Source organism: Pelodiscus sinensis, chromosome 2 (genome assembly GCF_052426305.1).
Source record: "Pelodiscus sinensis isolate ZL-2025 chromosome 2, ASM5242630v1, whole genome shotgun sequence".
NCBI lineage: Eukaryota > Metazoa > Chordata > Testudines > Trionychidae > Pelodiscus > Pelodiscus sinensis.
Window position 1 is genome coordinate 254,082,843 of NC_143053.1, and position 64,240 is coordinate 254,147,082.

Genomic DNA, 64,240 nt, shown 5'->3' on the forward strand with positions numbered 1-64,240 from the left:
TTCCCTCTCCCCTCTCCTACCCTCTCTCTTCCCCTCTCCTGCCTCCTTTCCCCAGTCTCACCAGAGTTTCATCCCCCCCTCCACCCAGTTTTATTAAATAAAGAGAGTTTGTGTTCATGAAAATACATGTATTTTATTTGACAACAGGAAAGGGAGTTAGGGAGGGGTAAGTGGAAGGACGTGAGGGAGGAATGAGGCACAAGCCCCCAGTGGGGCAGACCAGGGAGGCTCTTAGTGCTCCTCAGGGTGGAAGCTTTCCCACAGGGCCTCCTGGATATTGACAGCCCCCCCAATGGACCTCCTGGATGGCAGCCTGCAGAAAGTGCAGCCAGGCTCGCAGCAACGCATCCACGAGAAGCACCAGAGTGCCCAGGGGCAGCTCTGGCTCCATGTTGCAGAGCGCTGTGCTGTCCCGAATGAGGGCAACCAGAGCACGCAGAGACAAAATGCTTTGCTGTCCCTCATCGAGGTAGGCAAACGGGGAAGCCTGAGAACCAGCAGTCCAGGTGGGGGGAGTCCCTTTAATCACAGGCCTCAGAGAGCCTCAGGCAGCAGCCACACAAGGTAACTCCTGACCTGATGCCCTGCTGGACCTGGTTCTGGCCAGCCTTAAATGCGATTCAGTGTCCACTCAGTGTGGATGCGCTATTTTGAGATAGCAAAAAGCTATTTCGAAATGCATTTTGTGATTTGGCGCGTTATTTCGAAAGAAGCTATTTCGAAATAACGCTGTAGTGTAGATGTACCCTCAGTGAAAAACCACAGCCCTCACTGAAATAGTCATAGAAAACTGGGGCAGCCCAGGCCTAAAGTGATTTAGGAGTGTTCACACAAGAAGAGTGATTTAACTAATTTTACTTGGAGACAGGTTTTTCTTAACATGGTGCAATTTCTGCATAGTCTGGGCTTTAGATTTCAACTTACCACTGTTATTTTGGGCTCTAGATGGTGCCAGATCTAGAAGAGTCTCTTAGTCTAGATTTAACCTGGGTGCAGTTTAGAGGTGGCAGAGCTCTCCTGAGTTTCCCCTCATTGATGGTGGAAGCTGCCTACGGTCAGCTGATTTCGCCAAAGAGTTGTCATTTCAGGACAGAATCCTCGGAGAACTGCTCTTGAGACTTTGGTGCCATCAAAGCCAAAGGTTTCCCTGTAAGCTGAGCACTTGAGCAGCCACCCAGGAGAAATACAAATGCCACCCAGCTAATTAGCATGTGTTTCTACAGATGGTGCACATCTTCACATGCCTTGGTGCACATAACAAAATGTATTCTGCACACAAATGGAAAAAAAATTAGAGGGAACATTGTCCCAGACCCATTGTTCAGAAAGGGAGCAGCTGGATGGTTGTGTGTGAAAAACTGGGACTAGATGACCCACCCATGGTTACGTAGAATGTCTGAGGCTGTTCTTATGTTAATGATCTGAACTGAACAAGAGACAACAGAGATGCTACAAGATTTTGGAACTGCACCTTGAAGAGTGTCACTGAGCTTGTGATAACCAGTCTCAGGTATGACCCTACCTGTCTAGCTGCCTGACAATCCATTGTTTATTACAGACCAAGTACACCTGCCTCCCATTCTGCTCCTGTACCAAAGCTGATGGAAACGGCACATTGCCCTATGGGCAAACACTGACCTGACAGATGCTCAAGGAGCCTGTGAGCCAGGGACCTTGCTGTGTTTCCTCTGCCACTGGAGCTCTGGATCCATTTACCCCAGTGGGTTTAAGCCACACAAGCACCCACAACAGCATGGTGGGAAAGAGGGGATCACTGCTAGCACTCTCCCACTTCTTTGTTTCTATTGGCCGTTTTTGCCTCTTGGACTTGGAGAGCAGCACAACCCATCATCATGCTTGCACTGGGAGTGGTCTGCATGGCCACTCGACACACACCATATTCCATGCCACGCTGACTCCTGCCTGCACAGCCGAAGGGGGCTGACAGATTGGAGTATGGCCCATAGAATGCGCCTTCCCTGCTGCCTCCACCCACTACTTTGACTGTCTTTTTTTTTTCCAGGCGCTGTCTTCTGTGGCTGTTAAACCACCGCCTTTTAGAGCTGGTTTTGTAAGCCACCCGCCTGTACTGCGCAGCCGGTGTAGCATTGCTTTTGAAGGCCAGAGCTGCTACTACTCAAAGCCAGGTGCCGCATCTGCCTGCTGCTGAATATCTGGATTTTTGGATTATTTTCCCCCGGTGCATTCATTTTCACTTTGCTAAGTTGTGTCTTATTTTTACCCAGCTCTTTAATCTGTCTAGATCCCTTTCTTTTCCTGGTCTCTCTCTCTTGATTGGTATCACCACTGTTTTATTAATGTGTTATTATGATCCCAAGCCGTTAGGTGAAGTGAATCATTGAAACAGGACCCAGCTGTGACGAAGTGGGGATTGTATTTACTCTGTTCACTGTTATGTTGCATGTGATTTCTACTGTCCTTAGCAACCCCGTGTGATAGGGATCGGAATTCCGGGTGTGACTCTCCGAGGGAGGATGTCCAAGCCAGCACATTCACAATGGCCCAGGCTCACTGGAGTGTGCCAGTGAGTCTTGCTGGATTGGGAGGTAGAGATGGGACAGGACCCTTGACTTTAAGAAGATGGATTGTCCTGATTGCTTCTGGTTACTGGGCTAACAAGTCTATGCTATGCTGTGTCCCTGTGAACTAATACACCTATTCGACCTGCTGACTGAGAGTCGCATCTGGCTGTGGATGGGGAGGAGGGAAGGGGAGGAGGTAGAGGGCCCAGTGACCCCCCCTCCACAATTTTTTGACACTAACTCAGTTCCAGAGAGCAGAACATAAGAACAGCAGCATTAGGTCAGACCAAAGGTTCAGCCAGCCCAGTCTCCTGTCTCCCGACAGTGGCCAATCCCAGGTGCCCCAGAAGGCATGAACAGTACAGGAAAACAGCAAGTGATCCTCCCCTATCTCCTATTCCCAGCGTCTAGCAAAAAAGGCTAGGGACACTATCCTTACCCATCCTGGCTAATAGCCATTGATGGACCTATGCTCCATGACTCTACCTCCCTCTTTTTTGAACCCCGTTAAAGTCCCGGTTTTCACAACCACCTCTAGCAAAGAGTTCCACAGCTTGACAGTAAGTTGTGTGAAGAAATACTACCTTTTGTTTGTTTTAAGCCTGCTACTTATTCATTCCATTTGGTGACCGCCAGTTCCTGTGTTAGGCAAAGGAGTAAATAATGACTAAAATGATCCTGAACTATACATGAGGGCTGTGTCTACACTGGCATGAGTTTCCAGAAATGCTTAAAACGGAATAGTTTTCCGTTATAAGTATTTCCGGAAAAAGAGCATCTACACTGGCAGGCTGCTTTTTCAGAAAAGCCCTTTTTCCGGAAAAGCGTCTTTGGCCAATGTAGACGCGCTTTTCCGGAAAAAAGCCCCGATCGTCATTTTCGCGATCAGGGCTTTTTTCCGGAAAAGACTACTGTGCTGTCTACACTGGCCCTTTTCCGGAACAGTTTTCCGGATAAATGACTTTTGCCCGAGCGGGAGCAGCATAGTTTTTCCAGAAAAGCAGCTGATTTCTTACAGTAGATCGTCAGTGCTTTTCCGGAAATTCAAGGGGCCAGTGTAGACAGCTCGCAGCTTATTCCGGAAAAGCGGCTGATTTTCCGGAATAAGTGGCCCAGTGTAGACACAGCCGGGGTGTCGTTTTTCACATTAGTGTCCCACATAGGGTTACAACAACACACCGGGCCAAAATCTAAACTGAAGTCTTCATTGAATTCAGTGGGTTTATACAGGTGGATAAGAAACTAACTCAAAACCCACTGAAGTCAATGGGAGTCTTTCCATTAACTTCTGTCGGCATCAGATGGGTCCCAACATCTGTGAGGAGAGGTGGTGTGTATGGTATAATGTGACTGCTGTGAAAAGTATTTAGCGTCTGCTGCTTGGGCAATGGTGGAATTTATTGAGATCATGTTGTGTCTGAGCCACAAGTGATTAAAGTAGCGATTGCTGTAACGCCGTCTCCTAACAGACTAACCCTCCAGAGACCCCAATCCTAGGTGAAGTGAATCCTTAGCATTTATGCCCCCCCGCCCCCGTCTTTGTAAGCCAGCCCCACCACACCTCTGTGGGGAGATGGACATGTGCTGGAATTCCCGTCGGCAGAGCTGTCCCTACGCAGTCCCATGAAACGGGTGCCCTTCTGCCCAACAGCAGCTCTGGACAAGGGGAATGATGATTTTTTAGAGATGTAAATGAATAATCTTCAGCAACACACAAATGAAATATTTGTAATGCAAATTTTAAACTAAGGTCCTGTGGACTAACAGTCAATTCAGAAACTGACACTCTAGACCTGGGGTTGGCAATGCCTGTTCAACGGCTTCATTACCACTTCAATGGCTCTGTCACAGGTTTGATGAGCTGTTAAAAATAGCTAGCAGGGTTTTTTCCCCCCCACATTTAAGTTAACCAGATTCTCTCCGGAGGAAGCAGAGCCACAGACCAGGGATAGGAAGAAGCAAATGGGTGGACACTAAGACCCAAATTTTCAGGTGCCCTATGCAGCTGTGTATTCTGCATATGGATAAAGACGGCTCTGGCCATGGAATAGGAAACTGAGCCCAAATGTGACTTGGATACATAGATTCTCAGGCCAGAAGGGATGGTTGTGATCTTCTCGTCTGAGCCCCTGTAGAATGCAGGCAAGACAACTTCCCCGGAATGATTCCTGTGCGAACTGGCGCAAATCCTGGAGCAAAACGCTCAATCCTGATTTTAAAGTTGCCAGTGATTGCCATTGCGCGGTGTGAGGCTGGGCACTGAGCCAGGATAAGACCTCAGGAACCTCCTGGCTCTTTCCCCGACACCAGGCTGGCTTCTAACACCAGCAGCAGCTTTGCAAAGCAGGAGTGGGGTTAACCGCCTGCAGAGGCGGAAAGAACGCACACGCTCTTTTATTAAGTGTCTCCGCAGCAATGCTCCCTCGGGCAATGTCTAAAATTAGCTCAGGTTGAACGTTCCAGCGGGTACAGCTGTGGGTTAAATTTAGCCTCTTCGTGGATGGATTATTTTTTCTCCGAGACAGTACAGCCCTGCGTTGTCATACTGAGCGTTGCCACTCCAGTCATTCGGTCTGACACCCTGGGCGGGATGGTCTCTGACTGCGCTTACCCAAATAGTCTGCACCCTGACTCATCCCTCCTGGTTCAGCACACAGCCACATGCTACATCTTCAGCCTCGAACAGGAGGACAGCTGATTGTTCTGAAAGAGCCGTGATTCTTCTGATGCCGTTGCTGTCCTGGATGGGTACATTTTGCATCTCTGAGGCTGTTGATTGTGCCAGGAAACATGTGCTAAGGGTGTCCAGAAGCAGACGGTATGCTCGAGTCAGGGCTGGCATCTGAGTGGGGTGAATGAGATTAAAAAAGGAGAGACTCCCCCAAAAGATAGGATCCCCCTACCTCCCTCATGACTTTGGGGCAGATCCTCACTTGCAGCAAATCAGTATGGCTCCTTGACTGTCTTACAAGACATCCTGATGCTATGGATGGCGGTCGCTCCAGTTTTATGACAGTGTAACGCCTTTGATTTCAGCAGCATTACGGCAGCATGGAACTGGAGCAACAGAGCGCGTGTGTCTGAGTCCGACCTATGTGTCACTCCACGGAGCCTGATTGTCCTCTGAGGCCAGCTGGTATCATTTGGGAGTCACTCCAGAAATAGTAGTGGAGTTACATCGTGTGTACAACAGGTGTGAGCAGAGAGTAAGGGCTTATGTGGCTGGTTCTCCTCTTCCATATGGTAATTTGACCCTGATGCATCAGTAGAGTTACACTTGTAGAAGTGAGATCAGAATCCAGTGTGTGTCCAACCATATCACCATATGCATGTATACAGGGAACTTCATAAAGTCCCGTATTTCAAAGCTCCTCCAGCAATATTAATGAATTCAGTTTGCGAATGAGAGGAATAGTCCATGGGGAATCTGAGCCGCCACAAGGTTAAGTGACTTGGCCAAGGGCACAGACGGGTCTAGAGTCTAGTCTCACTTATATAGATATGAATCAGAAGTGAGCCCATAGAAGTCATTACTTAGAAAAGTTAAAGCAAAATGCAGGACAATGTAGCACTTTAAAGACTAACAAGATGGTTTATTAGATGATGAGCTTTCGTGGGCCAGACCCACTTCCTCAGATCAAATAGTGGAAGAAAATAGTCACAACCATATATACCAAAGGATACAATTAAAAAAATGAACACATATGAAAAGGACAAATCACATTGCAGAACAGGAGGGGGATGCGGGGGGGGGAGGAGGGGAAGGAAGGAAGGTAAGTGTCTGTGAATTGACGATATTAGAGGTGGGGAGAGTGGGATGTTTGTGAGTTAATGGTATTAGAGGTGATAATTGGGAAAGCTATCTTGATAATGTGTAAGATAGTTCAAGTGTTTGTTCAATCCTCTTTGGAGAGTGTCGAATTTTAACATGAATGACAGTTCAGAGGATTCCCTTTCAAGTGCAGATGTAAAAGATCTTTGTAGCAGAATGCAGGTGGTTAAGTCATTGAGAGAGTGTCCTTTCTGGTTAAAATGGCAAGAAACTGTTTTCTCTTTGTGATCTTGTCTGATATCTGTTTTGTGGGCATTAATCCTGCATTTTGCTTCAGCTACCCCAGACTAACACAGCTACATTTCTATCATTAGAAAAGTTAGATATCTTCAAGTCACCCGGGCCTGATTAAATGCATCCTACAATACCTGACAAGCTGATTGAGGAGGTATCTGAGCAATTACCTATCATTTTTGAAAACTCATGGACGTTGGAAGAGATTCCAGAAGACTGGAAAAGGGCAAATATAGTGCCCATCTATAAAAAGGGAAATAAGGACAACTCAGGAAACTACACACCAGTCAGCTTAACGTCGGTGCCAGGAAATATAATGGAACAAATAATTAAGGACCCCCATCTGCAAACGTCTGGAAGATAAAAAGGTGCTAAGTAACAATCACCAGGGATTTGTCAAGAACAAATTGTGTCAAACCAACCTCATATCTGTTCGTGTAGCTGAAGTTTCATAGCCTGGATTGATGGGGTGGGGGGGACGTAGTGTAGACTAGGAATGTGAATGAATAGTCAAATAGTCGATTAATCAATAAGCCTAGGTTTATCAGTTAATCTAATTGACTACTCGCATTCCCCCTCCTCCCACTGCTACTGTATCAGAGGCAGAAAGGGGATGGGGGGGGGGGGGGGGCAGGCAGCAGGACCTGGTACTGGGAGGAGCTGGCTTAAAAGCTGGTTCCTCCAAGCACTGGCTCCGAGATGTTACCTCCCCACCCCTTGCACTGCAAACTCAGACTCTGTCCAGGCTCCCCGCGGACAGAAGCTGCAGCCGGCACAGTCTTCCCCGCCACCTCCCCCGCCCCCAGCAGCCTCTGTTTGCAGGGAGCTTGGACCCCCCCCTTCCCGCCTCCCCCAACAGACATGGGCTGCTGCCTCTGTGTCAGAGGCAGCAGCGCAGGGCAGCAGGGTGCTCCCTGGGAGTGGGGCTGGATTGCACTGGCTGCCAGCCCTGCCCCTGGGGACTATAAAATAGTTGACTAATGCCTAAGAATTCATGCATTTAATCAACTATTCTATTACCTGCTATCTAACATCCTAGTGTGGACTAGGCCTAAGTCTGTCATTGTAAAGCATTTTCTCCAGTCCTTGCTCAAATACTTTCGGGGCTTTAACATTTGTTTTTTAGTATAGATTTTATTTTGGCATCTGTTGTTATAAAGAGATTAGATTGAAACATATGCCTGCTCCCCAGAATGCATTAGTGAAGGGCGAGGCAATTTTCTGAGCCACACTATGAAGCTGTCGCTAGACAGCATAAGAAAGCAGTCACCACCCTGCTTGCTTCAAGGTATAAGACGACCCTCTCTTCTTGGGAAGAGGAAGGAATCCCTCCCATCTTATGGGAAGAACAATTAGCCCGGTGCATTATAGTACAGAGGAACTGCCTTCTTCTGAAACACGAGAGCTACGTCTACGCTGGCAGCTTCTTACGCAAGAACTGTTTTGCGGAAGAGTTCTTGCGCAAAACGTCTTCCACAAGAGCGCGTCCACACTGGCATGTGCTTTAGCACAAGAGATGTGCTTTTGTACAAGAGTGTCTATGGCAGTGTGGATGCTCTCTTGTGCAAGAAAGCTCTGATAGCCATTTTAGTCATAGGGGTTTCTTGCGCAAGAAGTTCATGTAGCCTGTCTACACTGCCCTGTTGCACAAGAGCTCTTGCGCAAGAAGACTTATTCCTTGTGGGGAGAGGAATAACTCTTCTGGAAGAAGTGCTGTTTTCCAACACTTGTAAATTGACTTGCACAAGAACACGCGTGCCGTGTAGACACCTGGCAAGCTTTTGCGCAAGAACAGCTGTTCTTGAGCAAGAAGCCACCAGTGTACATGTAGCCCAAGTGCTGTTCTTGCAGCAGGACCAAATGCTTTAACTCAGCTGGAAGTTGAGGACTTGAGATGCTGGGATCACGTACTGCCTGGCTCTACCATCACTTAGCTCTTCGCATATGAAAATCTCACTACGGTCTTATCGAAAATCTTTATTTAAACTAGGAGAGGTTTATTACAGGGGCTTTGTACATGGGGAAAATACAGGAGCGTGGCTGCAGATGACGCTGGAGAGCCTCGCTTGCAGGCGCCTGGGCCTTGACGGCCGGGAGGACACGATGCTGCCGCTGAGGATTCTGGGCCAAGCCTCCTCTCCTCTCTATGCTGCCTTTTCTTTGTCGCTTTTCTCCTCTTCTACCGCCAGGAGGCGCTCCCTCTCCTTGATGAGCTGCACCCCGCAATAGGTGATGAACCAGATGGACAAGGTGCTGAGTGGGAAACCTGCAAGCCGGAGGGACAGACGGTTTGACGTGGGCGTTAATGAAAAGGGTGAGGTGCTTCTCCAAATGCAACTCAGCATCCTTGCTTGGTAGGTCCTGAGACGGGATGAGCCTGTACACAGGGCCATCCTTCCACTTTAGGGGGCCCTATGCAAATGAGGCCTCCCTGCATGCCTTCTGCTGGGGCTCAGGCTTCCCTTCCTCTCCACCCCCTCTTTGCTGCTTGTGCTGGGGGCCTGGACCTTCCCCCCGCCTCCTCCACACGGCTTCTGCTGGAGGCCTGGGGCTCAGGACTGCCCTCCCTCCCTTTCTCCCTCCTCCCCTACGCAGCTTCTGTCGGGGCTTGGGGCTTCTCTCCCTCCTCTCTGCAGCTTCTGCTGGAGGCCTGGGATTTGGGGCTTCCTCGTCTCTGCCCCAAACCTGGCAGAAGAGAGCCCTCACTAGTATCTGACTGTTGGCTAAGAGGAGCACACGGGATAGGGAGCAGGAAGAAGGCAGCCTGTAATGCAGCTGCATAGGGCACCTGGAAAATTGGTGCCCCAAATTTTCAGGTGCTCTATTCAGCAGAGTATTTCACAGCTGCCTAGGGATGGTTCTGTCTGTACATGATCCACAGCCCACAGCGATCCATGGCAGTCTTTTCATCAACCTCCATGGGGTTTAGATCTGACCCTGTGAGCTCTCCCCTCCTCCACTGGGGTGCAGGGGTGGGCCCAGATCTGCCAACATAGTATGGTCTTCTATACATCGTGAGGCCCTCCTGGCTTTGAGTCACGTGGAAAGACATTCTCAGCTCCCCGAGCTCAGACAGATGCCTAAGGGTCACTTAGCCAGCCCCATGCCGTCCTTCTTCACCACCTGCCCCTCTATACGCTCTGAGCCTGCAATCCCCAAGGCCTGGCGTTAACCTGCCCCTGGAGATCCCACGCGCACCATCCACCTCTCTCTCCTAGATAACGGGGGAGTTCGTTCACACGCCCTCGTTTACAATACAAATAACCGACAGGAGAAGTAGCCTCCGGCACAGGGCTGTAATCAGGCCCGACGATGGGGGAGGGGAGACAAAGGGGATATTTGCTTTGGGGCCTGGCATTTTTAAAAGGCCCAGGACTGCCAGCCATTGCCTTACGCCTTTAGGGGCAGTGAGCCATCCAGGTGATACTGAGGGCTGGCAGCCCCAGTCCTGCCCCCTCCACTGAGGTCCCACCCCTTCCGGGAGCACAGAGATGGGGCCCCCTACATTGCCCAGTGATCCTATCAGCCCCCCTGGCTGTAATTCCATGGGGCGGGGCAGGGAGCCTGGCAGCATTATGGACGGTTTCCACAGCAGAGCTCCAGGCTTTGTGTGGGCTAAAACTGGTCCTCTCAATGAGTAACATGACCAGCAACCACAATGAGCTCAGCCATCAGGCACTTCTGACATGCTGAACCCTCCGGGTCACGTTACCCCCCTCCTGAGCCAGCCAGTCCCCTGTGTGTGCACCACTCAGTCAGCTACGCACAGCCCAGGCCGTTTGAACACACTCGGGAGGAACGCACAGCCGGGGGGCGCTCACTGGAGAACATCCAACAAAGAGGCCTGAGACACTATTAGAGATACAAGGCTGGCAAAGAGCGTATGGGTCTACCCATTTCAGCTCCAGACAGGAGTCGAGGCCGTAGGGGATGAAGGCGGCAGCGAGGAAATAAATCCCCATTGTTATTATGAGATAGGTTGCAATAGCACTGACCGATCTAAGCTGTGGTCAGCCCCCCGGGCTAGGTGCTGAACAAACGCGGCATGAAATGATGGTCTCTGCCCCCCAAGTAGCTTATAAGCTCACGACAAACTCTCTTCCCATTGGAAAGGGGTGCCAGGCTGGGGGGCTTTGGTTTGAGTTCGGTGTCGTGGCCCCTGTACACCAAGAAAAGGGCTTGTCCAGCCTGAGGGAACCAGAAGGAATTTACCTGTCAGGAGGAGTCTCTTGGTAACCAGCAGCATGAAGTCCAGACTGTTGAGAGCAAGGATGTTGTAGAGGACGATGGCCCAGAAGTTTGCAGCCCCGAAGATTCCTCTAATCCGCCGAGACATCGGCTCTGACATGTTGGCCTGCCCGGAGAAACAGTGGCGTGAGGGTTTGTGTTAGTTGTGCCCATCTCAGGGCACGTCTAGACTTGCTTTCACTTTTGAAAGATGATATGCAAATTCGACTCAAATTTGCATATGATGATATGCAAATTCGGTACCAATTTGCACATCTTCTTCCGATCGCATTTTCGTCTGGATGCAGTTTTTTCGGAAAAAAAAACCCTTTTTAGAAAAAACCGCGTAAACTTCCTTTTTTTAGGAAGAGCGGGTTTGTTTTTCTTTTCTTGTTATTTTTTTTAAAGGGGAGGTTGAAAAAAACGCTTCCAGACTATTTTTATTTTTGAACAATCCTCTTTCAAAAAAGCGATGGGAAGAAGATATGCAAAGCCACGCCGAATTTGCATATCCTCTTTCGAAAGTGATGACAAGTCTAGACGTGTCCTCAGGTTCCACATGCATGGTATTTGAGTGCCACGCGGTCTTTATCCTCAGAGTATCGCTGGGAGGGACAACTGTACTATTGCTCCCATTATACAGATGGGGAATGGAGGAATGGGGCCACTAAGGCCTGGCCCTTCCCTCTCCTCCCCCTCCCCCTCAGTTCAATGGACCAAGTCACTTGCCCGAGGTCATACAGGGAATCTGAAGGCAGATGTAGCAGGCTAACCCCTGGCCCATCCTTCATGTCTAGTCTAACTCCCCCTCCACCCCAGCCTATTCATTGTTTCCAGTTGGAACACAAGGTCCCCATTCTGCAAAATGCTGAGCCGTGGACTCTATGGGAGCTGGGGAGCTCAGCATCTTCCAGGAGGGATTCCCAGAGCTGGGCCTGCTGCCCACAAAGCTCTGCTCCGTGCGAAGTGCCCATAGCAGCATGAGGATCCCCCCAATGGAGCGGAGTGTGCAGCAATCAGGCTAAGGTGTGAGTGGGGCCAGCCTGAGGCCACCGCCTTCCGTCCCCCCACACAACTGCCAGCTTGCCCTGGCATCCGGGTCCCTGGATGGGGTGGTGCTCTCACAGACACCTCATCAAGCAAACCCTGCCCACGTCGTATCCCCCGCACACCCGCCCACGCCTGGATTATCCCCTGAGTCTTGTCATAGGTTCCTTTGTCTCGCAGGATGGAGACACTTAACTCCTCCGGACAGAGGGCTGATGGGAATGGAAGAACTGGGAGCTTTCTGTCAGCAGGCAGGCACATGGTGCAGGGTTGCTCCATACTAAAGCTGCTTCAAGAACATAAGAACGGCCATACCGGGTCAGACCAAAGGCCCATCCAGCCGAGTATCCTGTCTGCCGACAGCGGCCCATACCAAGTGCCCCAGAGGGAGTGAACCGAATAAGTAATGATCAAGCAGCTCTCCTGCCATCCATCTCCACCCTCTGACAAACAGGCTAGGGACACCATTCCTTACCCATGCTGGCTAAGAGCCATTAATGGACATAACCTCCATGAATTTATCTAGGTCTCTTTTAAACCCTGTTATAGTCCTACCCTTCACAACCTCCTCAGGCAAGGAGTTCCACAGTTTGACGATGCGCGGTGTGAAGAAGAACTTCCTTTTATTTGTTTTAAACCTGCTGCCCATTAATTTCATTTGGTGGCCCCTAATTCTTATATTATGGGAGCAAGTAAATAACTTTTCCTTATTCACTTTCTCCACCCCACTCATGATTTTATAGACCTCTATCATATCCCCTCTTAGTCTCCTCTTTTCCAAGCTGAAAAGTCCCTGTCTCTTTAATCTCTCCTCATATGGGTCCCATTCCAAACCCCTCATCATTTTAGTTGCCCTTCTCTGAACCTTTTCTAGTGCCAGTATATCTTTTTTGAGATGAAGAGACCACATCTGTACGCAGTATTCCAGATGAGGGCGTACCATGGATTTATATAAGGGCAATAAGATATTCTCTGTCTTATTCTCTATCCCTTTTTTTAATGATTCCTTTGCTCTGCGATATATTCGGTGGAGCAGCCCTTTTGCCACCATCTTTCCAGAGAGGAGGACTAGCCTGGGGCAGTTGCTAAATGGGGATGTTGCTACATGGGGCTGCCCTCCTGTTGTTGGAATCGTTCCCTGGGGCCATGGGCAGCCAGTTGTCGAATACTGCTGCGTTTTGGCTCTTTTAGCACACATGGATTCAAAAAATGGGGGAGCACAAAGGTGTGTGAAAAGTTCTCCTCTGATCCTGCACTGAGTCCCGCTCTGATAGACTTGGGAATGGCCCAAAGTTTGCACAGTTCAGAGGGCGAGGTGTTTGCCTCTCCTGTCCACCTTAGCAATAGCCCACAGTGTGGAGGCAGGCTTGCAAGCCAGCGAAAGCTCTCCTGCGTCATGACTGTTATTAGCATTAGCTAGAAGCTGTTAAGGTTTAAAAAAAACGTAAACCCCAGTGAAAGAGCAGAATGTGCTAGTTGCACCTAATCCTCAGTGGAGATGGGAAGTGGTTTTTATAGAAATCTTCAAAGAGAACTAGAAATCTCAGGATCCTTGGAGCTGAAAATTGTGGTGCTTTGGGCAATAAGATTTCTCTGGCTCGGTGTGTTATAAGCTGGTTAAAAGTTCAATTTGCAGAAGCAAGGGGATGGTTACAGCATCGCTGTCAGAGTCAGTGGTTTCAGTTTGGTGCAAAGAACAGAAATGTTTCCCTGCATGGTTCCTGGCTGCATCCTCCTACAGACCACTAGCTCCCAGACGTACATGGGATTCCGGTCTCTAGAACAGATCAAAAATGGCATTTCTGGCCTGTGGGAAGTTACAATCTTTCAATGTTTGTTTTCATCCCTAAGTGGGCTAAAAACTTGGTCTTTTTTTTCAGAATGAAAAAAAAAGTTCTGGAATAATTCCCTCTGGATACAGAGTAAGGCTACGTCTACACTGGCATGATTTTCCGAAAATGCTTTTAACAGAAAAGTTTTCCGTTAAAAGCATTTTCGGAAAAGCACGTCTAGATTGGCAGGATGCTTTTCCGCAAAAGTAATTTTTGCGGAAAAACGTCCGTGGCCAATCTAGATGCGCTTTTCCACAAAAAAGCCCCGATTGCCATTTTCGCGACGGGCTTTTTTGCGGAAAACAGTACTATGCTGTCTACACTGGCCCTTTTGCGCAAAAGTCTTTCGGAAAAAGACTTTTGCCCGAATGAGAGCAGCATAGTATTTCCGGAAAAGCACTGACAATCTTACATGAGTTTGTCAGTGCTTTTCCGGAAATTCAAGCGGCCAGTGTAGACAGCTGGCAAGTTTTTCCGGAAAAGCGGCTGATTTTCCGGAAAAACTTGCCAGTCTAGACACAGCCTAAATGTTTTGTTTCTGGTGGGCATCCGAGAAAATGCTCGGGCAGGAGCCACTTGAGCTAGGAATGAGCCCAGGGACACAGTAGAAAGTTTATATGTACAAGTCTCTGACTGCATCACCTAGAGTCCCTAGACTGATCCCACTGCTAGCTCCGCATGGGAATGATGAAGTCCAGACCACTGAGAGCCCTGGCCAGGGTGGTGACAATAACACAGTTTCTCTTCAGCATCTGAGGAAGCGAGCTTTAGCTCTCAAAAGCTTGTGCCCCAAAACCTTCATACATTCGTGAGTCTTTAAAGTGCCACCGGACTCCTTGTTGTTTTAACAATAACAGCAATACTTTCTGTTCCTGCTTTAACTGGCTTTAGTTCCACCCTGTTCGGGGGAAGACACTTATAAAGGGGGCAGCCCAGAAAAGGGGAGTAGAGAGATCTCCGAGCCAAAAGCCCAAACTCCCAGGACTACTGAGAGGTGCTTCACTAAAGAAGCAGGATGAGCTTTGGGTCAGACCAGACTCCTTTCAGTCCTGAAAGGGGAGAGATGGAACTAGCCCAGCTGGAGGTCTGGAGCTACAGGCTCAGACTCATAGATCAAGGTTCCGTCCCTGAAAAAACCAAGGGGAAACTGAGGCAGGGATGATGGCAGTTCTGTGGCAGACTGCCCGGGAGAGCTACCATGTTGCGGTTCTGCCTTCCAGCTCCCCCTTGTCTTGCAGCTCTAACATGGTGGGTGACGTCGGCATTTTGGGCCCCAGGACGTGAGCTGGTGCTGCTCCACTGAAGTCACATTTTGTTCTCATACATTGACATGTCACTCCACCCCACTAGACCCACCCCGCCCAACAGCAGGTCGCTGCTGAGTTTCTTACCTCCACGCTGGCAAAAGGCTCCCTCTGGAAAAACTTTTGCACCCAGAGCTCGAAGTTGAGGCCAAAGCAGTTGCAGACAGACCAGATGTAAACAATCTCGCAGGGGCCCAGCCACAGGGTGGTGACAGCGAAGGTGGAGACGGTCGCCCGAAGCTCCTTCACAACGTTGTCGTGGGTCTCCCCTAGGTGATCGTACACGTACCTCGGGGGCAAAGGTAACAGGGTGGGTGTTGTTTTGTGGTGACCTGTGTTGTATCCCAGCCTCAACCGCTGGTCTGCTGGCCGACCTTGGGTATGTCCCATCGCCTCCCATGCCTCAGTTTTCCTATCTGTAAAATGGGAATAATGACCCTGGCCCTGCTTTGGGAAGCATGGGTGCAAAGTGCTAGGTAAGAGCGAGTTGCTGTTACTACACCAGTGGAAGGAAGAAGGCTTTGTATGGGTGCCCCAGCTGTGGAAGGGTTCCCTCTTCTGGGGGATGATGGGGGGAACTGGGGATGGCTGCTGGCTGGCACTGCAGAGTTACACCCAGCTGGGGGACAGCTGAGCAGAGAGAGCTAGTAGGGAATGAAAATGGGGGTTGGGCCTGGGGGTGGATTTTGCAGCAAGGAGCCTGTTCCATGTGTATCACCAGAAGAGAAGACTCTATGCAGCTCCTCTCGCTCCTCTCCCCCAGGGATATAGGTTTTAGGGGTTCCCTTAATGTCAGGCCTCTTCCTAGAGTTGCCAGGAGCCCACTTTTCAACCAGAAAGTCCAGTCGAAAAGGGGAGCTGGCAGTGTCTGGAGAGCCCTGCAAATCCGTGGCAATCCGCTTTCTATCCGTGGCCCCCTTTTCCAGATAAGGAGGCAGATACAAATTTTGAATCCAGAACCTGCACATTTGCCGACATCCCCTTTATACCCCTGGGTATCCACATCTGTGGATGTGGATGCAGATGCGGCTCTCCATGACTCCTTTTTGCAGATACAGATGTGGCTGCGGATACACACGTTTGTATCCAGGCAGGGCTCTAAGTGTCTGATCAGACCACTGAACAGACCCCCAAGTCCAGTGACTGCAGGGGGGTAGCAGGGAGGTGATGGCTGCACCAGCCCCTACTCAGCTGCAGCTGCCTCCTACCTGTGCCAGGTGGTGGCAGCTGCAGGCTGTGGCTCTGCAGGTGAATCCCTCTTGACCCCGGAAGGGAGGGGAGCAATTGCAGGGGCGGGGAAAAGAGGTAAATGAGGGGCCTGTCTCAGGGAAAGGCGGAGGACCTCAGGGGAAGAGGCGGGATAGGGGCAGGGTGGGGGAGGTTCCAGCACTCCTGCTGGAGTGTCCAATTTTTAAAATATTCCAAAGTTGACAACCCTGCCACCTCACCATATAGGAACCATTTACCTGGCTCCCAGGTGCACACACATTTGATCAAAGACCCCCTGAGACTCCCCTTGTGGAGTCAGCACGTTGTGGTTCCAGAGAGCGGCTAGAGGGATAGTGGCTGAACGAGGTCACCAGAGATTGGGGGAGTGTAGATTCAGCAGAGGGGAAAGAGAATCAGATGGGAGGGGCGCCAGGATAGAATTGTTAAGCAAAAAGTGTTGAGCCAAGCTGCAAGTGGTGATTTCGGCTGGCTTTTATTGTCTCCAAACCAGTTGGCTCAGCCCTTTTTTTAAAAAACAGACTGGCTGGATCACTACTTAGGGATATGCTGGAGAAAAATGAGAACTGAGATGCTTTAGGCTTGTCTGTGAATAGGGTGAATAATGCTTAACATCCTTGTGCCGTTTAGGGCCAGTTACACTGTCATTCTGAGAGTCACTCATACCATGGAAGAGATGGTCCCACACCCCAGGGGAGATGACAGATCTCCTAAGCAGACTTACTTGCATAACCAGTCGTTAATCCCTCTGTCGAAGTGCCTAAAATACAGACAGGCAAAACGAGAGAAAAATGTGAAAATGGGGTGTTAACAATTGATTATATTATATAGTCATTCAGTGAAGCCTGCTTTTGCTTGCACCCATTTTTCACTGATGTAACACCATTGAAATTACTCCCAATTAGCCAGTTTGTCTCCCAGGCCTGGTCTACACTTATTCCAAGATCGACATTCTGGAGATTGATCTTCTGGGGTTCGATTTAGTGGGTCTAGTGAAGACCTGCTAAATCAATTGTGGATGCTGCCCCTATTGACCCCAGTATTCCATGGGGTCTCAAGGAGTAAGGGAAGTTGATGGGAGAGTTTCTCCCATTGACCTCCCACAGTGGGGATGTTGCAGAAATTCAACTTAAGGTACTTCCATTCCAGCTACGCTGTTCTTGTAGCTGGAGTTGCGTATCTTTGTTTTACTTTTCCGCATAATGTAGACCTGGCCCTAGGCTCAGAATACCAGTGTTGACTTTGTTTCCAATGTAAATATTTAACCAAGCATCTGATTCGGCAGTTATTCCTATGCAAACTCTACAGACGTCAATGGGAACTAGGCGTAAGCAGATACAGCTTCTGAAGCAGTCTCTGGCCCATCGACTTCAGTGATATAAATAGTGGTGTGAACTACACTTTTAGCACAGGTGGGCCAGAAAAGGGGTATAACAGTGTGAATCAGCAAGCCTGGTTCTCTTTTCACCCCATGGTAACATTATGGATGGTTGGGAACAATCCAACAATGTCTTAATGGACCCATTGTTGAAGCAGGGGATGGGAAAGGTTTTGTAGTTCACTGACTGAATTACCTCTCAAGGAAGGCCTGTTCCCTACACTTTCTAGTGATTGGTTTTAAAAACGCCATAAGTAATGGGACTTCCACCCCTACCCTTTGGAACCTGTTCCTCACAATAATATATCACCTTTTGGGGAAGTTCTGCCATATATTCAGCCTACATGGCTCCTTCTCTTATGTCCATCCCATTCCTGCTGTTTACTTCCCCCTGTATCACACAAAATAATTTCTCTCCATGCAGAGTGTTTACACTATTCCGGTATCAGTAGGCAAAGGCAATGGGACAGATCGTCAACTGGTGTCAATCAGTTCTAACTCTGTAGACTTCAACGGAGTAATGACATTTGACACCAGCTGAGGGCTCATGTCCTCATCTCTCTGCCTAGCTAACATATGCAGCAGATGACCATTCTTCCTTCCTCTGCAACCTTGGCCGATAAGATCTTGGGACTATTTGACCAGCTGGTTACAAGGAGAGAAAAATGACAAAGTTGTGTTCCTTCTCAGTATATTTCCTTTGGACGGACTGGATCAGTCCCCTCTGCCTGGGTCCATTCCCATTTTAGATGCACTCACGTTTCTGCAAAGACGTAGAGCATGGTGATACATTTGGGGGGCTGCGGCGGGTCCAAGTGATCCAGTCTAGCGATAGTATTGATAACTCCAAACATCACCGCAGCTTTCACCCAATCATACACCAAGTTCGAGTAGGCCAGGCCAGCTGTATGGCACGCATCAAAACAGAAAGGAAAGAGAATGGCTCAGTGAGAAGCAAGCAAATAGTAGCATGGTCTAATATTAACACAAGAGTTGAGCGCAGGACAGAAGAGAAGGATTTTGTGATTTCAAACTCAGGCTTCATTCTTAGTAAGATCAGAGCCCAGAGGTTTTGAAGTTCTCTGGGAAGGAAAATTCAAAGCAAAAATCATTTTGCATCATTGGAAACATTGTGTTTCAAGGTTGGTCTTTTTATTTTGCATGATGATACCCTACAACATTTAAAAACAGAAATGAAAAATGGTTTACGAACAAAAAATTGAAATGTTTCCTTCGGAACATGTCAAAATGAGACGTTTTGGTTGTGTCAAAACTTCCCTCTCCCCCTGGTTTTCTTCCAAAAAACCAAAATGTTGGTGAAACTGGTCCGATTTCACAACTCATTTTGATTTAGACACAGGTGCACATTCTGGTAGAGTATGCATTTAACCTGCACAAGGGGACTCGTTCCCATTTGGGATCTGGACCACATAGGGAAGTTCCTTGGGGTGTGAACTCTTCTGGGCAGAGACCATCTGTTTGTTGTGAGTTTGTATGGCACCCAACACAGTGGGGTTTTGGTCTGGGGTTCCTAGGCATTATCATAGAATCGTAGAACTACCATCATGCATGAATAATAATAATTCGACTCTGCTATTTCCTCTGACCTAGCAGGTCTGCTCTGTTCAGCTCAATCAGCAGCAGTTTGTGCTTTTAGATCCAAAGCTCATGGGTTCAGTTCCTGCATGTGATCTATCCAGGCACCTGGTGCTAGTAGCATGTGTCAGCAGTTAAGCCAAGCACCACTCTTGAAAACAAATCAAAGTTTGCTTTTATCCCATTCTCAAACTGCACCTTCCCATCAGGCTGAGCTGTGGCCAGACTCTGGGCTCAGAAAGCACCTTTGTCAAATATTCCTTCTGCCCAGAATAAGCAGCTGGCTCAGCGAGGGACAAGTTTTCTCTTTATCTGGTTGTTGCCGATGGCTCTTGATTTAAGGCTCAGTCTTCAGCGAGGCCTCAGCTTGCATCTACCTCCCTCCCCCCGACACACACACACACACACACACACACAGTAGGCCAGATGCTGCTCCTGGTTACACAATCTGGAACCACTCCACCGACGTGCTCTGAGTTTTACCTGGGGTGACCTCCTGTGCTCACCTCGGAGAGGTTGAAATCAGAATCTCAGCAGCTGGCCCCAGGAACGTAGAAGTGACGAGCAGTGGGGAAGCCATTGCTGAACATGAAAGGTGGATACTTGGACGGGGTCACTTGTTGGCTTAGAACTCTGGGCCAGGCGCACCCTAGCCAAAATGTTCATACCTTGCCACTAATTTCCGGGTTACCGGGTGCCCCCCTCAAACAATTTGGGGTTGATTTTCAGAGGTGCTAAGCACCCACAGTTCCAACGGACATCAATGGAAGCTGCTGAGTGCTCAGCATTTCCGCATCTTGGGCCTTTTTGACGTAAGCTGCCTAAATAATGATTTTGTTGCCCAACTTCAAGCCTCCATTTTGGCACTGATTTGTCTTCCCTTAGACCCCAATAACAATATTAGTTCACAGTTAATACACAAGACGTTCCTAAGCCTTCTAAAATAAGAGCTTGCCCATGACAAGAGTGGCTAAGGGACCCTCTGGGTCACTCACCCAATGCCCAGTCAGAGAGCCGGTTCACAAACTTCACATCCGCAGGCAGAGTCAGGATGTAGAAGAAGTGGAAAAACATGTCCACGGCGACGATCGCCCCCAGGTGGAGACCCGCGTGGACGCGAATGTTCCACATCTCGTTGTCTTTGCGCCTCAGCTCGCTGGTGCTTACCTGGGGGGGAGGGGAGGAGAGACGAACAAGGGAAAGGGCGAAATAAAAGGGATGCACTTGCTCTGGTACCCAGAGAATGTGCTGAGAATAAGATAACTCCCCGGTGGAGCTCTAGCAGCATTCCCCAAACCTGCCTAGCAGGGCCAGCCCACAACATTTTGGCACCTGAGGTGGGGAGCTCAAATGACGCCCCCATGCTCCATCATTTGGGCCAAAACTTTGAAAGGTCTCAATTCTGCCTTCTTCCTGTTCTACTCCTCTCCTGGCACTCCACCAGCTCTGTGCATCTAGAGCAGAGAGAATGCATAGGCAGCAGCAGCAGACACAATTTTCTACACTCTGGGTCCTAGTGGCGCCCCCCCCCTCCACAGTCTAGCACCTGAGGCGGCCGCCTCAGTTCGCCTCATGGTAAGGCGCTGGCAGCCTAAAGCCCTGTCTACTGGAGATTTGCTCCAATTTCAGCCCTCAGCGGCTGCTGCTGGCTCAGCAAACACGGGGTATACACAGGGTAGCCGTGCTAGGCTGTTTCAGCAAAAACAAGGAGTCCTGTGGCACTTTAAAGACTAACACATGTATTAGGTATAAGGTATGTATGCCTGAATACCCTAATACAGTGGTTTGCAAGCTATGGGTCACGACCCAGTACTGGATCGTGGAATGTCGGGCGCTGGGTCTCGTTGCTGCAGGGGGATCAGGTGAGCAGTGGGGGGTGCTAAGGCAGCACCCCAGAAGCAGCTGGCAGCAGGCCCAGCTCCTATGTAGGGGATGGGAAAAGCGCACAGGGCTCCATGCACTGCCCCTGCCCTGAGCACTAGCTCCGCGCTGCTTCTGCGTGATCTGCGGTGCCAGGAGAGGCCGGAAGCTGCCTTAGTATCCCTACTGCATCGCTATGGAGCCACTCCAAGTAAGCTCCTGCTACCCCAGCCCTGCCCCCACAAAGCTGGACCCCCCCCCCCCTTATATCCCAAAGCTCTTGTCCTCAGCCCCACCCCAGAGCCCACACTCTAGCCAAATTATGTTGGTTCGCGGCACCAACAATTTTCTGGTCATGAGAAAAAAAAGTTTGAAAACTACTGGCCTACTACATTCGTTAGTCTTTAAAGTGCCTCTGGGCTCCTTGTTGGGCTTGAGCCTACGCAGGCTTGAGCCTACGCTGTAAATTGCCACTAATGCAGTTTAACCGCACCATCAAGCAGCCCACTGATGCAAACTAGCAATCTGGCCCGTCTGCACGAGTGACGGGCGTGACGGTGGTCGGAGCAAACCCCAGCGCTGCATCAGTGATGCCTTTTCTCTGCCAGTCACGGGCAGAGCGGGTCTGTTGTGAGCTCTGGCTTTGCGGGTATGGGAGAACCAGCAATGCAGCCGCGGGGACGTTCTTCTGGGCGGGGGCTGCGTCGTTCAGATCTGATGGGTGCCGCGCGCTCCCACGGCACGACCACGTGAAATGGTAACAATGCATCCGGCCAGGCATGCTCTTTATTTCATCCATGAGCTGGAAAGGGGGCATGAACTGGCGATCTCGAGGAAAATGTCACACTCGGGAGAAATAGCTGGGGGGGAATCCGGGCTTACAGAGATTGGTTAAAAGCTTAACCTGAGTGCTGGATTGTGGCAGGCCTTCTGCCTGGGTAGGAATGGGGTAAGGGACACACATGCCCCTGCATGCCCTGTGCAAGGACCCACCAAAGTAGATCCTTACACTCCAAAGAGTATGGGGATTTGCTCATGGCACCTGGTGCAATACTCACCCCCAAAGACAGCAGGGGAAAACCAAACAACCTTAGGGCTCCCCTCTGATCCATGTATGGATTAGAGGGGCTGGCAGGCTGGTCATGACAGTGCAGGGATACACAGTGATCCATGCGCACCAAGGTGCTCTGGCAAGCGCAGTCCTGGCTGGTCTTCCTATTGTGCTGGGTGACTTCACACTGACCGTGTTCCCTGTAAGCAATGTGCTTGGGCAGCCACCCAGGAGAGAGTCAAATGCCACCCAGCTGATTAGGAGAGTGTCCACAGGCGGCAGCAGGTGTTTCTACTGGTGGTGCACATCTGCATGTGCCTCAGTGCATGTAACAAAATGTATTCCACACCTGGATTGAAAAATTGGAGGGAACACTGACGCTGGCCCCACTTTGGTGGGCTTTTCAGAATGGCCAGTGCAGTGCGGGCATGCTCCCTGGCAGCAGTTTCCTTGCCTGGCAGCCAGTGTTGTAATTAAGGAAGGAAAGGGCTAGAAGTCTCAGCACCACACTGGATCGGGCTCTTGGCAATGACCGAGCAGGGGAGAATCTGGCTTCGGGGGGGGCTGATCTAACAGGTTGTTTCTCTCTCCAATGCCTGTGGCTCGCTGACACACTCTGCGGTATCAGTCAGTGCTATTCCTCCCAGGAACTGCGGCCTCCCTTGAATATTGTAACATAATAATAATCATAGTGAGCGTCTAGGGCTGCACTGGGGAGGTTGGCAGCCTTGGCTTTCAGAAGCTCCATAAAATTGGTGCTGAATAAGAAATACGCTTATATTGATTCCTCTTTCTTTATCCCCCACATGGCGGGAGTTCTTGGGAAGTCCTTTGGCTTGGCTGCCGTAGCCTCATCAAAGGAAACCGATGATTTCCAAGGGTTAAAGCATTGCCCAGCTTTGCTTGTGCACATTACTCTCACACGGCCTTCGATATCGGCCTGAGCCCCGCTGCCGGGAACTGGAGAGGCTTCCAAACATGGAACCAGAGAAGCTTAATCCAGAGGAGTTTAATCCAGAGGGGATCAGCTGTTACTGGCCAGTTATCCCAGGCAGCTGTCATTTCACTCCTCTGACAACAGGTTCTGGGACACTGAGGTCTAAGAGGAAACAGCTGAGACACAGCGCAAAGGGCGTCAGTGAGACACAACAGGCGCTGCTCAGACTTTCCAAAGCCGTCCCTGCGCAACGTCGCAGGCTGGGCTGGATGGAACACCTGACTGAGCGTTCCCATGGATACCGCACACAGCATCCTTCCAAGTGATGCATCCCACTATGGGATGGAGGTCTGCTGCCTTCTGGGCGCACTAAGAGGCAGTGCAGCAGCTTGCTGGGAGGAAGAACGGTACAGTGGTTAGGGCTCTGATGTGGGAGCTCACCGACTGGGATTGGATTCCCTGGTCCAACAGAAACGTCCAGTACGACCTTTGGCAACTCACTTAGCCTCATTGTGCCTCCGTTCCCCATCTGTGCTTTGGGAATAATAGTCCTGCCAAACCCAACAGCTGTGTCTAGACTGGCAAGTTTTTCTAGAAAATCAGCCGCTTTTCCGGAAAAACTTGCCAGCTGTCTACACTGGCCGCTTGAATTTCCGCAAAAGCACTGACGATCTAATGTAAGATCGTCAGTGATTTTCCAGTAATACTATGCTGCTTCCGTTCGGGCAAAAATCTTTTTCCGAAAGACTTTTGCGCAAAAGGGCCAGTGTAGACAGCAGAGTGCTGTTTTCCACAAAAAAGCCCCGATAGCGAAAATGGTGATCGGGATTTTTTTGCGGAAAAGCGCGTCTAGATTGGCCACGGACACTTTTCCACAAAAAGTGCTTTTGCGGAAAAGCATCCTGCCAATCTAGACATGTTTTTCCGAAAATGCTTTTAACGGAAAACTTTTCCGTTAAAAGCATTTCCAGAAAGTCATGCCAGTGTAGACGTAGCCAACGTGTTCTATTATAGATTTTGTTTTCGTTTGCTTTGGGCTGAAATCTGCCACCCTGAGTGTCAGCCTCAGGCTGACTTTCTCTGGGCAAGTTTCAGCTAAAATGGCTCGGCTCTTTCTGAGAACGAGGTGGGGGGAAATATGTTGTTTTGCCCGGGTTTAAAAATGCTGGGTCTTTAATCTGAGATGCTCTAGGGTCTCCCAGCTTTGGAGCAGACACTAGACATTTGGCAGGGGGGTAGCATTTGCGCCAGAGAGGTGCTTTTTGCTGCCCCTGGGAAAAGCCGCAAAAGTTTGGCCAAGGTCAAGCTCAGTTCTCTACAGAGCACGCTCTAGCCCTTCACAGCACCTGCTGTGACCGGACTGTGTTTTTGCCTACAGCCACTGAGCATGCTCCATCCCAGGGCTGCCAGACCCCCGTACCCAGCAATTAGGGGTGCTGCTGGGGTTCCAGGCACTGATCAGGGATCCTGTGTTCTCAGTGCCCCTCTGCAGGGCCCAGGCAGCCTGGAAGAGCAGGAGGAGAAAGCTGCCAGATTCAACTGCCAAGGTTGAGGATTCAGCCTCAGAGCATCCATGAAAGCTCATAGAAGTAAAGGCTAGAAGGGACCATTCGATTATCTAGGCTGAAGGCTTGTCCACACTTCATAGAATCATAGAATACTAGGACTGGAAGGGACCTCGAGAGGTCATCGAGTCCAGCTCCCCTGCCCTCACGGCAGGACCAAGCACTGTCTAGACCATCCCTGATAGACATTGATCTAACCTACTCTTAAATATTTCCAGAGATGGAGATTCCACAACCTCCCTGGGAAATTTATTCCAATGTTTGACCACCCTGACAGGTAGGAACTTTTTCCAAATGTCCAACCTAAACCTCCCTTGCTGCAGTTTAAGCCCATTGCTTCTTGTTCTATCCTCAGAGGCCAAGATGAACAAGTTTTCTCCCTCCTCCTTATGACACCCTTTTAGATACCTGAAAACTGCTATCATGTCCCCCCTCAGTCTTCTCTTTTCTAAACTAAACAAACCCAATTCTTTCAGCCTTCCCTCATAGGTCATAGACCTTTCATCATTCTTGTTGCTCTTCTCTGGACCCTCTCCAATTTCTCCACATCTTTCTTGAAATGCAGTGCCCAGAACTGGACACAATACTCCAACTGAGGCCTAACCAGCGCAGAGTAGAGCGGAAGAATGATTTCTCGCGTCTTGCTCACAACACACCTGTTAATGCATTGCAGTACCGCTACTGCAGTACTGCTCAGCCACGCTAGAGCGTCAGTGTAACATTGCCTGTACCAATGGGAGAGTCTCTTATAGGAGTAGGCAAATTTCCTCCTTGAGGGGCAGGAGCCAGATCAATGGAAGAATTAGACAGTTGACCCAGCTTTGTCTACACAGGGTCTTAGGCTGGCTTCACTCCACCCTCAGGGGTGTGGATTTTTCTCACCTCTGCGGGTATGTCTACACTGCAGCACTATTTCGGGATACCTCCGGCATCCCAAAATAGCTATGCTGTGTCTTTTGAGAGCACCTGTTATTTCAAAATGTAATGGGCTCTCTATTCCGACGTCCCCGTAAACTTCACTCCACAAGGAGGAAGGGATGTTTTGGAATAGCTGGTTATTTTAAAATAAGGGCTGTGTAGACGAGTGGTCCCCAATGCGGTGCCCGCGGGCGCCATGGCACCCGCCGGGCCATTTATGTGCGCCCGCAGAGCAATCTGGGCTGGCCCCACCCCCCGGCGTGCGGAAGGTGCCAGCCCCGGGCGCATGGCCAGCCCCGGCCCCGGGTGCGCCGCGTGTGCCGGTGCTGACCCTGACCCCCACCCCCAGGGGCGCCGCGCGTGCCGGTGCCGGCCCTGGCCTTGACCCCGGCCCCGGGTGCGCTGCGCGTGCTGGCCCCGGCTGCGCCGGCCCCGGGTGCACGGCACCTGGGCAGCCCCTGCCCGGGGTCACGGCACATGCTGGTGCCAGCCTCGGGCGTGCAGCGCATGTTTGGTCCCACCCCCAGTCACGTGGCCTGTGAGCGGCCCCTCCCCTGCACGTGCAGCACGTGAGCGGCCCTGTTTGAAATAACATCAGAATAAGAGACGCAATTGGCGTAGCTCAGATTGTGTATCTTATTTCGACCTACAGTGCAGTATAGACGCACCCTGAGAGACCCAGTTATGCTGACCTAATTTCCTGTGCAGACCAGGCCTGAGTTAACCCAATTTACAGGTGGACAAACTGAGATGCAGAGAGGTTAGATGATGTCACAGAGCCAGTAAATAGCAAAGCCAGGAACCGGGCTAGTTTTAGGGGAGGGTAAACAAGGAAGTCACCCGGGAGCCACCTCCAGGAGGTGCCAAATAGCTGTGCCACTTTTTCCTTTTTTGCTCCCCTCCAACTGGCCAGCTGCATTTTGTTTTTGTTTTTCTCTGCTGTTGCGGGGGAGAGTGGGAGGCAGAGCAAGGGTGCCAAAAAACGTTTTTACTGTAGCCAGCAAAACAGCTGGGACTGAACCTGGAGTCCTGATGCTCTGATTCCCAGCTCCAACATTGCTTCCCCAAAATAGCTCACGACCTACTCTCCTTCGCGCTGGAAGAAAGCGCGTAACTTGCCAGGCAAGTACCAAAGGAAATAGCAGCAGAAGCGTCTGCCGTGTGCCCGTGTAGCATGTCTTGCAAATGTTGCAGGTGCAGTTAAGGAGGCCAAGGAAGATCTGCTGACCTAGCTCGTTAGACACACATCGGAGCTAGCCAGCTTTACCTGCTGCAGCCGTGTGCTAGTGCAGCTGTGTTTCTCTCTGACTTTAGCTTTGGCTTGCTTGCAAATGGCCCCTTATTTTCTCTAATAATCCCTCCTTTGTTTTGTTGTTTTTAAAGGCAATAGCCCTGGGGAAGAGCTCATGGGAGAAGCGACGTGAACCCAGAGGCGGACTACTCTGGAGAGAGGTAGGTCTGAGTTCTGGATCCTGGGTGGATCATGAATAATGAAAAGGCTCCATTACAGCCTTTCATGGAAGCTTGGGCCCACTTCTGCTCTTTGTGACACCCTTACGCGGATGGAGTCATTGCTCTGGTAGTGGCCAGCCAGTCCTGGATTTACGCCCCAGGACAATAAGCGCAGGACGCGGTCCCTTGTGCTGAGGTCACATCAGCTCATCTTTCCAATCTTGCCCTGGAGAACAGATGTGGCAGCCGCTGCACAGGCTGTAAATGGCATTTGACGGGCAATCCCCCCCAGGGACAGTCATTAGTGGATGTGCTAGGCTGGCCTCTTGGTATTGGTCAGTCAGCATCAGAGCTGTTTTGTGTGCAGGGGAGAAAGAAGGGGCCATAGATGTCAGGCGGGTTGGGCATAGGCTTTGGGAGGAACGGTATAAAAAACCTGGAGAGGTTATTTACAGCAAGCACCATGTGTCATTCATGGGAGACAGATAAGGCTCAGCCTGTAAGATATGGGCTGAGCATCCTCTTTTCCTGTTGACTCCATTGGCAGATGAGGATGCAATAGAACCTTTCATCAGCAGGACTCGAACCCAGAACCTTATGCATCAAAACACAGATTGCTACCCTTGGAGTCAAAGTATAGCTCCACTAGCAAGCAGCACCAGCAGGCTGTTATCCTTGAAGCTGGGTCCCACCCTTGGAGCGAGCTGCAAGTGCAACACCGATTATGTCACCAAGGCACACAGCACTTCAGAGGGCAGTCAGACTGGGAGGATGGGATCTGGCCACAGTTATGTGATGACACTTAAAGCTGTGTGTAAACACCATGGCCTGACCACCGAAGTCCTGTGGCAGTGCCATCATGACGCAGTGAAAGATGAATCTGCAAGATCAGCATCCGTCAAAACCAACGGGCCACGGTCAAGGCACAAAAGACATTGTGCTAATGCCAATGGAGGCTGATAAAAAGGAAGAGTTTGTTTCTCCATTTATCCTGTTTTACAGTAGGTACCTCACTCCACTTGGGCCATGAAGTCAGTTTCACTTTCTAGTTCTTTTGCCTTCCCACCAGTGCTGCCCCCTTTGAGTTTCCATCCCTGCAGGGAAGCATTTACCAACTCCATGTTTGCACTGACTACTTTTGGAATGAATTAAAAGTTCTCTCGTTGCATTAGGTTTTATAGAATGTTTTTGGGTTCTGATCCTGAATTTTAGACCTTCGGGGGACAGTGTTCCTTTAAAAGAAAATTAAAGGGGGGTGATTTAATATTACACGATCTGCTAGTGTTCATTGCGGTGTCTGTGAATGCATTTTTTCCTAGCCTTTTGTGGGGAGAAGTGTGGGGAAGGGAGGAGAACTGGCATATAGTTTTGTTGGCTTACTAATGCTTCGGTGTTGAATAATTTTAAAAGCAAAACTGTGGTGCGGAGAGTGAAAATGAGCATGGTGCTGCGATTTGCATTTAAATAATCACACACCACACTGATGTCAGCTGAGTTCCTGAATTTTAGGTTTTAAAGGGGGAAAAAAAACCAGAACAAAACAACAGAAGAGGGAGGGGAGGCACAGGATATGCCTCTTTCAAGGCCTAATATTTCACCTTATTTAGTGTCCTGCTAAGTCGTGGGTTCTGTTTCTCTTGTTTGACCAGACAGGATTATGGATGACTGCATACATTTGGAAGTGTTCCTTGCAATGTCAGTTATTTGGTTGTACCAATATGTAATATATGTATGTGTATTACTGTGTAAAGATGTACAAATGTGTGTATGTATATACAGACACAGGAGTATGATAGGAGGAGCAGGAGGAAGCCATATATTTAGTTGCTTCCCATTAAAAATAATCTTTTGTCCATTTTTAAATTCAGCATATAGATAAATAGCTTGATTTTTCTGAACCTTAGAATCATTTACATCTCCCATTAACTTCAGTGAGGATTTGGGCACAGAGCACCTCTGAAAATCAGACCAATGTAAAATGTAGCTGCCTGTAACCTGAAAGCTTGCCTCTCTCACCAACAGAAGTGGGTTCCAAAAAATATTCCTTCCACCTCCTTCTCTCTCCTAGACTGAAATTCTTGTATGAAGGCTTTTAGTCTCTCTGTCCTCTGCAGCAGACTGCCTCAGCAGGTCTGACATCGTCCAGTAGAGCACAGTGTTGCACACGTGCAGTGTGGAAGGACAGACAGACACAAAGGTAGCACATGATGTGACACACAGGGATACAAACATATGTAATGTGTCTAGTCCACACGGGGGCCTACATGGCAGCTTCAGAATGTGTGAGCGTGTGCATGAGGATACCAGCATGTACAAATGGTGGGGATGGGGGGTTGTAAGGGCATTTCTCTGCACACCTCTGAGTACTTTGTAAGTGCAACTTCTGTCTGTCACCTGGCCTTCCAAAGTACCTCAGCTCCTCGCAAACAATGAATTTATTCCTGCAACACCCTAGCAAGTAAAAAAGCATTTTGGAGATGGGACACAGAGACAGACAAAACCTAAGTTCAAAGTTGCACAGTGAGTCAGGAGCAAAGCCAGGAACTGAACCAAGATCTTAGTCCAATGACTTCAACACAAGAACAACTTTCTTCCCATATTTTGGTAGAAAGCGCTCAGCTGAAGACTTGACCCGGTGGTGTTGATTTTGAGAAACAGCTTCTCGTTTTACACCCTCAATTTTGTTCCATCTCCTAATTGCCGGTGCAACTGATCTCATCTTGATATTTAGTCAGTCGTTAATTTGGGCCAAGGCAGGGCATGGCAGCTGGCACCTCTGGGCTTGGCCACTCATAGCCAAGCACCCCTAAGCTTGGTAGGTCATAGCCTGGCACCCCCAGGCAGTTCGTAACCTGGCATCTCTAGGCTCAGCAGTTCATAGCTCCAGCACCTCTGGGTTTTGTGCATTAGAATTAAATAAATTGCTTGTGTCCCAGCTGCTTTTCCATTACAAATGAACCCTAGCTACCTGACTTTGTGCCCTCACCAGGTAACAGCATGTCTAAATGAAGCTGACTGCACCAGCAATTATTTGTGGGAGTAAAACTACAGCTTAAAAGAAATGGGAAACCGGGCGAAGCATCCCTTTTAAAATCTGCCGAGGTAAGGAGGAAAACCACAAAGCTAGTACCTGAGAGTGGAATCGATCAAAGGTCATGATGGGTCCGAAGAAAAAAAATGGGAGGTAGAAATTGTATTTCAGCAGGTCGATGATGGAGTAAATCCCTTCCTTCCGCTCGGCGTTCTCCAGGGCAAAGCTCATGCAGCGCATGATGGTGAAGCCGCTTCCTCCATAAAACAGCACATCTTGAAGATCAAAAGTTCTGGTTACAAATCCATTCTAAACAGAAAAGAACAGTTACTACTTCATACGGCTGGAAAGGGATTCTGCAGCGCTGCGGTGGGCAGCTCCTACCACCGAGTCTTAATTCACATATATAGTTTTCTAGCAATGGCGTTTTACTTTTTGAGAGCAAGGCTGCATTGAGTTTAACACCAGAAATCACCATTATGATTGTCTAATTGGACTTCCTGCATAACATGCGCCCTTGGGCCACATACAGTAATTTCTGCATCAAGCCCCTAATTACCACTGGCACTATAATGTACCTTTTAAAGAGATGTCCTGTCTTGATTTAAAGCATAGGTGGGGAACCTAAGGCCCAGGGACCGGATGTGGCCTCCAGCTTGCCTGGATCTAACCCCCGTGGCTCAGGGCTACCCCCCAGCATTGGATAGCCCATGCTGGTGCGCCAGCCCTCCTGGCACCCCTCCATGGTGCTTGGAGCACACAAAAATCTACTAGGCTCTGTGGTGCAAAGGGAATGTGGGAAGTGCCTTTCTCCCTCTCTCAGTAGGGGGCCACGTCAGTGAGGTTTGTTTGTTTTGGGGGGGGTTGCTTCTCACTTGTGTGTGGCCCCCGACTGATTTTCCTGTGGGTCAGCCTTCCCCACCCTTAAAAAGGTTCCCACCCTTGATGTAAAAACTTGAAGTGATGGAGAACCCACCACCTCCCTAGGTAAGTTGTTCCACTGGTTAATTACCCTCACTATTGAAAAATCTCGTCCCTTATTTCTAGCTTGAAGGGTTTGGATCGTGCAACCAGGAGAACTGCAAAGCTTATGCTGAAATTCACCACTGCGCAGGAGTCGAGCATCAGGGCTGTGGTGCACATAAAAGCTCAGTATAGACTTAAGGGTTGTGCAGATGTGCTGGCCTTTGGGACAAGTGTGGACGTCACCCTTACACACAGGGATGGCTTCACCCAGCGCTGACCTGCGGGTGTGAATGTCACCCTTACACGCAGGGATGGCTTCACCCAGCGCTGACCTGCGGGTGTGAATGTCACCCTTACACACAGGGGTGGCTTCACCCAGCGCTGACCTGCGGGTGTGAATGTCACCCTTACACACAGGGATGGCTTCACCCAGCGCTGACCTGCGGGTGTGAATGTCACCCTTACACACAGGGATGGCTTCACCCAGCGCTGACCTGCAGGTGTGAATGTCACCCTTACACACAGGGGTGGCTTCACCCAGCGCTGACCTGCGGGTGTGAATGTCACCCTTACACACAGGGATGGCTTCACCCAGCGCTGACCTGCGGGTGTGAATGTCACCCTTACACACAGGGATGGCTTCACCCAGCGCTGACCTGCGGGTGTGAATGTCACCCTTACACACAGGGATGGCTTCACCCAGCGCTGACCTGCGGGTGTGAATGTCACCCTTACACGCACAGCAAACAAAATATCTGGAGGGCCACACATAGAACCGCGATGGGCCCGTGTGGCCTGTGGGCAGCAGGCTGCCCATCTCTGCCCTAGCACATCAGTGGCAGCGCCAAGTATAGAACAAGGAGTCTTGACTCCTCCTCTAACCACTCGGGCATGTTGCCTCTGTAGCAAGTTGAGGGTCAGTAACATGGAGTCAGCAGGCCTGAATAGAGGCCTGTAACATGAAAACAGCAACAGGCCTGCAATCTAGTGAGCAAGACTTTGGTTCAGTAACACAGGAGCCAAGAAAGAGGCCCTATTGATAATTGTGTGATTGTGTAAGTTAGGTCAAGCATGGAAGGACACAGGGAGGCACTGGGTACAGACTGTAAGCCCAAGGGGAGTAACGGAACATCTAATAAGAAATGTCTTGGTACAAAGACTCCCCAAAAACTAATGCACATACCGACCTAGGTTCAGGACTGGGTCGAGATTGACAGCATGCAGGATAGTAAGTAAGCCCCCTTCCGTAAGGTGAGGGATGGTAACTAGGCAACAGAGGGTGGTAACCTGGTACGTAAAGAAGTGATGTAATTTGTTTATACCTGTCTATAAAAGGACACCGCAAAGGGTGCTCTCCGGCCGACCTTGCGGGGGGCGCACTAGGCGCCTGAACGGCAGGTGTCATTCCCTAAACTTACAGAAGGCACAGTAGCTGAACGCTGACTAACTGCTGTTAGTATCTGATATATGGCAATAGGCCTGCCCGGTGTTGGTACCTTGTCAACGCGGGCCATAGTGCCCAGTGGTGTAACATCGTACTGATCTCTGTTACCAACTGGTAGAGCTTTGCATTTGACAATAAACCTGCTCGATTGATTTCAAATCTTGCCTGCATCTGTCGTTTCCGGGGCATCTCAGAGATCTCTTGTGTTGACCCAAGTGCACAGGGTCTAACACTCTAGATAAAGGGAGTACCGATTGTTACGCACGCAATCGAAAGTTTATCCTCACCGACGGAGTAGAGGTCCTGTCAGGAGCGCGCCAGGACGACCTGACCAGACGACGCTGACACCGACAGTCCAGACCACCGAAGAAACCGAGGTACAGAACACCGAGGTACGACAGCCTCCATACACCATGACACTTCTTTTTAGTGTGACATAAGCTATCAAATCATAGGCCCAGAGATACGGGGGCATGGCCCCACTGGGAAAAAAACAGCTGGGAAGAAACTGATCGCGCTGGCTACGCGTACCTGCCACGTGCTGAAAGGTTCCAGCCTGAAAGAGGCCAGGCTGCAAAGCCCAGCCGCAAAGCACAGCCACCTCTGCTTAGCCAGCGCGACGGAGTAGAGCAGGACACAGTGAGCGAGGACGAGCATCAGGTAGGAGCTTCCCATGGTGCCCAGCACCGCCAACATCCCGTAGAGCATGTAAACCACAGATCTGTGCTGTGAGAAAAGAGAAGTGCTTCAGGGCAGCCCCTGGGGAGTCCAACACCCAGAGTTTCTGGGCAACAGACCCTCTTCCATGCCCTGCTGCCCACTGCATCCCAGAGGTACCAAATTGGGGGGTGAAGGAAATGTTCTATTTACACTAGAGCTGATCAATGTATGTCAATGGGTTTTTTTTGCATTCAGCCAAGTCGGGGGACTTTTCTGCCTCGCCCCTTGTTCACATGAGTCCTCTTAGAGCAGCGTGTCCCTGGGAGCTCATGTGCAGTGGATTATGGGCTTTTTCCAGGCATGGGACATCATTCCTAGATGGGAGCCATCTTAGCCCCACTGACACAGTAGTATGGGAAAGAATTAATGGACACAAATCTGAAAGGGCAATACACAAAAACCTGCTGGAGACCACTTTAATCTTCCTGGACACTCATTAATGGATCTCCAAGTTGCTGTTTTGTTTCAGACCAATTCCACAAGCCAAATACACAGAGACGGATTGGAACTTAACTTCGTTCACAAGGTTAATTCTTATGCAAATAGTCTGAACGGGGGATATACGGTGGCTTGCACACTATCTTCCACGTTTTAATGACTTAACCAACCAACCAACCAATGGAGGTGCTAATGATTCTTAACAGCCTTTTGTAACTATTTGAACGATCTACTCACTGTCTCTCTTCCCCTCCCTCCCTTATTTATTCTTGGATCTGGACTTATTTTACTCTGGTCATCTGAAGAAGTGGGTTTTGCTCACGAAAGCTCGTGATATCATCTGCATGTTTTGTTAGTCTTCAAGGTGTTACTAGACTATTTGTTGTTTTTTAAGATTTTCCTGTTAAAGACTAACTCGGCTACCTCTCTGAAGCTTTTGACACAGTAGTGACTCTCATACTGACTTCACCAGGGTCAGGATTTCAACCCGTGAGTTTCCCTCTCTAGTAGGTATCCACCTCCAAGCATCCCAGCACTTCACAATCTTTGCGGTCTTTATCACTCCAGCCCTGCAGCAAGCTAGGGGTATGTCTACACTACCCCCCTAGTTCGAACTAGGGGGGTAGTGTAGACATACCCTAGGGCAGTGCTGTTATTTCCACTCCGCAGGCGGGGAATGGAGCCACAGAGAGATGCAAGCCCAGACTGTAAAAATGTTTAGACACCAAACTCACATTGCATTCAGTGGGAGTTAGGCACCAAAATGCCTGCGTGATTTGCCCAAGGTCTCCTGAGTCGCAAGATAAGCACTGAGCCATCTGTCCTCCTGGAACTGCAATTACTGAGCCGGGAGGGATCAGATTTGTGGATTTTTATGACACTTTTTAAAAAAGGAAAAGTTTTGATGTAACATTTCCTTCCCTCCCCCCAAGCAGCGTAGTAAGTAATGAGCAAAGATCCTCCCGTTATGCAATTGTTCTGATAAAATAAACAATGGACGATGAGGTCGAAAACCTCCCCCAAAAGTGTGATTGAAAAAAAAGCAACATTGTCTGTAAAGTCAAGAGCCAAAGACTCCATCAGCATCTCTGTCCAGGTACAACCATTCCGGGCCTAATCCCCCACAGCAATTGTTATTATTAGCATGATGATGGTAGTGCCTTAAGTGACAGACAGTCCCTGCCCTGGAAGACTATTTAGGGGACACACTCGGAAGCCATTCACTGGGTGAGCTTCCTCTCCCATCTAATTTCCAATACACACAGAGGGGTTTTATTATATTATCCCAAGGTCCCGGTATTTTGCTTCCATCACACCCCTATGACTGGGGATTTTCCATGGCCCAGCTGAGTTCCGTTATCTTAGGCCTGGTCTGAATGGGAAAATTAGATAAGCAGAACTACGACATGAAATAGCCACAGCCCTGTGCAGCGCCATGAAGCTGACCCGGGCCCCTGTAAGACAGTGCAAGATTGACAGATGAGTTCTTCCATCGACCTAGCTATTTTCTTTCAGGAGAACGCCTCCCGTCTGCGTAGGCCGTGTCTACATTGAAGGGCTGCTATAGTAGCTGTAGATTGTGAGGTATGTGCAGCCCTTCAAAAAAGTCCCCTTGGCCCTGCAAACAGTGTTTGTTGGGATCTTCAACAGCGCTGTGACCATCTGCGTTTGCCACACTATACCACACGCACCCCACCCCGCTGGCGCTTTTCAATCCGTGTCTGGGCAGTGGCCCTTGCTCACCTGAGGCAGCACCATGGAGCAGATCTTGGCGAAGAGGACGTGCCCGGAAAGGGCAAAGATGATGACGTTCCTGAACGAGGAGAACCACATCGCCCATTCAAAGTCAGCCATGTCCTGTCAGAACAGAGCCACGTCAGCACGGACCAGCCGCGGGAAGGCTACCATGGTCTCTCCAGGGCCCCGATTTCTGACTTCCTGCTCAGTAGCTCTCCTCCCCCCAAGCCTTCAGCTCCCCCAACTGTCCTTTTCTACCATATTGCTGTGGACACAAGCCCACTTCTGAGTGCTGGATGGCCTGCACATCCGTTAGCTTCAATAGGAGCCAAAGGCGCTTGGCACTTGACAGGATCATGTCCACAGTTCAAGTTATTTCATGGCCTTTCTGCCATCTGTGGATTTCAAGGCATATTAGCTTAGCTCCAAAACCCCTGTGCAGGCAATGCTAGGACTGCTTGTGTTTCTAGGTGCTCGTAAGCTCCCCTGTCGCCCATTCACATCTTGTGACAAACAGAGGCCAGGGACCCCATTCCTGCCCATCCTGGCTAATAGCCATTGATGGATCAATCTTCCATGCATTTATCTAGCTCTTTTTGAACCCTGTTAAAGTCCTGGCCTTCACAACATCCTCTGGCAAGGAGTTCCACAGGTTGACTGTGTGCTATGTGAAGAATGAATACATTCCTGGCTGCATGTGCCTTTAATGGATGACACAGTCATTTTGACAAACAGCAGAAAGGGTCACCTGGACTGTGCAACGAGACACGAGCGGTGGATAAGTCAAGGCTCGTTGTGGTAGCTGGCAGCCTTGGTGCGGGTGGTTTAAGCACATAATGGCCTAGCGAGGCTCGCGGTGGGGTGGCTTACCATTTTCCTGCCGAAGTAATGCCAGCCCGGTTTTATGCTCTGCCGAAAGGCTTTTCTGTTCACGTTATCTGCAAAAGAAGAGGTGTCGTGCCGGGAGAAAGCATGCCAAAGCTGAAACCGTCTTCTGCGTGCAGCCCCCGGACGCACAGCACTTGTGCACGTGCCTTAGCTTTACACACGTGCTCGGTGCCTGTTCAAGCCAATGCACGTGCTTCAAGTGCAGCCGGCACCCAAGGGCGTTGGTGAACCAGGGCCTTCTTGCTCAGCGCAGGGGAGGAGCACTGTGGTAAGCAAGGGAGTGGTTTTCCCTGGCTAAGTTGCCTCCTTTGGTACATTTGAGGAGACAGTGCAAGCAATGGACGATAAAGCAGCTGAGGTTCTCAGAGGCGACGTGGGAATTTCCCGTGTGGCTCCTGTTGAAATGAACGGGAGTTGCCTGGCTACGTCTGCTCCTCGCCTCTGAAAATCTCAGCCAACCCCAGGAGCCGTCTCCTTCCTCACTCCAGTGTCATCCCGGCACACTTAGGGGGGGCTGCTTCAGGGGGCTTCCAGACAGGCTCCCTGTTACCTCCACAACCAGCACCTAAGGGCCCAATCCTGGAAGATTCAGAGCACCTGTGACTCCCATGGGATTGGGGAACAGAACTGCCCTGCTAAAATGCACAGGCCTGATCCAAACCCCACTGAAGTCAACAGAAGGAGCCTCATGGATTTCAACGGGCTTAGGGTCAGACTCAGCTGATCGGGCTGCGCCATGTGCATTTCCCCACGGGGAGTTCCTTGGTCCACTGGGGGCAGTATTCGTCTCAGTCAGTGGTGTGAATTTAGCAGTGCTGGAGGGGGCTGGCATGACCCCTTCCCTCCCCCCCCCAGCCTGAAGCCCTGTTTATTCTCCAGACGGATACATCACCGGCAGCAGCAGTCCAAGCGCCACCCACATCACCCCACCCAGGTGTTCAAGCCTCAGCCCAGGAGGATTGCCCCATGAAGTTTGTTTGCACTCCCAAAGGAACCAGAGGAAAGGAACAAAGACAGAGCCTCCCACCAAGCGTGCCTCCAACATCCTGCCCTTGTCTGAGTGAGGAACCATCATGAGATAATACATTGTTGACAGGAAGAACTGGGAGCTCTCATGCAGTGGGGAGGACCTAGCTGCCAGCTGTCCTGTTTTCTGGTGGTGTATAAAACGATGTGCTACATTTCTGACGATCAGGGCCCCATGAAGATAATATATCAGCCTGCTTAGGAAGCTGACATAGGGGAAGTTAGCACAGCTTTGCACCTCATGTTGCCAGTCTCTCTCTTCCAAACACACACACACACACACACACACACACACACACACACACAACACCTGGCACACTCAGGAAAAGTACCTCTAGAGGCCTCGAAGATCCCGCTGCCGCTGTACACCACCGCACACATCACGACCAGCGCGTAGAACCCCAGCTCATAACTGGGCAATGCTGCTTTAATGCCCATGGTGGTGGGTTACCGCCCGCACAGCCAATCGTCTCCAGATCTGACAGAGGGGAAAAAAAAGGGAAAGGAAAGGTTTGGTGGCTGCTCACATCCACAGCCATATGGCATACGGGGCCTCATGCCATGCGAACCAGTCAAATTCACCAAAAAGGGGCTGCTGCTAAAACATCTGGTTCCTCAGACCTTTCGCACATTTGATACATGTGTGACCTGCTTTTGGGATCTGATTCTGCCCCACCCTGGCCTTTGAAGGGTTAAAACCCAGCTGGGGCTGGGGAGAAAGCAGCTGAGGCAGATACAGCCAATTAGGGCCCATCTGGGGCTGTGTAAATAAGGTGACCAGAATTTTAAAATGTGCGAGGAGGACACTAAGTTGACCAAAAAAAATACTTGTACATGTATATAAATAATCATATAAATAAATGATCGCGATATTAGTCATCTTATAAGACAAACAGACTTAACAAAAACAATCATATAACATTAAAAACATCAATATTTGTCGCTCTTTTAAGAAATTAAAAATCTTGATCCATTTTTTATCAATTCCGCGTTCAGTCCATTCATTGTCTTTTATTATAGTGTTAATTCTTCGTACTATGTCTAACAATAAATTGTCAGTTATTGTGATGCTAAATTTTTCTTTAATGAATAAAACTGTTTCAAGGATTTTATTCCATTGAATTTCTTCATTCAGCAGAATCGAATCAAACACGTACACTGGTTTGTCATGCTTAGTCCAATTTTCTAGATATTCAAGAGCATTTTTATAAAAGCTCATCACCTCGCTCGTAAATGCTTTCTTCATTCCTGGATTGCTCTCTTGTAATTTGTTTAAATTAGTAATTACAACCAATGGAAGGAAGTTGGACTCAAGATGCAATTGAAGTTGCTCCTTTAATTGTTTAATATGCAATCCCACTTCTGTAGAAGTTATATGCTCTTTTTCAATACTTTTTATAACTGACTGGAACAAAGTTGCTTGATTGTGAACAAAATACAGAGTTACTTCAGCAGATTCATTCTTAAAAAAGTTTTTCAAGATCAGTGGACATTTTTCCAAACTTAGAAAATATGGTTTTAAAGGCTCAAACAATTGCAGCACTCGTTCAATGGCTGGCATTAAAGCTAACCAACTTGTTTTCAAATATCCCAAAAGTTTTTTATATTCAACTGAGGCTTCTTCGCAAAAAGTCTTTAATGTTGTAATTCTTACAGTGAATCGTTCAAAATGTAAATAAATTTGAGGTATCACAACTTCAACATCGATGAACATTAAGCTTAATGCTGCATTGATGGCATTAGATGCAATATGGGCATTGCAACCGATTCCAATAATCGTTTTCCCAAGTAAGTGCATCATATTCTTATGAACATTTTTATCGCCTTTGCGATTTACACCGCCAAAATTAGTATTTGTGTTATTGGCACACATTGCAATAACTTTATCATTCAAATTATGATTATCCACTAATTTTTTATATGATTGGATATTATTTCAGATGTCTCACCATCAATTGCTTCCAAATTCAAAACTTTGATTTGAATACCATTTTCAAAACTGAAGTAACAAACTAACACCGGATACAACTTTGTATCTTTGTGGTTTGAAGCATCCGAAAAAAGTGTAACAAATTTAGCTTCATCTAAATCTTTCTTCAAATTCTCTTGTGCGTAAGTTTGAAAAACGTTGCGAATAATAGCCTCTCCTTTAGTTCTGGCACAATGAAATTTTTTATTATAAAGTATTCTATTCAGTTTTGATGTACAGTCCATGCTCCGAAAACTTTGATTGTGCATCACAGTGTGGCACGCAGTCAGACCTTCGGCAGCTGCTAAATTCTTTTCATCTTCTCCAAATTATGTACTTCCTAAGAAGTCTGTAACTTTCTGGGACATTGATGCTGATGTTAAAGAATTTGATGTTTGTTTGATGAAACATGCTTCGCTATGCTGGATCAGCCACCTTCTGCCACACTGAATTCCACTGAACAGACAGTACACTTCACTAATGAATCATCTCTTGTTTCATCCACAATTCTGATGAAAGGAAATTCCTTTTTTAAATTCTCGTTGAAATGGCATTTTCTTTTCTTTGACATTTTTAGGGTTAATTGTGTCAACTAAAAAATCACATTGACGTTAAATTAAAATGGCTCAAAATAAACAATAACATTTCATAAATACCCTCTAAGTGTACTTTTACTGTATATTAAGCCTTTTAACAGGGGTTCAATTGCAGTGTGATACTTTAAAAAACAGCGGGATTTTTTTTGGCAAAGTAGGACAAGAAGGACAATTTTTTTCAAAGGAGGACAAAAGGAGGACATAATTATTGGGGAGGACAAGCCCCTCAAAAGGAGGACTGTCCTCCTCAGAGGAGGATGTCTGGTCACCTTAAAATAAGGGCTCCTGGAGGAGCAGATAATGACTCATTCTCGATCCAGCTGGGGAGCAAGAGGGACCTGGCTGCCAGTGAAGCTGGGGGCTTCTTGAACAGAGCAGAGCTGGAGAGCTCTGGCCGGGCAAACTCCCAGGCTGAGGCCTTGCTCTCAAGAGGCTGCTTGGGCTGCAGGGAGGCAGCCAGGGCAGGAGAAGGCAGCAAGTCCACGCTCCTTGCCTATGATGAGTGGCCATCTCAGACGTCAGTGTGCCCCTGAAGCAGGGGCTAGATGAAGACTGGCTGTGTGTCACTGAGGCAAGGAGGGCATAAGTGGGTCCTGAAGGGGAGGACCCCAGAATGTGGGGGCACTGTGGCAAGGCAGTACCCAGAGGGGAGGGTGCCATGGTCTGGTAGGGATATGGGCCCTCACACAGAGTGGTGGAGAATAACAGCTTACAGTAGATGTGACACCAGCCAGAAGGGGGCGCTCCAGAGCTGATTCCCTGAGAGACCAGTAGGAGGCACCATGGCGATGAGTCATGCCGCCATGTTATATGCTCCCATGAGAGTCCATGGGCATTTCTCCATTGACCTGAAATTGGAGCATTGGGTCCATTTCGTTGTCGTTTTGTCAACAGTGTTCTATCATGTGATGTGCTCCTTTACCTACCACCCTGGGCTGACAAACCCTCCGGCTACCTTCCTGAACAAGAAGGAGCATTTCCTCCGCCCTGCGATACCAGCCTGCCTTTATTTCTGGAACCCAGGAGTTGCTGGCCCCCACACAACGCTCCATCTATTCCACTTCATCTCCAGCAGACCACTTGACCGAAGAAATTAGAAGGGGCTATTCAGTCACGTGCTTGCTCTTTCGGAGGGTGCAACATTGCTCCTTACAGCGGCTGGGACAGTCTGGCTTCAAATATCCAAGGGGATGGGATTTGCCTCATTGTCCAATTTGGATGCACTTGGTTGTTATCCCTTCCCCGAAGATGGGGCTACTCAGCTTTGGCCAGCTTCTTCATCTGGTGGTGGCCAGGCAGAGAGCACAGCAGAACCCTACCATGCATGTGTGGGGCTGTCTCAATACAGCCACATCATGCCATTACAAAGTAACAGCCTCTCTCCCACCTCAGCCCAGCTGCTCCGAAAGAGGAGCCCCCGACCCCTGCACTCCCATTTTGTCTCCTCCTCCGTCAGACAGGGAGGCAGAGGCTGGCATACATAAGAACGGCCAGACTGGGTCAGACCTAAGGTCCATCTAGCTCAGGATCCTGTTTTCTGACAGTGGCCAATTCCAGGTGCCCCAGAGGGAGTGACCAGAAACAAGTGATCATCAAGTGATCCCTCCCCTGTCACTCATTCCCAGCCTCTGACAAACAAAGTCTAGGGACACCATTCCTGCCCATCCTGACGATTAAGTATTGACGGACCTAACCTCTGTGAATTTATCTAGCTCTTTTTTGAACCCTGTTAAAGTCCTGGCCTTCACAACATCCTCTGGCAAGGAGTTCCATGGGTTCACTGTGCACTGCATGAAGAAACACTTTTTTGTTTTAAACCTGCTACCTATTAATTTCCTTTGGTGACCCCTCGTTCTTACGTTAAGGGCTCTCAATCTGCTCGGCCTCTACTTCATTTGTCTTTCCCGCGTGTGGCACTTTTCATCCCTAGAACTCAGAGCAATTTGTACCAGAGGGCAGGCCCCCCAGTTGCCCTGGCACTGAAAGGGGTAAGGAACAGAACCCAGCCCACCTGACTCCTAGCTTAATGGATTCTCCTCCACACCTTCTTATCTGAGTATTGGGTACCTTGGGATACAGGCAGGAGGCATGGACATTGCCTGCGAGTGGGACATTGCCTTGGCACAGACTTTGTTTTCAAAGACACGTAGGACTGGGTGTGTCCAGGCTCCGCCCTGTTGTGATGCCCCGCCCACAGCATGCTGGCACAGGGACAGCCCCTGGCAGGACGTAAGGGGTGACTGCAGTCCTCTGATCCTCACCGGAGCAGATAAGATGGATTGTGAAAGGATGACAGCTGAGATCTTGGCCAACAATGGGGGGTTTAACCTCCAGAGCCAGGCTGTCTGCTAGAGCTGTAGCAGTCACCGTCCTCAGGCACAGATGGGAATCTGCAAGCGAGTCCTTCCCTAGATAGGGGTCTTATGTTAAACACTGACGTCAGAGAGTTGTGGAGAGCTCAGCAACTCTAAAATAAGAGGCCACTTATTTAGGGACTGAAATACATTTCTGGAGCCTAGTGTTGGCCATCAAGTGAGGAAACGCTGCCATTTCCTTTGCCTGGGGTTCCCCAGCAATGCTCAGGGCAGGCACTGGTGGTCAAAAGCCCTTCTAAGCAGCTCTGAATCACTTTCAGAGTCCGGGGCCAGGGCCTGTGTTTGTGCAGCCCCCAGAAAGGTGGGGCCCTGAGTTCGGACGGGGGCCTTTGGAAGATGCCATAAGACAAATACTAAGAAATAACCGGCATCTGGGGAGTTGAAGCTACGTCAGGAAATTCTCGGAGGGCTACTGTGCTCGGCTGCTCCTTTTGCACTTCAGTGCCTGGCTCCGTGTTGGCAAGTCCCATGGCAAGACGCTCCCGCATGTGCTGTGCGGGGCAGATAACAGGCAGCGCCTAGCTGATAACTGCCAGCATGTAGGACGCTAGACACAGCTGGCAGTACGTAGTCACGGGCAAGAAGTTATTGCCCACTGGCAAGGTAGTGTGTGTAGCCAGCAAGAGCACAGGGACAATGAATGAAGGTGTGGAAGGGGTAAGGTACTTGGTATCATTGTCAGTATGCAGGCAACACGTGGTTACCATGACAACGCGTTGTGTACAGCGGGTACCTGGTAATGGCCTCCGTATTGTTACGCAAGTTAGTCTTGGGAAAGACACTAGGCTTTTAAAGTGTAGTACGTAGATCGTATAATGTTAAACAGGGTCACTTTTTTTCAGGGCTGAACGTAGAGTTTCCAGAGCCATCAAGGCCATGTAGGCCTCAAGTGGGAAGTCTGTCTGTGGAATTCCCCACTCCCTAGTCTGTCAGAGACATTCCCCCTCTCCAGGGCTGACCTCCCCAAGACCTTGCAGTCAGGGCTGCTCAGATTGGCTCTCACAGGGTGGGTAGGATGGAATGTAAAAGGGTGACAGCTGAGATCTTGGCCAACACTGGTAGGCTTAACCTGGGACTTGGCTCGGGGAGATTTTGTGGGCAGCTTGTAACTGCTTTGAGTGTATTTGCTCATCTGGGAACACGAGCACTTTCCATTAATCAGTTGTTCAGACGCCACTGCAGGAATAGCTACAGGCAGATTTGCTTGTTCAGCCAAGGACAGTGTTCGGTGACCCCCTGGGCAAGTCACTTGCTCTCTCTGCACCGCAATGATCCGACTGTCATGTGCTACTTCCTTCCTGTCCCTTCGTCTGTCTCGTCTCCGCTGCTGTCAGCTCTATGGGGCAGGGATTGTCTCCTCCTTTGCTATAACAATGGGGCTCCGAGCTTGGGTCTGGCCAAGCCACAACTTCCAAATGCTGCCTCTTCTTAGAGCACCAGTCCAAGTCCCGCTAGCCTGTTGACCGGGCTGGGCATGCAGGCTGTATGAGGTACTCAGTAGTAGTAGGAGTTGATGCATTACTCCTTTGGAGGGGACTTCAGCAAGTAGCAGAGTCACTCATTCCATCACTCCACTGTCTCCATTACAGAGGCCAGGTCTCAGGCTTATAGACTTTAAGGCCAGAAGGGACCATCATGGTGATTTAGTCTGACTTCCAGGACATTGGCATCCCCAGAACCTCGCCCTCCCTCTCCTGGAACAGACCCCAACCTCTGGTTGAGTGACTGACCTCCCCAAGGCATGCTTTAGCGCAGGGCTACTCAACTTTGGAAGCCCCGGGGGCCACGATGATACTCACAGCACATTCGAAGGGCTGCCACTTAAGCGTGGTTGCATCTACAGTTGCAAATATATATGCAAATAGCTTCTTTCACACTGACGGGCATGAATACAAAGCTTAAGGCAAAACTACACAACCTACAGGCCCCATTTATATCAGTTCTGCTGATATTAATACAATGCAATAGTTACCCGATTTCCACCCATATGACAGCACTTTTAATGAGCAATGACAGTCCAGGAATTTAACTACTAAAATGCGGCTCAACAGAAGACCATTCTATTGACTCCTTTTTTGTTCTGACTCCCATCCACAGGCCGCGTGTTGAGTAGCCCTGCTCTAGTGACTTGCAGTGACAGAGACCCTGCCCTGTACTCTAGTTCAAGCCAGCAAGTGATCCCGTGCCCCAGGCTGCAGAGGAAGGAGAAAACCCCGCAGGGTCCAGACCCTTCCTGACCCCAGATCTGCCAATCCATCAGCCCCTGGGCACATGGACAAGACCCAGCAGCCAGACCCCCAGGAGCCATGGGCAGGTGAGCCAAAAGGGAGCTCAGGCAGGGGGATGTGCTTAGATGGAGGCCAAGGTGAGCCAGTTTGCAGAGAGATGCAGAAAATGCAGCTTGGCAGGGCAGCGCAAATCCCGTGTGTTCAGTAACATTAGCAGAGTGAACTTTAAAGGGGTTAAAGAAGGGGACTGCCTGGGTGAGCCACACTAAAACCCGCCTCTGCCATCCCCTCGTTTGATGTCTGTCTCTTGTCTTGGGCGGGATTTTTTATTGAATTTTCAAAAGCTGGAGCCTCTCTGAGCCAACCAAGGCAAATCAGGCAGGGTATGTCTAGACTACATGGCTCTGGCGACAGAGACATATAGATTAGGCTACCCGGCATAGGAAAATGAAGCAGCGATTTAAATAATCGCCGCTTCATTTAAATTAAAATGGCTGCCGTGCTGAGCCGATCAGCTGTTTGTGGGCTCAGCGCGCTAGTCTGGACGCTCCGCGGTCGACATAAAAGGCATTTGTCGACCTCCCCGGTAAACCTCATCCCACGAGGCATAACGGGGAGGTCGACAAATGCCTTTGATGTCGACCGTGGAGCATCCAGACTAGCGCGTTGAACTGACAAACAGCTGATCGGCTCAGTGCAGCAGCCATTTTAATTTAAATGAAGCGGCGATTATTTAAATTTTCCTATGCCGGGTAGCCTAATCTACATGTCTCTGTCGCCAGAGGCATGTAGTCTAGACATACCCTCAGTGCCCCAAAGTCTATGGGAGTCTTTGGATCTGGCCCAAAGCCTCCTTCCTCATCCATCCACCTGCAGAGGGAGGCAGGATGGGCCAGTGGTTAGCCTAGAATGAGCGAGACAGGACATCAGGTTCCTGTGTAGCCTCGGGCAGGTCTCTCGGGGCTAGATCCACAGCCACTCAGACCCTCAAGCCCCCACTCAGCTGCAAATTAAACTCATCCTAAGTCTCCCCCAGGGCGAGCTGTGTCCATAATGGGCAAAGCCACGCAAGTCCTGATGCAGCCATACTGCTCTGCATTCGAGGTCACGGCAACATACTGGCAGGCCCTCTCTCGAACGACGCCTTCCCCTGGGAAGCTCGCCTGCGGCCCCCTACGAAGAGTTGTGCTCGGAGCACGGAAGAGGCTGCCAGGGGCAGCCAGACCAGGCACGTCTGGAGCAGACAGGCTTGGTGCGTGCATCCCATTGGGGCCAGGGGCCCACACGCTCCCTTGGAGCTGGGTGACTCTAGTGTGAATCCCCTGCCTGGAGCAGAGACAGGAGCCTGATGCTCCTACGTGCCCCAGCCACCAGGCAATAGAGCTGCCTTCTCTCCTGCCTACGGCAGCGCGAGTGAGGAGCGTCAGCAGGAGAGGCTGAGAGGGGCTCACCCTGGAACTCCCTAGAGCCAGCGGTTTGGACAGTCCACTGGGTTCAAATCCTGGCCTCCCAAATCAGCACAAGGGAGTGGAAAACAGAATCCCCTGCTTCCCTACCCACCAGGCTATGGGCTATCGCAGGGCTCTCGCCCTTGGGACACAGGACCAATCTGGATTAGGCTTCTACCCCCGGTTTACGGATGAGACACCCAAGGGGAGGAAGGTGTCTCTCCCTCTGACCCGGAGTTAGGAGCCTTAGATACCCTAAAGGGGCACTGCCTAGGTAGCTCCTACTGCCTGGGCATTTCCCACCCGCTTGCTGCCCGGTATCTGCGTTGCCCAGTTTCAGGCCCCTAACGCTCCCCCTACAGTGCCCAGATGCCCAGCTCGGGGCTGTGAATTCTGCAGGGTGCCTAGAGCTAGCTGCTGGGGCAGCAAACCCTGGGACATCTGGGTCCCCTTGTGGGAAAAGCCCTTGTCCTCTCCATGCTCCCCTCCCCACTGGTTAAATGGGCATTTTCCTGCCTCCCCGGGGGGCTGGGAGGCAGAATGAGGCTGCGAGGCGCGCTGTGACAATGACAGGGTGGCCAAGTGCCGGCTCTCCACTGGAAAGTCAGGACACACAGGGGACCTGAGAGTGTCTGATCCTGGCTGGACTCACACAGTCTGGATACTACGGGAGGCGAGGCGGTTCCAGGTCATCACCCGCTCTGGCCCCTATACAGCCAGGGCCACCTTCATCGGGTGGCTGCAGCTCCCAGGGGTGGCTCCACAGGTGAGTCCCTCCTTACCTGAGAGGGGCGGGGAAAAACAGCCATGGGGGGTGGGGAAAGAGGCATGGACACAGCAGAGCCTCAGAGGAAGAGGCAGAGCAGGGGTGGGGACCTCAGAAGAGGAAATGAGGCAGGGGTGGGGACCACAGGGAAGAGGCAGGGCAGGGGTGGGGACCACAGGGAAGAGGGCCATTGACATACGGAGGGCAGACAGGAAAGAGGAGCCAGAGACCCTGCTGAGATGTGATGCTGACAGGAGCTGATGCACAGTTGGGGCAGTTCGGGCTGCGGAGCCAGGGATCCAGTCCCAGGCCCCTCCTTCCCCGCGCAGGCTGCCCACACGTATTCCTCGGTGCAGCCTCTGGGAGCATCCGCACTGGCTTCAGGGGCTCCTTGTGGCACTCGGCGTGCGGGACAGGCGCTCGCAGCCCCATCCGTCGCCATGGAAAGGCCAGGGAGGCCGGCAGGGCATCCCGGGAGGAAGTGAGGGGTCTGTCTGGGGGAACGAGGCCTGGAATGGTCTCCTTCCCAAGGGAGGGGCATGTTCCGCAGAGGTTCCCTGGGGAACGCAGCGAAGGGCACAGCCCTGCCCCTGCGGGGAGGGAGGGGGGGTTCAGCGTCCTACCACAGCAGCCGATTTCCACCTCTATTTGCCGTGACTTTGCAGCAAGGCCCTCACAGCTTGGCCCCTTATGAATGAAAACAGGGTGGCAGCCGGGCCAAATTCAGTCCCCGCCCTCGGCTCCTGTGGCCTTCCACGGTGCTGCTGGAGGAATGCAGAGAGGCCACCGGGCATAAGCAAGGGTGGCATTTCTCCCTGGCTGCAGAGGTCCCCATGAACTGAACGGAGCTGCCTGGCTCTTGTGAGCCGTGCAGAACCCACCACTCGCTGTAGCTGGCCTATGGGCAGCCAGCAGCCCCTCCGTTGGCCGGGAGCGTTAAGGTCGAGTCCTGTGTCTTCTCTTATGAGCCTGGATCAGCACTTGGAGGTGGGAAATTCCTACACGTGTCTCAGACTCATAGACTTTAAGGTCAGAAGGGACCATTATGATCATCTAGTCTGACCCCCTGCACAGTGCAGGCCACAGAATCTCACCCCCCCCTCCCAGAATAATCCTCTCACCTATATCTCAGATATTGAAGCCTTCAGATACTTTGAAGACCCCAAGATGCAGAGAATCCTCCAGCTGTGATCTGTGCCCCATGCTACAGAGGAAGGCGAAAAACCTCCAGGGCCTCTGCCAATCTACCCTGGGGGAAAATTCCTTCCCGACCCCAGATATGGCGATCAGCTAAACCCTGAGCATGTGGGCAAGACTCGCCAGCCAGACACCCAGAAAGTTCTCTATAGTAGAGAACCACACCTCTCCACACGCCCTGCAAAGAAGGTTGGTACCACTGTCCCATTGTGCAGACAGGGAAACTGAGGCATGGGACCTGCCTTGCCCAAAAGCCTCCAGCAGCAAAACCAAGATGTCCTGAGTCCCAGTCTGATGCTCTAGCCACTAGGCCCCATTGTGCATCCTCTTGCCCAGGCTGCAAGGCCATTTGTTAGGGCCGAAGTGCTGTTGCTTTGCTCTGGGTTGTTTTAACCCGCTCAGAGGGAGGGCTTAGGGCTTTGTTCCTTGCTGTCTTTAAGTAGCTCCCCCCTCAGAATGACTGCAGCCACTCGGCATTCGCAGGGTGTTTCAAGGGCATCCCAGGTATTGATCCCGGTAGGGCAGGGCGGGAGAAGGTTAATGGAGCAAAGTTACATAAAGGGCAATGCAGTGCCCCCGGAGCGGGTGTGAGGCCGAGGTGGGAAAAGCCTCGGTCAGCAGAACATGGAGCCCTTTCCAAATTTAGCTGCGTGGTTGCCGTATCTGCCGTGGCAGTCCTCAGTGCCTGTCCCTGTCTGCAGGGGGGCTCAGCTCTCTTGCCGCAGATATGGGAGTGCACAAACTCATCCACCCTTAGTTAAGCTGGCCCCGTCCTGGCTCCCCGCTCTGCGCCACACTGGGAGGCGATCGGCCGGGCTAGCGGGTGTGCACGTGCATGGCCACCGATGAAGGGTGCGTCACCGGTACATCTGCACTGCGGACGAATCCTGTCGCAAGAGGTCGACTGTACATACCGCGCGTGCGCCCTGTCCCGTGACAGTGACTCGTGCAATGAACAGCGTCCCCCGGGTGCAGAAAGACGAGGGGCAGGTTCCGAACCCCGCACTAGTGCGCCCCCTGCAAATAAAGTCATTTCACAATGGCCCGCTTCACCTGCCCCCTTTTCACATGCATTTCCCGGCCACTGACCTTGGCGCGTCGCTGGCACAGTGCAGCACCAGCCCGGGTCTCTGAAGTGAGGCAAAGCAGGGGATGGAAATCCAGCTCCCAGCACCGCACGTTGGCGAGGAAGGACAAAATAGCAAGTTGTCCTTCCGCTAAGGCATCTGTCTGTCCGGTGAGTCTGGCTTCTTGGCTGCCGGCCCCCCGGGGTGGATCTCTGGAGGGAGTTTAGCAGTGAGTGGAGTGCGGCAGGCAGGAGAGAGTTTTATTTTAGCTCAGCACTCCAGAGGAGCTGCCTGTCAAACAGCAGCAGCAAAAGTTAATTCAGGGCGAGTGGGGGAGGAAGGAGGGATGCGGGAGGGAGGGCGGGCAGCCTAGGGCGACAGGCTGGGCCTGTGCCAGCTGCATATCAGGTCCCTTCTCGCACTGGGAACGGGTTAGTTTTACCTCCAGGCTTCTGGGTCAGTGGTGTCAAATCACTGCCCAGGGCGTGGTGCTTCTAGGCCATGGGTTACTGCAGCCTGACCTGGTGTATAGGGCTGCACATCAGGGCGCACGTCCGGGCAAACCAGCCCCACTGCATTCACTCGGCCACTCAGCCCAAGGCCTTTAGCTCAAGGCCACAGATGGGGGCCCCCCACCCACCTAGCGATGCCTTAGGGAGGAGCCTGGCTCATTCAGTGGGGGGCAGGGGAAGGTCTGTGCACAGTAGCTTGCAGGATCAGGGCCGTTCTGCTTTCCGAGGGCAGTGGGGACGTCCCGCCATTTGAAACTGGACTTCACTGCCGTACTGCAACCAGGTGAATCTCGCCCGGGACTGCCTCCATTGCAACCCCAGGCAAGCGTGGCCCAGACACGCACAGAGACAGGGGGCCAAATTTCAAGGAGGCATCTAAGGAAGGGGCAGCTTCACCCAGCTCTGGAGTCACACACCTGCACCCCCCAGGAGTTGGGAGCCTGTGGATCAGACAGCGCATCAGGCAGGGAAAACCAGTCCAGAGCGGCCTCGCCAGGACCAGCTGCCACCCGGCAGCCAGGCTGCACAGCCGCGGCGTAAACGTCAGCCCAGAAATCGCCCCGTCGCAGCGCAAGTGTCAACGCCACCCCGCAGCCTCCTCTGCCATCGCAGCTTCTGGCCAACAGCCAGGCAGGAGATCCGCAGCAGCAGGGCCTGGGCCTAGGGTTGCCAGATGGTCTCCCAAAAAATAACGGACATGCAGTACTTTTTGGTCGAGCAAAAAAAAAAAGAACGCGGAATGATAAGGGGCACCCAGAGCAGCGATTGCCGCCCCGCCTCCTGGCTGGGAGACTAATTGCGCAGAAACCTGGGGGGGGGGGGGGGGCTGGGAGTCTCAGCCACTCTCCCCGCCCCCGCCAGGCTTCTGCGCAGTCACAGGCTCCTAGCACCAATCGTGGCCCCGCCTCCCAGCCACTCCCCCTGCCCACGCCAGGCTTCCGTCCAGTGCGCAAGCCGGAAAAAAAATCAGAATACTGGACATTGCACACGTCTGGTATGTTCTGATTTTTTTTTACTGGACAAAGAGCGCAAATACCAGACTGTCCGGTAGAAAACCAGACACCTGGCAACCCTCCCTGGGCCTCCCGGGAGCAGCTTTGCAAAGGGAGCCCCAAGGGAGCCAGCAGCCCCGTGGCTCAGGCAGGAGGAAGGAAACGCTCCCATGTGCTGTGTAACTCGAAAGCCACCAGCCTAGGATGGTGTCTCCCCTGAGGTTCAGGGGAGGGCATAAGAGCAGGGTCCCCTTTAAGATTTCCCCTCCGTGAGCAGAGGGAATTTTGTCTCGTGCACCGACCCTGACATCACGTGAGCCACCGTGGCACCCACCTGCTACTGACATAAAGAGGTGTAGTTTTAGTTATATATAAATGTAAATTGCTACACACGGGAAAGTACTAACTCAAGGGATGACTCACAAGGTGCATGGCCCTGCAGTGCAGGGATCAGGGCAGGGGATGGGGGGCTCAGGCCAGGGGGTTCAGGATTCAGGGCAGGGAGGAGCTAAAGTGGGGGGTTGAGAGGTAGGGGAGGTGGCACCTCCTCGCTGTGGGGGGGGGAGGGAGGAGAAGGCTGGAGCTGGGCTGCCCATTCCTCCAGCGGTTCTTTGTGGGCGGTGAGCCCAGGATTGGGCTCCCCTGCTCGTTGGGGGGAAGCAGAGCTGAGCTGTCCAACCCATGGCCGCCAGCAGCTCTTTCTGGGAGGAAGAACTAGGGCTGGGCTGCCCAGTGCTCCCAGCTGGCCAGCAGCTCTTGGGGTAAAGGGCTGCCGGTTGGTGGCTGCCCACCTGGCCAGTGCTGCAGCTGAGAGCCAGGGGGATGGGTTTGGGGCCACACGGTGGCTCCAGCCCTGGTTGCTGCCGCCGCTGCTGCCACCCACCACATGGCAGCTTTAGCCCCAACCGCTGGAGCTGCTGCTGCCGCCACTCACCATGCGGCTCCAGGCAACACCAGAGCAGCCGCCGCCCAACACGCCACTCTGGCCCCGCCCACCACATGGCTCTGCAGGCGAGGTGGCCGGGCCTAACGTGTTTTGTGGGCGGCTGTGCAGGTGCACACATTAGAGGGAACCCTGGTTAAGAGGCGCACATTGGGTTGGGGAAACAGGTTTGGAGGTGATAAGGTCCTCGCCCCCTTCCCGCACCTTAGCTCTGCCCAGTCCTCGAGCTGCTGTGACCAGCACATCTAGCGTCTCTCTGGCACCGCAAGAGACAAGTCTCTCCCAGACAGTTGCCGTCTCGGGCACATTTCCAGGCTAACCACAAGGAAGCTGGAATGCTAAAGCTTATGCAGCTCCTCTGCTGTAGGCCTGTTGGGGGCTTCTTGCTTGACCGCTGGTGAGAGCAGCAATCGGCCCTCAGAGGCTCCTCGAACTTCCTCTCTGGATTGAGCAGCCTAACAGACCCCAAGTCTATTCACCATATGGCCCAGCGGCCCGTCAACGTGCGCTCTCCTTATATTCAGGGTATTACGACCCAGCAGCTTCAGTCAATATACAACCCCCTCTATTCAGGGTATTACGGCCCTTTGGCCTCAGTCAATATGCACATTCCCTGCATTCAGAGTATTACAGCGCAACAGCCTCAATCAATATCCAACCCCCTCTATTCAGGGTATTACGGCCCAGCGTGTCAGTCAATATACAACCCCCTCTATTCAGGGTATTACAGCCCAGCGTGTCAGTCAATATACAACCCCCTCTATTCAGGGTATTACAGCCCAGCGTGTCAGTCAATATACAACCCCCTCTATTCAGAGTATTACAGCCCAGCGTGTCAGTCAGTATACAACCCCCTCTATTCAGGGTATTACGGCCCAGCATGTCAGTCAGTATACAACCCCCTCTATTCAGGGTATTACGGCCCAGCATGTCAGTCAGTATACAACCCCCTCTATTCAGGGTATTACAGCCCAGCGTGTCAGTCAGTATACAACCCCCTCTATTCAGAGTATTACAGCCCAGCGTGTCAGTCAATATACAACCCCCTCTATTCAGGGTATTACAGCCCAGCGTGTCAGTCAATATACAACCCCCTCTATTCAGGGTATTACGGCCCAGCATGTCAGTCAATATACAACCCCCTCTATTCAGAGTATTATAGCCCAGCGTGTCAGTCAATATACAACCCCCTCTATTCAGAGTATTACAGCCCAGCGGTCTCCATCAATGTATCTCAGGAGAAGCTCCCCCATGCGGGGGTATCTAAGAAGCGGCTAGGGCAGGCATGTCCAAAGTCCGGCCCGTGGGCCAATTGCGGCCCGTGTTCCAGTTTAATACGGCCCCACAGGTAATTTGGGAATATCTATCTTTTATGGCCCCAACGAATCCATATGTATTGAGATGAATACATTATAAAATCTCAGTTAATGTCAGTTGGTCTAAATCAGTTATAAATATATTTGGACACAACATGTATACTTGGTATGATGTTCCTGTTCATATTTTTTGAACTTAAAAGTTGACAGACAACCTTTGTTACCAATAATATGTAATGTACTTTACAATGTTCCTGACATATATTTCAGCTTCCTGGATTTTTTTTTTCATCTGGCCTTCAGATATGAAAGGCAGAGTGATTTAACACCTGTTTAGATTTGTCATCCATGTGACGAAATGAAAAGTATGCCGTTTGCAATAAACTTTGCATAAAATAGTTAATTTGCATTTAATTTTAATGGTTCAAAGAATGTCAGGCAACATGGTCGGCCCTCACGCATGTTCACTTCATCAAATCTGGCCCTCTTTGAAAAAAGTTTGGACACCCCTGGGCTAGGGGGACCCAGGCCCTCACTCTCCACTAGGTCCCAGCCCAGGGCCCTGTTAGCAGTGGCACGGTCATTGCTCACTCAGCAGGGAGTCCTACCACAACAGGCTGAGCTCTCAGGGAGCAGTTTCCTGCCCTGGGCTACCCCCCTCTTATAAGGAGTCCTCTCAGGCCTCACCCTCTGGTCTGGAGGCTCCTGCTGCGGTTCCCAGGAACTCCCACGGCACCTCCTTCACCTGCAGCAGCCAGCCCTGACTGAGCAGCTTGGGAGGCTTTTATAGCCAGCCTGCAGTTGGAGCATGCCCCGCAGGGCTGTGGGGGTGGGGCCCTCTCAGCCAGCTGGGCCAGACTAACTCCTTCAGCCTCAGTGTTGATACACCCCATCACAGCCTCGAAGGTAGGAAGATCTGATCATTGCCATTATTCAGATGGGGAAACTGAGGCACGGCACGGCAAAGCGACTCCTTCAAGACATTGCTGCGAGGCAGTAGCTAGAGTCCAGGTGCTTGATTGCCAGGCAGGCCCAAAGGTCCATCTAGCCAGTATCCTGTCTGCCAACAGTGGCCAATGCCAGATGCCCCAGAGGGAGGGAACACAACAGGTAATCCTCACATGATCCCTCCCTGGCACCCATTTCCAGACAAACAGAGGCTAGGGACACCATTCCTACCCATCCTGACTAATAGTCATTGATGGACCTAACCTCCATGAATCTATCTGGCTCTTTTTTGAACCCTGTTAAAGTCGTAGCCTTCACCACATCCTCTGGCAAGGAGTTCCACAGGTTGACTGTGCACTAAAGTGAAGAAAAAGCTGCCATAGAAATGTACCAGAAACCCAGTTCTTAGCTCTCTCTCTAAGTTACTTCCAGAAGCTGCCTCACTGGGGTATCTGGGCAACTCACAATCTTTACCCTTTTTCCTCCTTGCACTTTGATTGTGGGTGCCACAGGTGGGCATGGGATTCCAGCAGGGGTCACACCAGGGCCAAGTACGCAGAGCAAATCACCTGCTTAAGATTCCCTGGTGTCTGTATCCCAGGATCCTATTAGCCCCTCTGGCTACAGTATCACACTGGCAGAAAAGGTGCTAATGGTTCTTAGCAGCCTCTTGTAACTATTTAGTCTTTAAGGTGCTACCAGACTATTTGTTAAACTTCAAATCCTCTGGTAGCACTTTAGACTAACAAAACAAGATGGCATCATGAGCTTTCGTGGGCACAGCCCACTTCTTCAGATGACTGGAGTTTTACTATTCGTTGTTTTTTAAGTTTTTCCTGTTACAGACTCACTCGGCTACCTCTCTGAAGCTGATCTACTCTCTGTCTCTCTTTTTTCTTCCTCCTCTCCTTTTTTTCTCCTTTTCTTTCTCTTTTTATTCCTTCTCTCCCCTTCTTCCCCCTTCCCTTATGTATTCTTGGATCTGTAGTTCTAACATTCTAACATCTGAAGAAGTGGGCTGTGCCCACAAACGCTCATGATGCCATCTACATGTTTTGTTAGTCTTTAAAGTGCTACTAGTCTATTGTTGTTTTTTAAGTTTTTCCTGTAAGAAATGTGTTACCTTCACCCTGGCGTGGGGGGGGGGGGAGACTTGCAATATGACAGTACCTATGAGAAATGTTACCTTCACTCCGGGGGGTTGCAATATGACAGTACCTGTAAGAAATGTTACCTTCACCCTGGGGGGAGAGCGGGTATAGTGAGGGCACACGCACTTATAGCAAGTGTGGGTTATTCTGAGAGGCCCAGATCTTTGCTCAGGTGCCTAAAGCCCACTGAAGTTACTAGGCTTGGTTTCAGCTGGGGCCCTCTCGAGCTGAGCTCCAGGAAATATTTCTAAACCTGCCTTTGCCGCAGCACCTCCCGCGGGGCTGAGATCCCGAGTCCCGGTTTGCCTAAGTCCCACCAACCCCTGCCCCATGGGGACAAAGCCCTGAGATCCCCCTGCTCCGCAGCTGAAGTCCAGAGCCCCGAATGGGGTGTGTGGGGCTCCGGGAAACAATCTCTAAGCATTTAAGCCCTGAATGGGAGTTAAAGGGAGTTTGCCACCAAAGTATCTGTGAGGATCGGGGCCAGCGGTCCCATCAGGGAGCACAGAAAGAAAGCACCCTCTTGTAGAATGGATGCTGCATTAAATTCCTGCCTGGAGGAAGTCAGAGCATCAGACCTTGACATAATTTACTGCGTACTTGGAGGGAAAGTAATTGAGATAGCTACCCCGAGAAGCTGGGGAATAGTTCGTCATGATTTAGGTGTCTATGGAGAGCTCGGTCTATTGACAGTTATGCCCAGCGATGGCAGTATGTCAAAAAACCTTGGAAACGGCAGCAGAGGCAAACTAAGAGCAGGAGAGACTCATGGTGCTGAATGCTGAGGAAGGCAGGGGGCTGGCAGGCTTTCCCAGCAGGCCAGGCGGCTCCTACGAGGCAGCCAACGTGGCTTGTGAGTTAGGCCGCTTGGAGCGCTCAGACAAGCAGCTCCGTTTCTGCCCCTTGTTGCTTTTTTCCGTAGGAAACAATGGCCATTTTGCTTCGCACCGTGTCATTGGCATGTGGGCGTGTGTTTGTGGATTGGCGTGAGCAATGGCAGTGTGTGTGTGTAAAACGAGGTGAGCAGTGTGTGTGTGTGTGTGTGTGTGTGTAAAACAGGATGAGCAGTGTGTCAGTAAAATGGGATGAACAATGGCAGAATGAGTGTGTGCGTGGAACGGGGTGAGCAATAGCAGTGTTGTGAGTGTATGTGTGTGTGTGTAAAACAGGGTGAGCAATGGCAGTGTTTGTGTGTGTGTGTAAAACAGGGTGAGCAGTGTGTGTGTGTAAAACGGTGAGCAGTGTGAGAGTAAAATGGGATGAACAATGGCAGAATGAGAGTGTGTGTGTAAAAAGGGGTGAGCAATGGCAGTGTTGTGAGTGTATGTGTGTGTGTGTAAAACAGGGTGAGCAGTGTGAGTGTGTGTGTGTGTAAAACAGGGTGAGCAATGGCATTGTGAGCACACACGTGTGTGTGTAAAACAGGGTGAGCAATGGCAGAGTGTGTGTGTAAAATGGGGTGAACAATGCAATTGTGAGCGCACACGTGTGTGTGTAAAATAGGGTGAGCAATGTTCATCCCCAGTTCCTTGGTTGTTTCGAGACCAAACTAAGCCGCACATCTGGAAAAGGAACCATTCCTAGTAACGGTTACCTGGTAGGTGGAGGGGAGGGGGCTTAGAAGGTCCTCATACAGCTGCCATCTTCTGTACCAGCAAGGGAGACTTTCAACGGAGGTACATGTTTTTGGACCAAGCGGGCCAGTGTGGGGGCTTGTGCCTGCCCCCTGCTGGGTAGACTTGGAGCTGTGGCACGGCATGTCGTGCTCTGTGCCGCTATCAGGGCCACGCTCAAAACCCTTCCCCTGCCAAACTGCAGTTAGACCAACAAAGCCGGTGGTACAGATGGGGATGCCAGGAGACGCATGGCTCTACTGGCCCAGCTGATGTCAATGGGGAAGTGTGACCCTACACTAACAAAGTCACCCATTGGTGTAGGTGGCATCTGCACACAAGGACTATGCTGGCACAGACTCTGCCGTACAGCGCCTGCTGTGTAGCTTTGTGATGGTGTGTAATTTGTGAGGCCCTTTGCCGATCCGCTCGGCCGAACGATACCATCTAAATGGAGGAGGGTGCGCTGGGTTTTCATTAAGCCCCAGGAGCCACAGCAATAAAAATCCTTCCCCTTTAATTTATGGATCAGGTAATTTAACATCCCCCCCCACACACACACACTTGATTTCTAATAGAACGTGATTTATTTGCAATGTGACTAAAACTCCTTCCTCAGAGCCGGCTGCTTCTTTATTACCCCAGGGCTGGTGTTTTACGAGGGATGGGGATTTATGGCTGGTGCTGGCCTAGGTTTTATTTTTTATTGCCCTTGTACGCTTAGTTCCTGCTTACGGTGGCAGCCAGTTCTGGGAAGTCGTGGAGTTGTTGACTGAGGCGGGACCCAGGGCTAGTGACAGTGAAAGGACCCGGCTACGGAGGCGCGGTAGGGAGCCCTGGATTGTAATGGACTCAAAGGGGTGGAAAACACACTTGGGACTTGGGGGAGACTCATTCCCGGGGAGAAGCTTACAGCCCCCTGGTTTTCCAGCTGTCGTCGCCCCCACAGCCCCTGCATAAATTAGAGCAGAATTAAGTGCATGTCCCTACACTGCAGTGTAAGTCCCAGGTTTGAATTCAGCCACAAGCCTACCCCCCCTGCCAGCTACACAGAACCCAAGGCTCAGATACAGGCTCCTATTGCAGTGGGGCTGAGCCTAAATCAGGCCGGGGCTCCGGGTTCAAGTCCTATGGCTGTGCCATGTAGATACAGTCCCACTGGCTGGGAAACCACCCAAAAATATCCCCCAATCTCACAGGCTGGCTTTCTTGATGCCCTGGACTGTCGACGTTTGCCCCACACTGCACCACAACCCACGACGTTCCCCCCCTCGGTGCTGGCAGTCGCTGAGCGCTGGGAGGAAATGCCGAGAGACCGCCCTGCAGCTCACAGCAGAGAGGCAGGTGAGCGTGTGCAGTGCAGCGGCTGGCAGGGCAGCTGGGGAAGTGGCGAGCAGCTGGCAGAGCAGGACGAGCAGCTGGCAAGGCAGCCAGCAGAGCAAGTGCGCAGAGGATGAGCAAGCAAAGTGCTTTCCTCCTCCTCCGCCCCCTCCAGGTGGAAGGTGAATTCTCACAGACGCATCTCTGAATCCTGGGTCCTCCTCCCTGATCAAGGGCAACCCCTGTGCGTGGGGGGCCGAGAGGGGCACAGACAAGGAACTTTTGGTTGCAGGACTCCAGAATATGAGGCCCCAGGCACTCTGGGAAGGGGGCTTTTCCTACTCACAGTTTTATGATGATGAATCCTGCTTGTGGCATTTTTCCTAATTCATGTCGGGTGACTTCTCTCCTTTCCTAGAAAGTTTCTTTCCTACACTCAGGCTCGGTGCTTGGAGTGGGGAAGGATTTGCCTTTCCGAGGTGCCTGGGGTAATGTGTAATTTTCCTCAGTTTTGGTTACTGGGTGGGGGGAGTCAGGAGTCAGTACTGTGTTCTATTGTGGAGAGGGACCCCTGGATATTGAACCCAGCCCCGGATGCTGCTGGCTCCGGCAGAAGGGCTATATTTGGATAAGCCCAGAGGTGCATTTGTTTCTGATGCTGTCCTGTTGATTGATGGTTCTTGTGAGGTTACTAAACAGGGCGGGTAGTGGGGGGGAAGTGCTCCAGGAGCAAATTCGGAGCAGCGGTGGCTTGACACAAAGCACTGCCTTGCACAGCTGGCCGGCACAGGTCCCATATGGGCCCAGCTCTTTTCAGGTGCCCGCCAGCTGCCCTGGTGTGCTTGGCTATGAGCGGGGTCCACGGTCAGCACTCCGTGGCCAGAAGGATGAGCCTACCCACCGAGGGGCAATGAAGAGAAGCAGTCAGGGACTGGGTAAGCAGGATCTGGCCCAAGCAATCCCATTCCTCGTGGCCATGCCCTGGCATTCTGAGCACAGCCCCACAGCAAAGTATAAATAGGTGCCCCGGGGCAGTAGGGCTGGCATCCTGTTCAATGCTCGTCTGCAGAAATCTAATTCCTTCCTGGGGAGACCACGCTGTGGGCTGGAGCTGGGTTTCAAAGGAAACAGGGCCTGGTGTGCAGGGAGTTTTCATGCTTCCAACACTAAATGTATCTCCCCCCACCCCCCAGTACTTATCTAGTTCCAGCATCTGAGCTCCTCCCACTCTTGAAAACATTTAACCTTATGACTCCCCTGGGAGAGAGGGCTGTCTATTGTCCCTGTTACAGACAGTAGCTCTGAGCTACAAGTGATTTGCCCAAGGTCACACAGGAAGGCAGTAGCAGAGCAGGGAATTGAACGCAGTGGTTCTAAACCCATACCAGTGCTCTAACCACTGCACAATTCTTTCTCTCAGGCATAGTAGTTGCAAAGACCGCCTCTTCCTCCTCCTCTGTTTAAAGTGATAAACTTAAAAGACAACAAATGGTCTGGTAGCACTTTATAGACTAACAAAACATGTAGAAGGTATCATGAGCTTTCTTGGGAACAGCCCACTTCTTCAGATGACTGGAGTTTTGACTTTAGGATATATAGACACAAAATAAATAGGGGAGAAGGGAGAGGGGGGAAGGAAAAAAATGGAAGGGAGCAGGAAACAAGGAGCAGAGGGTATGTAAATATCAAAGGGAAAACCTTGTCTAGAACAGTTTTCTCTGTTACAAAAAAAAGAGAGAAGAAGAAGCAGAAGAAGAAGCAGGGAAACTTTAAAAAAAAAAAGCCTTTATCCTGCCACTGAGGTTCCAAGCCTTTGGTTGAAATGGGAGCAGGGTGAGGATTTACTCGGTGTCTATGTACCGCGAGGCCATCCTATCCTGTGGGAGTAGCAAGCTTTACAAGGCACCAGGGCAGAGAGGCTGATGAAAGAAACCCAATACGCTTCTTGGCCTGGATGGAGCCTAATTTAGAGTGTGGTGGCTCAGTTACAGTCATATTTCCATTTGAATCCTTGCTTCATTCCTCTTGTGAACATAGCAACTGCCGCCTGCTAGCAGCTGCTGCCAGCGCACTGCGTTGACTGCAGTTTGGTCTATAAATGCAAGACGAACTCACATGCAACGAGAGCCCCAACTTTTCATGCCCAAATGTCCCAACTAGGAGAGCTAAATCCTGCAGCCCTGTCCCAGGCAAAACGTCCATGGAAGTGCCTAGCCCACTGCTGAACAAACTGCATACCTCTTCTTTTCCACTCTGCCCAAACCCCAGCCCTTGCTTAAATCTCTCCTATAACCTATGTCTTCCAGGAGCCTCACATGTGGAAGAAGATACCTGTGAGCCCAATAGCAAGAAATCACTCTTTAGCTGATGGATTGGCTGCTCCCTATTCCATCTAGTAGGCTTGTCTTCACTATAGCACTAAATCAACACAGCTGTGATCGATGCAGCAGCATCGATTTAGCAGGTCTGGAGAAGCCATGATAAATCGATGGCAGAGTGTCTCCCATCAACCTAATTTATCCACCTCAATAAGAGGTGGAAGCTGTGTCAATGGGAGAGCATCTTCTGCTGACATAGTGTGGAGTAGACATTGTGTTATGTCAGTGGAAGTTATGGCACTCGAGGCATATCTACATTGGGGCGTTATTTCAAAGTAACTCCCCTTTATTTCAAAATAACCAGGTGAGCGTCCACACTACCAAGCCCGTTATTTCAAAATAAAGGGCTTGTAATTTTGAAATAACTACTCCTGCTTGGGAAGAGGAATAGCATTATTTCAAAATTGTTATTTCGGGAGTTATTATTTCGAAATAACTTATTTTTAAATAACTCCCTAGTGTAGATGTGCTCTCAGGGAGCTGCTTACATCCCTGAGTGATGTAACTTATGTCTACTTAAGTGGTAATGTAGACAAAGAGAGACAAAGGTTAGATGCGTGAACTAAATAGAGACTCATTTCACATTGGCCAAGCTGGCAGGCATCAGCTGGGAACTCTTCACCTGAGCTGGCCTTAGCTTGAACCTGTGATTTTAACCTGAACAGCAATTGTAATGCTTTATCTGAGCTGTCCAGACTCTCCTAAAAACTAGAGGACATTAATATTAACATATTAAAGAGCCCAGAATTAGCACTATAGTTATTTTGCCCATTTCTACAGATTTTTACAAGATTACAATGGGAAATATTTGATCCCATGGCTGCCCGGCTTCCCCTTGGATCAGTGGTGTTCAGGGTGTGGAAGAAGTTTATATATTTCTGAACCTACCTTAGCAACAGCCCTGTGTGCTCTCTTATTGAAAGTTATAATGCAACTCGATTCACACTGATATGAACCAACCCTGTGAGCTGTACCACTGTCACGAGGCATAGTGTTCTCAGGCAGAGGCCTTTAGGCAAATAAATAGCAACTCCCAACCCACTCGTAAAGCTTTATGACACTTTTATTTCCAAGAGTGCTGCTCGTGCAGTTAAAAATTGTATCCAATTCCACAGAGAACTTGTCGAGAGCAGGGGAAAAAAAAGTGTGTTCTTAGCACATGTTGGCTAACGTGGTAAAATCTTACTGAAGACAAGGTAGCTGCAGCTTTAACACTCCTTACCAGGCTGTACTCTGTGATCAACTTAAAAGCCACCCACAACACAGAGGAAGGCCAAAGTTCGGATACAGTGACAAGGTCAAGCAAGGCTTTGAGAAATTCAGCATCTCCACTGACAACTGAGAAAATCCTGCCCAGTCTGGGGAAGCCTGGGTAAGAGACTGGTGCAGTCACCATGGAACGCCATCAGAGAACCCAAGCTGAAGCCGGCAGGGGAGCCAGGAAGGAAATTGTGCTCCAATCTCCATCTGACCAGTGGACCTATAGCCACTGTGGGCAGGTTTGCCGCTCATGCATCATGCTCTTTCCCCATCCCATTACTAAGCACCACTGACAGACTGATTTTGTCACCCCTCCTTTCATCTGCCAAGATATTGCACAGCCATATAACGTGAATCAGAGGGGTAGCCGTGTTAGTCTGAATCTGCAAAAGCGGTGAGGAGTCCTGTGGCATCTTATAGACTAACTGAAGTATAGGAGCATAAGCTTTCGTGGGCAAAGACCCACTTCATCAGATGCCCACGAAAGCTTATGCTCCTACACTTCAGTTAGTCTATAAGGTGTCACAGGACTCCTCGCCACTTTTCCATATAACATGGTGATTAATCTCTGGTGCAAACTAGCAAAAAACCTAATAGACTCTCCATCTCTTGCTGTCTTCAAATCAAAGCGGGAGGTCTTTCTGAGAAACATGCATAACAAGTGGGATTCCGCAGGGGTCAGTTTTGGGACTGTTCAATATCTTCATCAATGATTTAGATATTGACATAGAGAGTACACTTAAGTTTGCAGATGATACGAAGCTGGGAGTAGTTGCAAGTGCTTTGGAGGACAGGGTCATGATTCAAAATGATCTGAACAAACTGGAGAAATGGTCTGAGGTAAATAGGATGAAGTTTAATAAGGGCAAATGCAAAGTACTCCACTTAAGAAGGAACAATCCGTTTCACACATACAGAATGGGAAGCGACTGTCTAGTAAGGAGTCCTGCAGAAAGGGATCTAGGGGTCATAGTGGATCACAAGCTAAATATGAGTCAACAATGTGATACTGTTGCAAAAAAAAGCCGACACGATTCTGGGATGCATTAATCGGAGTGTTGTGAGCAACACACAAGAAGTCATTCTTCTGCACTGATTAGGCCTCAATTGGAGTACTGTGTAGAGTTCTGGGCATCGCATTTCAAGAAAGATATGGAGAAACTGGAGGAGGTCCAGAGAAAAGCAACAAAAATGATTAAAGGTCTAGAAAACATGACCTGTGAGGGAAGACTGAAGGAACTGAGCTTGTTTAGTTTGGAAAAGAGAAGACTGAGAGGGGACATGATAGCTGTTTTTAAGGATCTAAAAGGGTGTTACAAGAAGGAGGGAGAAAAATTGTTCTCATTGGCCTCTTATTATAAGACAAGAAGAAAGGCAGGTTTAGGTTGGACATTAGGAAAGACTTTCTAACTATCAGGGTGGTTATACACGGGAATAAATTGCCTAGGGAGGTTGTGGAATCTCCATCACTGGAGATATTCAAGAGGAAGTTAAATAGACATCTATCAGGGATGGTCTAGAGGGTGCTTAGGATTGCCGTGAGGGCAGGGGCTGGACTCAATGACCTCGAGGTCCCTTCCAGTTCTAGTGTTCTATGATTCTCACAGTGCACCAGTAAAAGGGATGCAAACAGGAATTGTACCTGAAGCTGAACGTTTTTGGTGTTCATGTCTGGATATGTGATTCTTAGCCTCATGGGGCCAGATACTAAGCAGATATAAATTGGCATAGAGATACATTCATTTACACCAGCTGAGGATCGGGTCCAAGTTATTTAAAATCAACAATACATACTAATCTTGGCATGCTGATAAGAACCTGTATTTTTCTTCTTGGAACATCCTCTTTAGGGGTGTGTCTAGACTACATGCCTCCTTCGACGGAGGCATGTAGATTAGCCAGATCGGAAGAGGGAAATGAAGCCGCGATTAAAATAATCGCGGCTTCATTTAAATTTAAATGGCTACCCCGATCTGCCGATCAGCTGTTTGTCGGCAGATCGGGGCAGTCTGGACGCAACGCGCCGACAAAGAAGCCTTTCTTCATCGGCACAGGTAAACCTGGTTTCACGAGGCTTACCTGTGCCGATGAAGAAAGGCTTCTTTGTCGGCGCGTCGCGTCCAGACTGCCCCGATCTGCCGACAAACAGCTGATCGGCAGATCGGGGCAGCCATTTAAATTTAAATGAAGCCGCGATTATTTTAATCGCGGCTTCATTTCCCTCTTCCGATCTGGCTAATCTACATGCCTCCGTCGAAGGAGGCATGTAGTCTAGACACACCCTAGGTCTGTGAAATGGGAAAAAATGAACTGAACACTTATCTTCAGGTCAGCAACCTTTAGGGGATGCTGGAGAATTCTCTCAGGAATGAGTTTTTTACCCCAGCCAAAACATCTGACGACCAGAGACTAGATTCTCATCTCACTAAATCTGGAAAACTCCACTGCCTTCTCTTCTTATAATAGGGTAAGAACCCGAGCCCAGGATGAGGAAGTGAGCATGTGGCCTGCTTCATCTAAAATGAATGATGGGGAGTCCTCTTTTTACCTGTTGTTCTGGCTGTCAGACAACCTTCACCCCTGTGGAATGAACACAATCAGAACGAGACATGCAAGCTAATGGGGGAGGGGAAAGCAGCAGCTTTTACAAATGGCTTTGAAGGTTAAGAAAGGGAGCAGCGCTATCCAAAAGCCACTCCCTACCCAGCTCCCATGCTAGGCTTTCGGGGGAGGGATAGCTTGGTGGTTTGAGCATTACCCTGCTAAACCCAGCTTTGTGAGCTCAATCCTTGAGGGGTCCATTTAGGGATCTGGGGCAAATCTTCCAGGAATGGTACTTGGTCCTGTCATGAGGGGAGAGGACTGGACTTGAAGACCTCTCAAGGTCCCTTCCAACTCTATGAGAACT

The 64,240-nt window shown here is 50.4% G+C and overlaps 1 protein-coding gene across 2 annotated transcripts; it reads right to left on the reverse strand.

Moving 5' to 3' along the window:
• Window positions 1–6,171: 6,171 nt before the first annotated feature.
• Window positions 6,172–49,209, reverse strand: HHATL (hedgehog acyltransferase like). Of its 2 annotated transcripts, XM_006120609.5 has the most exons (12): window positions 48,922–49,208; window positions 37,586–37,731; window positions 36,210–36,277; window positions 35,346–35,459; window positions 32,976–33,170; window positions 30,134–30,343; window positions 20,216–20,387; window positions 18,384–18,528; window positions 16,971–17,006; window positions 15,107–15,308; window positions 10,822–10,963; window positions 7,426–8,875 (listed from the first exon to the last, which is right to left on the reverse strand). In XM_006120609.5, the coding sequence occupies exons 2-12, from the start codon at window positions 37,689–37,691 to the stop codon at window positions 8,754–8,756; spliced, it is 1,512 nt and encodes a 503-aa protein (XP_006120671.3). In that variant the 5' UTR covers window positions 37,692–37,731; window positions 48,922–49,208; the 3' UTR covers window positions 7,426–8,753. The 2 variants fall into 2 exon arrangements, with proteins under 2 accessions (XP_006120672.3, XP_006120671.3); XM_006120610.5 differs by lacking the exon at window positions 32,976–33,170 and having other exon boundaries at window positions 6,172–8,875; window positions 48,922–49,209.
• Between the last annotated feature and the right edge of the window lie 15,031 nt (window positions 49,210–64,240).

What these genes read in the sequence shown, in the direction of transcription:
- HHATL (XM_006120609.5), bottom strand. Translation starts at nt 37,691, where the DNA reads ATGGGCATTAAAGCAGCATTGCCCAGTTATGAGCTGGGGTTCTACGCG. An exon ending in GCTCCATGGTGCTGCCTCAG is followed by an intron (nt 33,171 to 35,345) that starts GTGAGCAAGGGC and finishes CTTTTCTCACAG; the next exon opens with CACAGATCTGTGGTTTACAT. An exon ending in ATTAACGACTGGTTATGCAA is followed by an intron (nt 15,309 to 16,970) that starts GTAAGTCTGCTT and finishes TTTGCCCCCGAG; the next exon opens with GTACGTGTACGATCACCTAG.